The sequence below is a fragment of the Lepisma saccharinum genome, chromosome 6 (assembly GCF_977018435.1).
Source record: "Lepisma saccharinum chromosome 6, izLepSacc3.1, whole genome shotgun sequence".
Classification (NCBI taxonomy): domain Eukaryota; kingdom Metazoa; phylum Arthropoda; class Insecta; order Zygentoma; family Lepismatidae; genus Lepisma; species Lepisma saccharinum.
In genome coordinates this window covers 55,139,942-55,212,030 of record NC_139234.1, presented here as the reverse complement: position 1 = coordinate 55,212,030, position 72,089 = coordinate 55,139,942, and the positions used below count along the sequence as shown (strand labels likewise).

Below are 72,089 nucleotides of genomic sequence, written 5' to 3'. Positions count from 1 at the left end.
CCAATTTATTTACTACAGGCTCAGCTTTCGAAGTTACGTAATCCATGTCATCGTTGCATTTCTGGTAATTTCACGCCTAGATAGCTACCTTTACTCTTCTAAGATTTTTCTCTGAGTAGTGAGTTTTATCTGTGGGTATTTATTAGCATTCAGCTTATCTTTTAGGATTATAAAGTGGGTCTTCTGGGTGGCATTCGTCAATTTCGCAGAATCACACAAATCCTCGAGAGAGTTTATCGCAATACTGGTCTATCTTTCCAACCCTGTTTTTGAATTACCTTCCATAACAATCATCTGCAAAGTCCATTGTGCTTTTGATCTCCGAAATATTTCCTAATTTTTTGAGAGATGGCTCCAAGTTTAGATTCGACAATTCGGGGCCTAGAATGGATCCTTGCGTTGTTGATTTTGAGAAGACGTCTGATGTGCTATCCATCTGGTATGGTTCGTGGGCAATCTATGTCTCTCAAGGCCCTGAGAAGGTGGGACCAACAAGCGTTGGTACAGGTAGATGTCACTTCAAAGCCTCACAACGCCGTCAACGTCTCTACCATCTGTGAGGGCCTCTTTTTTTCAGTTGGAAGAGGGACGCAAGGCCATTTGTACCTTACAGCCTTGCGCCGGAGAACCAACTGCAATCGACTTGATATATCGCTTGCAAATACACTCGATATAATTGTCGATTGCATCTGTGTATAACAAGATCTCGCTTTCATGTCCACAACGATCTCTAGTAATACACAATTCTTCCTTTTGAGTCTGCAAATACTGACATGTTTAAATCTAAGGTAATGAAAATTACACAAAACAATTGAAATACCTATCACTCAACCTAACCTACAAGCTTAAGGAATTACTTCGCAGACCCAAAAGGAAGAACCGTTAGTGGTCTTACTTTACATACCTACTATCTTTATACCTACATACTGGCTACAAAGACTTACTTCACTACATACCTACATTCCTGAAGTGACATGGGAAAACTCAGGGATTACTGTTAAACTGTAATTTTACTGTGGCAAGCTGGCCAAGTTCACCCAAGCATAACAACAGTGGATGCTGAGCAAAAGTAGGATCTTCCCGACCCAGCAAATATTCCAGAGCAGACGAACTCGTACTAGCTCGGAAAACCTGATGTCCTATTACACCATAGTATAGGGTCACCAACGTAGAGGCAGACCCATTGTCCTAGGTGGAACTTCCACGAGGTCTCCTACCAAACGGTTGGGAAAAACCTTATCGGGAGGTGTCCTACAGTTTTTCTTGCCATTCGAATAACAAGAATCCTTGAGATATAGGGTGGAAATGTAACTTATAAAGTGCTTTTAATTTATTTATTTTTTAAAAAAACTGCCTTGATAGCAACTAGTGTGTTTAATATGGAGAGACAAGGGATAATCATGTTACAGCAAGAATCCATGTTACTTCAGGAAAATCCTGTGTGTTATATTTTGTTAGTATAAAATATAACACACAGGATATAACTAGTGGATAAAATAGCAGATAAAAAGAATAACTAGCACCATAGGCGTAGCTACGGGGTGTGCCGGGTGTGCCTAGGCACACCCTAATGGGCTGAGAATTAAAGACATTTCAATAAAGATATCAATAAGAGAGAAAATAAGCGGCAGTTTGTAAGAAGTTGAAAATGTCATTACTTGGTACAAACGTGTGCATTATCGCTGATGAAACGAGTGTCTGTAGTTTTTCGATTTTTGATGTCATTGGAGAATGAAACCTACACATTTTTATCAACATAAAACTAGATTCCAATATTAATATTTCTTGTATTCATAACTTAGATATGGTACATAACTTTTTACAAACTGTTTACTATATTCGATAGTCATATGTTTCATTTTGAACACGTACGTTCATAAATTCACATTACAAACTCATCATAACTCAACATAACACAACACGTACGTTCATAAATTCACATTACAAACTCATCACAACATTGTAACTATTGTGCTCGTCACAATATAATCCCCTCTCTTAGGAAACATTTTCTGCGTGAGACAATTAATCAATATACATTAAATTGTCGAACATGAAGAAAATTTACAATAAAAGGGGCACGATTACACAGTGCTTTCTACAAACACTAACGCAATACAAATATTTGCGTTCAAGCATGCCATTCATACATAATTTAGGCCATTTTCTTTGTCATATTCTCTTTATACAAAGAAGCAAAATTTATGACTCATAAATATACACAAATATTTCATTGAGATCACAGAAAATAAACACAACATTAAACACAAAAATCATTTGGGTTACACATTGTTTGCTTTCAATAGCTCTCTTCTCTTTTCTTCTGTACAATTGAAAAGTTTTGAGGCTTTACCTTAGTTTGCCTAGGTCTGGCAGAAAACAATATTCTGAAACTTAACAATAACTTCACAAATATATCATACATTTCATCAGTAGCAATCAACAAACTATTATCAGCTAAAGAAGCTTTAAGATCGGTTTCTGATGCTAAGTAGTTTTCATCCTCTTCTTCCTCAGAATTCTTAGCAAATGTTACAAAGTTACTTTGAAGAGAACATGAAGGGAATGTGTCAGTCGTTTCTAAGACATAATTAGATTGAACTCCCTTATCACTTGATAATGTGATGTTTTGCTTCTTGAAATCAATTATTGCTCCGAAGCGCCAAAGAAATGGCAATCCTAATATTACTTCAGCATGTAACTGCTTAATAACATATAACTCTATATGAAAGTGCTCTGCAGCTATTATTAAACTAATATTCTTAGAACCAATAACTCTAAATCTTTTGTCACCAGCAAAATAAAATAATTTAACATTATCCACTGAATCTAATCTAGCAGTAGGAATAATAGTTTTCAATTTTAACCAAGTTGCATAATCCATTAAATTTGCTTGACTCCCACAATCAATAATACAGTTAATGGTTAAATCACAAATTTGACCTGGCAACACAATAACTCTTCTGTTTGAAACAAGAACACCGTCATCGTCCATTACCCATTCTGGTTCAGCTTCATACCAATCGAGTACAAAGTTTATAGTAAGAACTTCCTTTTCCGAATGGTTGGGAAAAATAGATGTGTTGCTCTGAAAATTGAGATTATCTTCAATTGATGTTGGAGTATAGTAATGAATATGCTCCTTGTAATTAACTGGACAGAGGAACCGGAGCTCATTACTCTGCCTTACATGTTTAAGGATGAGTGTTCACTTGTATTAGTAGTCGTTCCTGTTAAATTGCACTACTCGAAGGTACTTGACTTTGGGTCACGTTACTGCTAGTCCCGGGTTGTGGTAACAAATTGGAATTATTACCATACCATAAAGAGTTATTCGCTGGATATATACTTGGCTGAGTTACTGTAGTACTGCAAGAAGTAAATGGTGTAGTCCAGGGAGAGAATATCCACGGTTGAGTAGGATATTGCACCATGGAATTTAAATTATTTGCATTCCACTGGGGTAAAGGTACAGATGGATTCACCTGCATACTCTGCGAAGGCCTTAACCACGGTTCAGCTAAAGAAGGTTGAGATTGTTGTTTAGATTGTTCAGTGTTGCTTCGTACTGTGTTCCAATTACATCTACCCCGTTGGTTCCTTACTGGACGTTTATTATAACCACTTTGTGTATTTTGTTGAACACTATTCGGAGATGAAAAGCCTTCATCCGTTCGTAAAGTATTTTGGATCTGTTGATTTGAGCATGGATTTGATTGCTGAACGTTGCTCGAAAATCTACTTGCACCACCAATTGTTGTAGGTTCGGTATTTTGGGAAGATGTAAAATTTCTGGTCTTACGAAAATCTTGCGTTTTGACAGAAACTTGTCCAACATTGAATGATTGTTTGGATTTGTTGTTCAGAAATTTGGTTGTCTTATTTCTTCTCATAAATTCTTCCTGGTCCTCTGGAACTCTAAAAGATTTGTTTTTCCCGAATGAACCAAATCAATTCTGTCTAAAATAGATATCAGTCTGTCCATACTTGGTATGTCATGACATGACACATATTCTGACACATTTCTCGGTATTTGTCGCAACACTAACTGAATCATATCAGATTCAGATGGGTCTTCTTCCAAATTTGAATAGGCAGAATAGAGTTTCAATGCAAAAGTAGCTAAGTTTTCATCAACATTGGGATCATATTTTCTTGTTCGTAGAGCTGCCAATTGTGCTTGTACTACTTGTTCAGAAGCATAGTGATGCAAAAACTTTCCTACGAAATCCTGAAAACATGAAAATCTCTTCTTATGAGAATTATACCATAACAAAGCCTTGCCGTAAAAACACTTATATATACTATTCAGCCTGTATTCCTCCGGAACTCCCATTAGATTGAATGTTGAAACTAACTGATCAATATAGTCTCTAGGACTTTGTTTCTCTAAATTTCCCCCAAACTTTGGGAGTAGGTTCAAGTCACTCACTTTTAATATGCGTTGCATAGTCTCATTACAGCCAGTTACTATTGCTTGTGGAGGACGGTTATTCAACGAAGTCATCGAATTCTGAAGACGAGGTGTCATTGGGTCAAACGGTACTGTAGTTACTACTGTGCTATCCTGATTATTCGGACTTATGAAGTGTACATTACTTCTGGCAGTACCAAAACCTCTGCCGCGATTATATGTAGCATTAATTCGTTCAGAATTATTGTCTAACACACAACTATTTCTGCAAACTGTTAATGGGCAGGAATTGGTATGAATGCTACAGTTAATAGAATCCGTAGTCGTAGCATTTGTTGAACAGTCCGGGAAACAAGCATGGACATTGCTAGTGCAATTGTCAGGCGAGTTGTGAACAGAACCGGTGTTTAATTGCTCTTGTAACTAATTATCACAACCACATAAATCTCGTGTAACGTATGAATTAGTGAAAGAAGTACTTGAACACTTTTTAGAATTAACATTATTGATGGGCTGATAACGCTCCCTAACTAATCTGCTTCTCTTCGTTCTCTTGCCCTTGTACATTTGCTTTACATGCGTAGTATTCGAATCTTCACTCCCAAAATCTGTTACATCTGTATCGGATGAAGTTGCGTTTGTATTTTTGCCTTTAAAAGAAACAAATTTCTTCTTTCTCTTAACATGGTTTCTAGTTAAAGCTGTTATTGGAGTAATTTGTGCAGTTTGAGAATTGACATCGACTTGATTGGCTTCAGACACATCAGATATTTTATCAACGGTTGGTGCATTATCATTCTCAGGAGCTAACACTTTTGTACTACTAATGTGCCCTATTTTAGTTTTAATTACACCAATCTCATCTTCTAAGCGAGAAATAGATACTTGTTGTTCATTTAGTGTAATTTTAACAGCACTTATATTGCAGGCTTGTTCTTCCGCTTGTGACGTTAGTTCGACGAGATGTTCCTGATGAGAAGAAGTCTTTGCAATAAGTGATTCTATATTAGACTGCACACCACTTAATTTCTCTTTAACCTCATTTTTAAGGGCGTTAGTATTTATTTTGCAAGCATCAGCCACCTGTTTTATTTCTTCTCGGAGTTCAGCGCGAAACGTAACAAGAGACTGATTGAAACTTTCTGAAAGAGTCGCTGTTATTAACTCCTGACTTTCAGAAAACTTTTTCATTTGATCAGTGAGTTGCTGTTTCATATGCTCTTGGCTGTCTGTAAGCTGTTGTTTCATCTGCTCTTGGGTGTCTGTAAGCTGCTGTTTCATCTGCGCTTGGCTGTCTGTAAGCTCCTGTTTCATCTGCACTTGGCTGTCTGTGAGCTGCTGTTTCATCTGCGCTTGGCTGTCTGTAAGCTGCTGTTTCATCTGCGCTTGGCTGTCTGTGAGCTGCTTCATCTGCGCTTGGCTGTCTGTAAACTGCTGTTTTATCTGCGCTTGGCTGTCTGTAAGCTGCTGTTTCTTCTGCGCTTGGCTGTCTGTGAGCTGCTGTTTCATCTGCGCTTGGCTGTCTGTAAGCTGCTGTTTCATCTGCTCTTGACTTTCTGTAAACTGCAACCGAACGTCATCCATTTTATGAATTATTGTCTCCAATAATGCATTAAAATTAGTATCTTTATTGTGTTCAGCCCCATGCTGGCCAAACATCGGATCGCATACTTCGCACAAGTACTGTTCAAATGTATCAGAATTACTGGAATGTAACGCTGCTAACTGTAGACATTTATAGTGATATAACTTTCCACATTTGCTACAAGTTATACACTTAGCCTTCTTATCTGGATCCTTACAACAACCCAAATTTTCAATATTGATTTCCTCATTGCTAGAAATCAAGCTTTCATCAATCGTGTGTCCTTTTCGTGTTGATCTTTTCCCTTTATCTGTCATTATTTAACAATATTATTAAGAAAACGTATAGCTAAACACTTACTAATTCGAATCCTGGAAACTGGGTCGCCAAATTATTGAAACCTACACATTTTTATCAACATAAAACTAGATTCCAATATTAATATTTCTTGTATTCATAACTTAGATATGGTACATAACTTTTTACAAACTGTTTACTATATTCGATAGTCATATGTTTCATTTTGAACACGTACGTTCATAAATTCACATTACAAACTCATCATAACTCAACATAACACAACACGTACGTTCATAAATTCACATTACAAACTCATCACAACATTGTAACTATTGTGATCGTCACAAGAAGGAAGATATTTACAGCATTATACTCTGTACTGCAGCGCCATTCTTCTATACCTGTCACAAGCTGCACGTGGGAAAGAGTTTTCTCCAAGCTTACCCAAGTTAAAACTAAATTAAGAGCAACTCAGAAGCAGGATAGATTGGAAGCCCTGCTCTTGCTATTTGTGGAACAGGAAAAAGCAAGAACATTGGACCTTTTGAGAGACGTCTCTTGTTATAGATGACGTGTATTTTGATGTATTTGTTTGTAACATTTTTGAACATTTTGTGTGTGTGTAATTTCTATGCAATTTGATTTTTTTCTACTACATATATTCAGAAATTTTCAACACTGTCATTTAGTGAATTTATATTCCTTTACAAACATCAGTGCAGTTAAAGAGCCAAGTGATTGTGTTGCAAAATATGCTATTAAAAAGGTACAAGACCTCATTTTTTTTTCTTTGTGCACACCCAAATATAAAGTTCTAGCTACGCCTATGACTAGCACTCATTCTGCAATCTAATCTATCAAGCTGTGTACAGCAGCAGTGATGGGATTCTATGAGTTCACTAGGCGCCTTCTAACTGAAATCTGGTTGGCAGGCTTTGGCACTCTAAGAACTATTGGCCACAGGGTTAATCTATAATATTTTACAGACAAACACCTTTGAACATATAGCATTAATAGAGGGTCCCTGGTTCGAATACCGGCCTGGGAATGGGTGTTCTTTGTGACTGTTCCATCATGTTCATCTTCACGAGTAGCCAAAAGTGGCAGAAAAGCGAAGTAAAATGAACCAAATCAATGTAGCATTAATAACATAACCAAGCCGGTTCGGTGGCCGACTTTCGATCTTGCCACAGGAGTTCCCGGCTTCTAATTTCGAGCTGGGCATGGGTGTCCTTGTAAGTACCCTTTGCTTAATTTAATCACATCATCACTCATTCGCATCCAGAGGCCTGCACAAGACCCGGAGAAAACCCGTCTGCGAGGAGGCGCGCCTACAATAATATGCAACACGCACATCAAGCCCAGGTGTTCGACATCGCGCAAGCGAGCTTCACGTCACAATGTTGCACAGGCTTCGATGCCTGCCAGGTTTTTCTATTACCCGGGTCTTAAGAAGACCCGTGAAACTCGATGTAGTTCTTGCAGGTAGACGGCGAGCACTACTGTCAGTGTTGCCAACGGCCATTATATTTCACTACGCATGGAAATATTTGAATTTCTGCTAGGCGCAGGTGCCTTGAGGTTGTAGAATCATGGGCGTAGCAAGGGGTGAGCGAAGTGGGCGACCAACCTGGGCCTCGCGCATATAGGGGCCTCGCGTCCTATGAGGTTGATACGAAAAACGTAATAAATGGAAGTGAGAAAGATAGAAAAGGCTAATTTTTGTGGGCAATAAAATTAAGACATTTTTAACTGGCTTTATATTCTAGTTTAACGTTATAATTTGAATGAATACGTCAAATCAGAGGCGGGCGGGAGCTCTAAGCCTAAGGGGCCCCGAAAAAGTCAAAATAATTCTAATTTCTCATGTGAAACATCAACGCAAAAATTGCTTGGACAATTTTATCCATTTTTCTTCTGTGTCGTGACCTTGCATAGCCTACCCGATTTTAATATGTTAATGGTAAAGCACCTCAAACTGCCACGGAGCAAAGTATGGGGCATTTAAATGCTTCTGGTATTTTAAACTCAAGAAAGGTATGGATAATATTAGCAGTTCTTCCTTCGTTCCTACAACTTCAGACGCAGCTATTGCCTGCCCTCTGTAACGGGCACGAAGATGATTTATCTTCCGAATTTCCTGATCAAGTTCTATGTTTCAGGAATGTGCTTAAATCTGAAATCAAGTGCTTTAGGAAAGTTTCTTCTCCTTGATAGCTCTACACTAACTTCCAGTGTTCTCTGTATCCTGTACCGCCTTCTGTTTAGGGGAAGAGATAAGTAAGTATTTGTATTTTCTTCTTTTGAATACATAAATGTCAAAGAAAGATATGTTGTAATATGTGAAAATTCAGAGTTAGAGCATCGATTTGTATAGTTATTAATGTAAGTGCAGCCACAACCAGCCATTCTAAGTAATTACGTAAATTTCCTGGAAGAAGCTGACTGTACTTGAGGGACCCAAGTTTATTTCTTGCGGACGCGTACTTTACGATTTTATTACGCCACTGCGTCAAATATTTAATATTACAAGAACATTAAGACGTAACAACAAAATGAGATTCACAGTTATTATTATCATCTAAGTCCTAAAATTCAAAGTTAACTGGTACAATTTATGTGCAACAAAGTCAAAATTGCTAATTAAAAAAAGTCAAAATTGCTATTTTTAAAAAAAGTCAAATTAGCTGTATCAGTTGATTACACCAAACATTTCACATTTATTGTGCAAATGACTATCGTTTTAAGATTTGCTGATGTTGAAACCGATTGTGTAGAAGAGCTTGTAGGTAGATACATTGGGCCCCTAGACAGGATTGTGATTTAGCGCACTCCCTTCCCCCCGCTCTATCAAGCACTGACATTTTATGTGCGTCCTTCCATATTTTCTACTTAAGCCATGGTTTGTGACATTTACATCCTACAAACTTCGAAATGAGGAAACAAAGAACGACTCATTAAATAATATATAGGTTATATTTCAAGATTCTTACTTTGTATTTCTGATTTTTTTTAAAAAAAAAGTTTAGCACACTTAAGGATATTTCAGTTATCTTACTGCCTAAAGAACATCTTAAAAAACGTACTATTACTACTACTTTGGTTAATGAAAATTCCAGCAGCGTGTTACTGTAGCTCTGCCAAGTGTAAATTTCTCTGTCGCGTACTATTAAATATAATTTTGGTCAGAAATTAATTATTATTGTAGGATATTATATAAATATGATAATTTGCTGACGTTTCCTTGATGACTGTGTATCGATTTACATTGATATTTCAAACTTAAAGAACGATGGGGCCTTGCATTCAAATCTCGCCCAGGACCTCGCGATATGTTGCTAAGCCACTGCACCTAAGATTTTGTAACTTCTCAAATTAGTGTCATTATTATGTCAAACCAACTACCACATATTTTCTAAATTTGTTTCGATGGTCTTGAAATAGGTTTGTGTGTCTTGTTCATTTTATGTCACCTTTCTGGTCTTGAAATCGTAAATCTTCTGTCGGTTTCATTTTTACGTTGTTTGTTTGTTGAAATGTTTTCACCCGTGTGAAAATACAAGCTAACAATTATATTTTGTATCGTTTTACTATCAATGCGATCTGAGAACAAGATAACTAGCAACAACACTAGCGAACGACGATTTGTTGAAAGAGATGACAATATTCAAAAACCTTTTATAATGCAAATTCTGATTTCATGTTCCATTTTATGGACCATCGTGCCTTAGTGTTCAGGGGGGGGGGGATCTTGAGCAACTAATTCGGATATTGAATTGGCAAAATTACACCAGAGAGAAAATCTGTTTGCTTGATTGATTCATTTATTTGGTCAATTTATGCACAATAAGGCTAATCGGGACTGGACCTATAGTTTAAAGTGGGATCTGAACCATCATGTGCTTCCACCGGGTATCGAACCTGGTACCCTTTGATTACAAGGCGACGACACTACCACTGCGCCATAGGGGAGCACCCCGAAAAAAGTATAATGTACCAGTCACACAAAGTTCCAAAGTATTTACGATGGCACTTTTTGCGAAACTTGGTTCGTACTCCTGTACAGGTGTCAGCAGTGGCAGCAATTAGGGGCGGGGCCGAGAGAGTGCAGTTGCCCCCCCCACTTTTTGCTACTTTTGCACCACGCTAACCTCATGTACCAAGGGAAATTAATTATCCTTGCCCCCCCCCGTACATTTGCACTTTGGCCCTCTAGTTTTGGAACCCAATCGCCGCCACTGGGTGTGAACGATACAAATGTTTTCTAGCAAGGAATAAATGTCTGCAATTTCAAATTGATAAAAGTGATGAACATTTTAAGTGCTCCTAGAACAGTTTAGAATCTAAAAGTTGGCAACGGTGACTGCGTGACTCATGTATCTGGAGACGGTGCAAAACCGGAATCAGCGTTCGCTGAAGATAAGCGAGCTTCGTCTTGCAAGGCCTTCCAGTTACCCGTGGGCTTTCGATGCTTGACGGGTCAAAACCCAGGTATATAGTTTTACTCGCCCGCCCGACCAACCAGGCGGGCCTAGTAAGCGATTCTGGCCGTTGTGCAGCCCTCTGTTCGCATCGTCGCTGTTACCCATAAATTACAGAAAAGCGACTGAAAATACGTAATAAAATTCCAATACTTACCTTTACGTATTATCCTGCAGCTGCCAGCATCTCTCCACTTTTGAATGGAAATCCGGTATGAAGAACTTTTACCTTAAGTAAAAGTACAATAGAATTCTTATAAGTGTTAGACCTTCAAGTTTTGGATGTAGTTTCATAGTTACTGTAACGAGATTCAACAATGAACAATAACTGCTGCATGTTAAACATTGTTGTGCTGTTTTGTGTTAGGTCACGTTCACTTACAAAATAATTTTGAATGTAAAATAAGAATTTTCGAACTTAAAGAAAGTAAATATTGAAACTGAACGTGAAGTTAGTAAATCTCTGGACTTAGCTAATTTTACTTTTTTTAAAATAGCCATTTTGACATTGTTGCTCTTTACCTGTATCAGTAAATTTTGAATTTCAGAATTATTCTGAACTCATTTTATTGTGTACGTCTGAAATATTCTTATGGAAATTGGTCATATTTCGAAAGACATTTCACCAAATACGCGAAGTTTCCTTAATTTTCTGTTGTTTCTGCTGTGTATAATGTTTCTCGAACCGCTAAATTAAGAGAAGTCAAAAATTGTGTTTATGCTTATCAACCTTTGTAAGAGAACGTTTCATTGTTGTTGTTTGGCTGCCTGAATATTCTAAAATCAGACGGCTACCACCCGGTTTACTTAAAATACTAAATAGTTGACGTATTCATTCAAATTGTATATGTTTCACTAGAATTTATAACCGGTTAAAAACATAATGTAGTTTTATCGCCCACAAAAATTAGCCCTTTCAATCTATTTTTCTCACCTCTACTTATTATATTAAGAAGAAAATAATAAGCCCATGGGACGCGAGGCTCTTTCGCCCACCCTTTGCTACGCCTCTGTTGTTATCATAATTCCTCCCATTGCACGGTAAACAGAAAGTCAGATATGAGGAGTAAAAAGAATAAAGAAATAAATAAAAACGCGTTCTCTGCAGTGGCCTCGGGTCCGATTGCCTTTTAAGGCACCTTTGAAGACTCGTTCTGATCCAAATTTAAACTGTAGGTCTAGTTCCGATTAGCCTATCATGAGCATAAAGTGGACTTCTCGAACCTGTAAAACGTGGTGATAAAAATACAGAACGAATCGCCCCCTTTCGTCTTCCCCGTGGATCCGCGTCTGGTTGGATCGCTTTGTTGTGTCTTAAGAAGAAAGTAAGTCGAGATGGTCTCCGATCGACTCGTGGGAGGTTCAGGTTTGAAAGATTGGTTAAACATTTGACAAAATAGTTACGCCTATTTATGATGGAATTTACTTGAGACTATCTACAACTACTGAAAGTACTACTATAATTGTATATGCAAAACTAAAATCCTTCAGTTCTTAGAACAAAGCAAGAAATTGACGTGGCTACTCTTGAAACATTGAAAACGATTGAGTCACCATGTAGGAGGACGGTAGTTCAGGAGTTAGAGGAAAACCATACGTTCGAAAGCAATTTTTTTCTCAATCTTTGGTGGACAATGTGAATAGCCGACTTCGTTTTCTTTTCGCATGTAGTCCTGAAAAATGCACACACAATCATTTAGATGATTAAGACCGTGTGTTTTATGGTGACGTGTCAGGTGAATTTTAATGTAAGCGAAAGCATGTGTGTGTGCATCACTAGTTCAGTGGTTCCCAAAGTGTGCGCCGTGGCTGGCTTACAGGGACACCGCGAATTGTTACAATATTTTCACAGATATTCATTCAATGTTATAATTGTTTTAAATATGTGCTTAGTGCTTTTTACACAAAATGTTTCTGAATTTAAAATATATGTTTACTTGTTAACTTAAGGCAAGCAACCTAACCACATTAACTGAGCATTGTAAGCGTTAGATAGGCTTACATTCTTACTTGGGCGCCGCGGAAAAATCTTGAAACACAGGGCACCGTGAAACGAAAAAGTTTGGGAACCTCTGCACTAGTTAAAGGTTCTCATATCTACAAAGAAAATCCAAAACTTATTTCCACGTCACTCAAAGATTATGTGAATTCAATTGAAATTGTACCAAAACTACAGATCCATTTGAACGCGGGTTCAGTGCGACGCTAACCTTTACTGCAGACAAAAACAATCCTGATTTGTGGGCATCTGGGCAGTGGTTCTTATTGCACGACAATGCAAGGCCACATACTGCTTTATCAGTCCAGGAATATCTGGCCAAGCATCGTATCTCTGCTCTACCACATCCCCCATATTTACCCGACCAGTTACCGTGTGATTATATTTTGTCTCCCCATGTGCAAACACCGCTGAAAGGGAAGCGTCATGAAGATATTGGTAGCAATCCAAACGGTTTTGTGACAGATGTGCTGAGAAGCATCCTAGATGAAGCTTTCCCTGCTTGCTTCCATGACCTCCAGAAACGGTGGCAGCTGTGTATAGATAGCCGAGGGAACTATTTTGACAAAACCTAGGACCATTAGTGCCTAAGTTGAATAAATTATTTTGTACGAGCTCAGTCCTGGAACCTTTCTGACAAAGGTTGTATATTCGCTTGGATCACCGTAAATCAATTTCAGTGATACCAAAATATATTAGCTTGGATCACTGTAAATCAATTTTGGTGACACCCTGTTGTTGGTGTTTTATTTTCATGACATATGAGCTTCATTGTATGTTTTTCCGACTTCATTACTGCCTTCATTTGATTTTTTTATTTTCTGAAAATTTTGGGAAGGGGGGCTTATCTCTTTCAGCCCCTCTGCGTACGTAAGTGTGCTGCACGGAATCAAATTTGGCCACTATGTGCACACTCACTTTCAACTCTGGATAAAGTATAAATTCTTCATGTAACACTATTTCTATGTGAAGAGCGTGAATACTTTTTTGCTGAAATGAGGAAATGAATCACAGCAAGAAACTACAATAAGACATGCCTATTTTTATGATCGACTGTAAAATACGAGTAATATACGAGCATAAAGGCTGGTCAGAATTGGATGAGTAGTTTTAGATATGTTTCAAAGATTGATTCTCCTCCACGGAATCGTAATTGGCCACTGTGATGGTACAGCAGAAATTATTTTCTAACATCACAAATGTTAATTAATTAACGTGCAGGACTAGAATTCCGAGCAATTTTATTTTCTCACCGTATTGCAATGATTAGTTGATTTGTATAAGGTCCACACAGCACAGAGGCTAATCAGGATGAGAGCTACAGTGGAATCCGAAGCATTCTTAATTAAATGTTACCTCCACTGAAGATCCAACCCGGGACCCCATTGATATCTAGACAGCAGTTTTATCGCTAGACTATCGGTGCTGGGAGCGCAATTTTAATCTTTCCAATTCATAGCATTTAAGAATTACATAGTTTGTGTACTCTTTGTTTCTTTAACATCGTATTTCTCTCTCTCGAACATTTGCAGCGATAAGGTTAGATATAACAATGAAACCAATGAGAGAACATCGATAACACATGCAATTGTCGGTACTCGAATGACGAACTAACAAACAGAAAAGAAACATAACGCTTCTTTAGATATTGAATGTCGCCCTACTTAAAAAAAAAAAAATGTTCAACCTTTTAGACCTATTTCGAAATACAGAGATACGATTTATAAAGGTTATAATTGTACACATTTAGCTGTATATGACAACAATCAAAGAACAATCTCACAGTCAGGGCCGGATTAAGGTGGGTGCTATTGATGCTGCAGCATTAGGCCCATTCCTGAAATAGGCCCAGATGAAAACGGACGAGAATTTTCCGAAAGCTGAACAGTTTTCTTTTGCTATATTAACCTGAAAATAAATCTTAGAATGAAATTTGGAGCCCCAATTTCGGACGCCTAGACACAGCGTTACTTATTATACAGTTACTATTATTCTTTGCGCTGAGACGTAACTATAACGTTGTTGTGTTTATTGTTCACCGAAGATTTCAAGCATCAGGTCCAATTTCGTCTTAATCCGGCCCTGCTCACAGCCACTGAATATCCACCTCAAGGCAGGCAGCAGATTTCGTAGCAAGTTTGGGGACTCATGATTAGCCAATGACTTAGTATCAAATTATCAGTGGCCAATGTTATCCAGGCATATGCCCCCCCCCCCCCGATTTTAGAACACATCGTAATAAAGTAATCTTGCGATCTAACCGAACTAGAAAATGTACTTGAACGTTGTACTTGCCCCAATGGAAGTTTTATAATGGAAAATGTCAACTCCTACTTTTTTTAAAAGTTCGGTAGAAATGCGTCTACCATACTACAAAAATCTAGGGGAGCTACAGGGGGGGGGGGGCTGAGACCTATTTCGGGGGGCTTCAGCCACTCTGTAGCACCATCCCTACATTTAACCATGGGCGTACCTTGGGGCCTAATTTTGAGGAGGCAGAACCAAACTTGAACCTAATTTTGAGGGGGAAGAATCAGACTTGCGGCCTAATTTTGAGGGGGCAGAATCAAACCAGGGGCTTAACTTTTGGGGGAAGAGACTCTCAAAAGTTTCCATCTCATAAAAATAGCATTCAGGATTATTTGCTAAATAACTGTGACGTTTGCGAAATCACAAATATTACTCTTTATTACTTTGCTCCTCAGGTTCCCCAACTTGTAAATTTTAATAAACTTGAATTTGGGGGGGGGGGGGGTGCCCTCCTTGCTCCTATGGATGGTAGTGTGATGTTTTTTTTTGTTGTTTTTTTACATACCAATACTGCCGACCAGTGGTTTATCCAGAATTTTTCTTTGGGGATTCGTATTCAAGGGGTCCTAAGAGTAAATACCCAAAATGACCACAAATTGGGTCGTTGTGAAAAATCTAAGGGGATGTTCAGGAAATTTGGGGGCAGGGTGTGTGGATAAATCACTGCTGCCGACCTCGTGATTAGTACGTGCTGTGGAGATAGATGTCCTGAATTGGAATCTCGGCAGGGCATTTATTTAATCGATTCGGCATAAGAATTATTATTATACTTAGAGCTTTAGAGCAGTCTATATACGTAGTAACCTCGTAGAACAGGTCCTTCAATTTTTGTAGTATGATATATTAAATTATACCTTCTGCATCAGGGAATATTATTTTTTCTTGAAATATAGGGGGGGTAATAAAATCAAATTTTAAGGTAAAAATGTCATATTTTTCTGCTAAATAATTATTTCTAATGAAATGTCATTAAATTTCAATAAAATAGGTTGTGATTAAAAATGGCAGACTTTAAACCTCCAAAACTTTGGAAAATACTTGTTATGTATATTCTATTTATATTTCTCTGTATCCATTGAACATTTAAATTGTTAACAAAGTGGATATTGAAGGTGGGGGTATACTCGTCGCTCATGAAGTACACTAGCACCATAATATTAGTGCTCTCAGAAAATATGCGAACTACAAGCTTTCCCATGACTTAAAACACAACACTTTTAGCATCACTGTTTTCAGGCTAGTACTTGGGAAGGGAGGGGAGTTGAAACTGCCTTGGGCCATCAAAGACTCCTGCTTACAATAACAAACTGATTATTCACTAAAATGAGGCAATACATTTTTATTATCAGTAAGTGACATTATACAAAAATTTGCGAAAGTATACTTGTAGCAAGTGAAGAGAGTACATACAAATACAATAAAGCAATGTTACATCTTGTCTGAACTATTAACAAATCCTAAGTAATTGATTTGTTCACAGGAATCAAACAGGAAACTCTAATTTTCAGCTAAAATATGTAAAGTATGAACATACAAGAGGGTTTGAGCATTTATTGTTAAGTAATGTTTTCTATATATACACATTTCAATTAAAATTGTTTACATGCACAGTATCATATTTCGACTCTACATGGGACACTGTGTAAAACCTACTTTACAAGGGCAAAAAATTCTCTCTTCTTGAATTAGAACAAATAACTCTTTAATAAATCAAAACAGCAAGTAAACAGATCTTTATGGCATGTCTCCATACACTTTTAAATGTATGAAACATGAAATTATTCTTGATTTTTCAAACATTTGATTTGTATGATAATTCTGTCATTTGTAACAGTAATTCACAGTAAAAGCTCTTTACGTCTTGCAAATATAATACTACACGTGAAAAACTCTCAATGATCACATTAGGTTAGAAGATTATAAAGGTTTACATGTATTATTATCTATGATAAAATCAATAAAATATTTAACAGTAATCCATAAAATGGTGCATCAAGTTCTCATACAATGTTCAATACATAAATTTGACAAATAGAACAGTTGCCACTCCCACTTTACAAAGAAAGAACCATGCTACATCATTTTATAATACTACAGGCACTTTCAAATTCCTTTGTATCCGCTAAGTCCTCCATCTATTTTGAAAAAATTATAGTCTATTCCAATTCCCTAAACACAGGTTTACTTTTGTACAAATATACATTTTTTTCTTTCCTTTTCACGGTGTTTTATACAAACGTTTAAAAATTTGATTCGTAGTTATATCACGAGCTTATTGCCTACAAATTTACATCCATAAAAGATATTCTCAGATTTTTTAAATATAAATTACGATACAGTATTACGAAATAACATCCAGTATAAGAACAGACTGAATCTCGCTTTCAATCACTTCAAATATGAAAAGAACACAGAGTTCCAATTAATTCATTACTTTCTATTCTTTTCATTAGTATCACAAAAGCATTTCAAAATTGTAAGCAGAACAAAGATGCACATTTAAAACTAGGCTGTATTAAAATCGTTGACCTTATTTGTGCAAGCAAATGTTATAATCTTTGCAAAGCAATAAGATCTATCATCTGACAACACTCTATTTAAAAATATTAATACTTTTCTTTAATATTTTGCATAATTTGACAATGCGATATTGACAATGTAAAGATAAATTCAATACAAGTGCAACTTTTTGGAATTTTACTTGGTGACAATTTATTTCTGCAAAAATTTTGCATATTAATAAAAGATAGAAAGTATGACACTAACATTCTGTTAACATCATACCAGAAATATGCTCCATGTTGGATAATACTATGCTCTAACTGGAACTACAATAATAATCATGATTAAAAATTCAAATTATCAGATAATAGACACTACATTCAATGCTAAAGTACAAAATTTATGTGTTTTTGGAAATCCCAAATGTTGTCAAATATAAATATTCCATAATTCTTTTTATAAAGTATCCTATGTTTATTATTCAAATGCAGTTTAATTATCTCACTGTTATTTATTTAGCAAGAACTCTTAGAAATGTTTATACATATTTGTCATAATTCCACAAGACAAGGAATATAATATACAGACATTTCAGTAACTTATTAACCTTCATCCAGCTAAAAATCTGCACAAATGAATTCTACTTATATTTTTGATTGTTCAAACAACGGCTGAATATTTCTACAAACTTTGCTACGTTCACCTGATTAAACAAATTTACTCAAACATGTGTTCTTATATATTACAGAATTCTTCAACTATTTTATACCTTTCTTTCACTACATAATAATTTCAGAGCCATTTCTTGAGATATGATGTAATGATTTTTTTTCACAATTCTCTTTCTAGTAAATATAAATATTGTGCAATGGTTGTCAATTTACACTTACTCGATCTTGACTGCATTATATATCCCATATCTAGAATTACTGAAGATACAATTTACTACATTATACTCAGGTAATGATTGTAGCATCAAGTTGAAGGTGATTTTCTCAGAGAATTGGAGGAAGGGTGGAAATAAAACTAGACACCATGTAATATATATATATATATATATATATATATATATATATATATATATATATATATAAATCAAATAAGGTAAAAGGAAACACTCACCGGACAGTAGGAAAATTCAAAATTTTCGCTAATTTATAGCATCATCGGTATGAGAAGAAACAGAAGACGGAACCGGAAGTTGGGGTCCTGCAGAGTTGCCAGGTCCCCATTGAAGAAGAAGCGGCGCGTAGAACGAAAAAAACACTGTTTCGTCACCAGGCTCGTCGTAAACTGTGAGTGTGTAGGATGAGTTGGGAGGGAGGGCGGGAGGGTGGGTGAGGGTTGGGCATTACTGGGTGGCCTTGTTCAGGCCAGGTGGAGTGGTTGCACTCATGGCCGATATATAGGCCCTCTCCCATCTTTTGCGAACAGAGGTGTTGGCTGGTTGGGGTAGGAGGTGGATGATCGCTACCCGGAAGCAGTCGTTGAAACTGATGTTGTGGTGGTTGGTGTGGACGGCGACAGTGAAGTCCAGGTTGTGGGTGGAGGAGCGGTGGTTATTGATGCGGAGGTTGAGGGCCGTTGATGTTTCCCCCAGGTAAAAATCACCACAGATGTTGCAGGTGAGGATGTAGATAAGGTTTGAGGCATGGCAGGTCCCTTTGGGATGGAGGGTAAATTTGCCAGTGGCCATGTGCACCTGGAGGGTGTGAGAAGTGATGAGGATGGGGCAGGTCTTGCACCTGGGTCGGTTGCATTATATATATATATCACTCACGGGACAGTAGAAAAATTCAAAATTTTCGCTAATTTCATAGCATCATCGGTGTGAGGAGTGTATGGAGAAGTTCCGGTTCCGTCTATTTCTCCTCACACCGATGATGCTATGAAATTAGCGAAAATTTTGAATTTTTCTACTGTCCCGTGAGTGTTTCCTTTTACCTTCTTTGATTTTTACTTAGCCCTTTTGGCATTCCTTGCTTTTATCCTATATATATATATATATATAGACTATAATATATATATATATTATTTTAAATGCTCCTTCCCCCTCTTTCAAAGATAGAGAGTACGATTGTTGTGCCATGTACTTGATAGAATTCTATAACCTGATACATACATGTACAATTTGAATCAGTTTCTCATAATGCAATTCATTTAACAACTACGTATAGTAAACTAAAACACGGACATAGGGATTGCTAATTATAATTTTAAAACATTCAATGTTCTATCTCAGGAATAATTATTTACAGGGTATTAAATAAACAATTCACTTGATGGCTTTCCGAAGTTATACATTTACCTCTTCACTAGAATTGATTTTCAGTTATCAAAATATTAACTAATTAACTGTGATAAACTTACTTTTCATTTTTCCATGCAAATTTTTCTCGCGGTAGATTTCGCCACCTGTCTGGTGGCTTCATCAGGCGTGTACTGTCTTGCTGCAAGCGGCGTGGTTCCTTTATTCTTCCGCTTGTGCTCGTGGCGGTGCTAATTGATGCGGTACTTTCACTTTCTGTCGTTCTCGTGTGGGTGTAGCGCTTCCTTCTTTTACCACACATCGGGGTTTTGGCACTGTACACGACGGTTCCCGTTCTCGTCTGCTTTCGTGGAAAGGTGTTTGTTCGGATGCGCAGGTGGTTTTTTTTGCGAATGCTTGAGGTCCGTGCTTGGTTTCTTGTCGTGGGGGAGGAGCAGCGTACAGCACCAAAACCCCGATGTGCAGTAAAAGAAGGAAGCGCTACAACCACATGAGAACAACAGAAAGTGAAAGTACAGCATCAACTAGCGCAGCCACGAGCACAAGCGGAAGAAGGAGGAACCACATCGCCGCAGCAAGACAGTACACGCCTGACGAAGCCACTAGATGGGTGGCAAAATCAATCGCGAGAAAAATTTGCGCGGAAAAATGAAAAGTAAGCTTATCAGAGTTAATTACCTATCTCCACGTAACCGACAAACAGATATCTTTAGATACAATGAAAATATTAACATTATTAGTTATAATCTCATTAGACTTAAGTAACAACTCGATACTTTTCACATGTTCTCAAATAACATTGTCAACTTGTGACATAATAATAAAGGACTGCCGCACACTGTAATTTCATCTTTTGTATATTTCATTCCATTATATTTCTACTTATTACCATTATTACATTTTTTTTAAAGTCAACTGACAATGCCTTTGAATTTCATTTGTATATATTGTGCGTAACAACAGCACTGTCATTTTCAATTCCTTTATAAAATATTAAATTTGAACACTAATATGCACCGATTTTTATACAATATTATATAATTTATTTTCTTGTACACATATCTGATCTAATAATTGCTTTCATTAAATTTAACTGGATTCAGAGTAAGCTTTAACAATAACAACTAGCGCATCTTTCTCCATTAATATCATTATTTCAGTTTTAGCAATTTTAGTGACTTTTGGACCATGATAAATTTATACAGAGTATATAAGTAAAAAAAATTCAGCTCCATAAGAAATTTGTTTAACTCCATTTCAACACACTTCATGCCGAAATTTGGAATAATTTTATTTTCTCTTGAGCAGAAAGGGGTAACACTCTAACTCAACTTCACATAAACTTGTTCTTCCCCCCCCCCCCCACCTTCAAATGGCTAATGCCGTTTAGGCTCATACCTAAACTTTTGAACATCAACTCCTCTCCTCTCTATTTTAAGATTTCTAATACTGTCGTAAACACAGAGAAGCAACACATAAATTATTTATCAACTTACATCAGTGCGACTTCTTAATACACATAACATCCTTCATATATACCAGCCTTCTCTAATGCCCTGGCAATATGTGTGCAAAACAGACTGTACTTTTGAAGGACTTGGCCCTACTGTTTACCGGAGAAAGACACAAATCTGTATATTTTGTTGCTTAGTTGTCAATTGTTGTTTTTCATCTTTATATTTCATTATACTTCATTTTAGAAAATGTTTAAACTGATAATATATGAATGAATATACAAAACAGCAATAACTTTTAATGTTACATACACTGTGCAGCATTTAAAGTGATTTTCATTACTTCTGGGATCAAGTAAATATTTATTTCTTTGTGTAACAACTCTGTTTAATATATTTATATGTATATTCATTAGAGCATGAAAATGAGAGGTATACATGAACATACACATATAATCTCTATAGAAAGTTAAAATATATTGATGTAGTTAAACTAACTTACATAAATGTTGTTTCACATGCAATAAGTTAAGACAACATGCATATATCTTAGTTGCTTATGTTCTGACCATGTCAGAAATAGCTTATGTTCTGTGGGTAACATATACAGGACTCATTATTTTCTACTGAAATTGGTGATTTGGCATGAGAAAGAAACATGAATGTATCACAAATATTGTTTAAAAAGCTGTGATATTGCTGTCTCCTATAATTCTACACAATTTTAACTATATGTAAAGTATATTGGCATCTAAAATATGTAGAATACTTATATTATGACTAATATACAACTATGATACTTTGATGGGTGAAAATAGACAGTTCATATAAGAATAATACACTGTCTACATTATATACATACGATATACACATGACAAAAAAGAAATAGTGCTATGTATGGAATGTAATTTGAGATATCATACATTGTGGTTATATGTTATACAAAATTCGTAGTACTCCAGTGGGAAATACCCTCATAATGCAACTAACATCTGCTCAACTACAACTTTAAAAGCTTCGATTATAATCCTCTAGAAGCTTCAATACTGTGATCCTGGTCCATTTAATTGAGTCACAATGACTCATATTCATTATAAATACTCTGCCTGTACTATATTTATAGTCTTAATATTCCACAATGCAATAGTAACTTCATTACTCATGTAGTCTGATATATAACAATACACAAGAAACAGTTTTTGTTCCACATGTCCTAATCAAATTTGCAGGCCCACATTCCTATATACACATATTGATTTAAGTCCACTTTATGCTCAGATAGAATAATTGGAATTTGTCCTACAGTTTAAAGTGAGATCCAAACCACTGTGCGATGTGCCTCCACCGGGTATTAAAACTCAGGACTCCTTGATTACAGGGAGACACCATACAAATACCGAAAAAAAGTCTGAAAACATTTTTTTTGTGTTCTACCCTGTGTCAAACATTATGCGGTATGGCACAGAAGCAGAAATATATGATATTGGAGTACTCAGTGGTGTGCACAAGGGGGAGTAGTGGTAAAAGTGTTCCCCTGTGCATAGCACTACGCCATGAAGGCGTATAGGGGGTGTGGGGGTAACGCCCCACACTTTCTTGATCCGGTCGTGAGTGGGGGTGATGTGATCAGCATCACGCCCCTGACCGCCTTTACCCCCCCAGGGTTTCCCCCAGGTACCCATGTTATTCGACGCTGGGTGGGTGCCGGGGTGGGGGGATCTGAAAAAATAATGTCTAAAATGTCGGCTCACTACTAAAAAAAGTATATGTAATCCCCTCTCCCCCATTTCGAGAATCCCAGACAAGCACTGGGAGCACTATAAACTATATGCTCTCACTTGAATCCTGGGATTGTGGACTTGGGTAAGCACCAGAATGTACAATCCATTAAAAACTGACAGGCATTAAAAAAAGTAAATCTCCTTTCAAATGGAAGGACAGTGTAATTATGGAATTATTACATAAAAATAAATTGGCAGTATGAAAGTACAAATTAATCAAATAACATGGCATTCTTCAAATATCAATTTCTTTTATGTTGCAAAAAAAATCATACAAAATTAGATAACCAAAAGCAAGCATCAAGTACATACATATATTTGATTAGGAAAAAGTATTTTAAACACTATGTTCAGAATCTATGATTTGTATTATTTTTTTTAAAAAAAAAAACTCTGGTTTTATGTGCAAACTGGAAGTTTTTGTGAAAATGTGCATGCCCGATTTGAGGCACTGAATACAATGAATATTCATAACATGAATAATTGTGGAATATATCAAAATTCTCATGTACTGTATCTCCATGTGCGTTAATTGCTATTTACTGGCAGTAGAATTTCAAGTCACTATTGTACATTAACCTGAGTTGATGTGAATAAATGATTTTTTAAGTAAAAAAAATCAACAATACACATATCCTTAAACAAGTTAAAAATGAAATAATTATTACTATTGCATTGGAACATTGATTTGACATTATATACACACATCATATCATTGTATGCTATTTTTTCAGGAACAAGATTATAATGTAGTATGGTTTTGGTAATACAGTAGTGCAAATTACAATGCTATAGACTTCACCAAGTTTCTGTGTCTTACAGTAAGGCCGGAAAAGAAGTATACCGAAAGTTGGCAACATTGTACACAGTCTGTAACTTTCGGTATACATCTTTTCCAGCCATACTGTACATGTACTGTACAGATTTTTAAACTTTAAATGTCTGCTAACATAACACAGTTTCCATATCTGAAACAGACTATTCTACAACTTCTACCAATATTCAGATATTCACAGAAAGCAACGACAGGTGTAAATCTTGAGCAATTCAATTTAATGTGATTTTATTTCCACAGCCTATTATTACAGTCTTGGCGTATCATTGTTATTCTTTTTAACAACTGCAGCATTAATACATTGTGCTTTCATACAAATATTTTACCCAGTTTATTACAGGTTAATTTTAGTAAGACAGCTGCAATACTGCTTGAGATATTCAGGTCTGTAACATGTTTCTCAAATGCATTGTATAGTTTTGAGCATAACAGATTAAAAAATTCTGTTTTCGACTACCCTGGTTGGAAGTTAGAAGTGTTGAACTGGTTTGTCACTTAAATCAAAGGTTAGGTATTTTCAAAATTAGTATTATTGCTAATTTCTTCTGTTGTCTATATTTTCAACATTACAATACATATATATTGTCAGAGGATACTTAAGCAAAATGCACAAATATTAACTACTTAGTTATGTTGCACAACTTCCCCAAGCGACAATTGGAATGGATGGTACATGAGAGAACACAAAAAGGAATATCTATGCCTTAAACAGGAGCATTGTTTCAGAGCATGGTATACTAAATACTTCACCAAGCTTGCCAGGAAGTAAATATTAGTGAAAGAATTCGAACAAGTGTTCTCGGGTTATCAGCCAGGTTAATTAGACGTTAGTGTTCAACATTTCAAGTGCATACATTGTTCATGAGGAAATGTCTGATGATGAGAGCAGTGTAAGCACTCAAAATGTTGAATGCTTGATCTGTAACCTGACAACACTTATTTGAATCATATCACCAGAAAAGCTACAATTCGAACATTAGTGAAAGAAACTATTTTAATGTTCAACATTCAACAATAGAATAGATGAATAAATAAATGTACATTGGCATGAAAAGTTGTCAGTAAGGAGTAAGTTGAAAAACCAGCCAGTCTTTTTCTTTTGAGCGAGTGAAAGAGTGAGATGGATAGCTAGATTGCATTTAAAATATGCAACTGAGTAGACACATACATGTAAAAAAGAGGACACCGCAAAAAATAGCAACTCATTTGCCATTACTCATAATTTAATCAAGATTTTGCTCACATATAATTCTGATGATTTTTGAAATAATTTCCTCTTACCTTTAAGCAACGAAAGCAATCTCCTAACCTATTATTTAACACATGACAATCATAACTAAAAATATCTATAGTTTGAAGCACAGAATTTTATTCTTTTTACAATTCTTGGATATTAGAATGCAAATGTAACAAGTAAGCTTTGCTTTAACTTATTTCCAAAAACCGAATTTGAATTTTAGGTAGTTTAGATTGGGTCAAAAAACATAATTTTAATGCCATGAACATTTCTAGCACTCTTTCAACAGCAGGGGAAAGTGACAGCCACCTTACACTTTACCTCATATTCGTTTCTTACATCCATTAAAAGCTGGAAATTTTCTTGCAAGATCATGGATGAATTTTGTTATTTCATAAAAGTAAATATGACTTAATATTCTCACTATGCGTTTCTGTATCGCGTATGTATGACTCAAAAATGAACTGGCCGACTTTTGTGGTGGAGTGGTTATCACACCATGCCACAATGCCAGAGGTCCCGGGTTCAAATCCCAACCTGGGCATGGGTGTTCTTTGTGAATGTCTGTTTATCAAAATCATCATATCATGGCAGAAAAGCAAATTAAAATAAACCATATCAGTAAATCAAAAAGGAACTGCTAAAATTTCATGTGTTTCTCAAGTCTCAGATTACGAAGCAACGAGTTAGAATAATACGAACTAATGACTAGGGGTATGCGGGACAACATTTTTTGGTCAGCACGGGATATTGTTTTCTTTAAATCCCGACATTCTGGATGGGTAAAATCTGCAATTTCCTGGCAGGAATGGGAAATCATAAATATTTCCCGATGCTGTGGAAAATGTGAATTTTACGTCATTCCCCCCTCTTTTTTTTTCTGAAATAAATGCTAATGATTTCCAAGAAGTGCCAAGACACTTACAATGCAGAAAACATCAAGAATTAACCACTTTTTAAAATGACCATTTGGAAGTTCTGAACTGCTCGGGATCCCAAAATGTCTGGAAATCATTTCCCGAAGTTGGGATCGGGATGGGAAACTTCTATTACCGATCCTGGTACAGACTTTTCTGGATCCCACACACCTCTACTAATGACTCAGTCGGGAAAGTGATCATGTTCAGCTCCCAGATGCTAGGTGAGCATTGCTCTAATATTTAACGCACCCCAAGTGATATAAATATCATTATCTGTGGAAGCATTCTCTATGCAGAACATTTGCTAAGGTCGATGCTATACTTTCTAAAAAAGCAGCACCTTTACAGATTTCTAAAAATCCATCCGGATGCAGTACAGACACCTAAAAAGGAGGGCATGTCTGGATAAAAGAGGACATCTGGTCACCCTACAGTTGAAGCATTGTCACATTCCAGATGCAAAAATGAGAGGCATTGTGTGTTAAATGCGATAATCATAAAATTCTTTGCAAAATTTGAAAAATATCTAGGATATTTAGAGATTGTGTATGAGAAATTATGTGTTGCTAATTTGATAGCTTTTTCCGATTAATTACACTATACCCTCTCACTTGAATCCTGGGATTGTGGACATATGAGAGCCCCAGAATGTACAATCCATTAAAAACTGACTGGTATGTACAACTACGAGCAGAAAGCACAGCAGATGACACAAGCCAGAAAACACACAACAGTAACATCAGATAGGAGAAAATGGAACTGCTGCTGCAGATCAAATAAAGTTGATCCAAGGGAATAAGAAAAAAATCTTACTGAATGATCATTATGACTTTTAAGGATGGTTTTGCTGGACATTGAACCAATCTTGCACATGGCTCTTTAAAAAATCTCTTACATTTTTAAAAACAAAGGTTGTGTCAAATTCGGAAAATTTGATTAATTTTGATTTCTTACCAGAGCATATAGAAATGTTTTTATGTGGACTGGTCTAGTAATTTAGGATAGAACACTAGATTGTGCTTATCAATAAAAACTATTACAAATATCTAGTCAAAAAATGTAATTCACACAAAAATGCTTCTAAATCCTCTAGGAGGAATTCTGAGCAGATGAATACTTCAGCATTTCTAATATCACCCTGATTCTCCAAAATGAGTGACAATTTGAAAAAAAAAATGACCTTGCCAAGTTATGTCCAGTGTCCACCTGAAACGTAAGTGGTTCCTCCAAAGTGTTACAGTTAATCAAATTGCATGATTCTTAAGGAAGTGATAAGATGATGAATGTTTTGGGTTAAGGCTCCATATACTCTTGATCTTGGGAAAGGAAATGTTGCTTAACTGCTACAGATGTTTAAGTGTGTTCCAATATTGTGGGAACATTTCCAGATACCAAACCTCGATTATTTGGGAGATGATAGATGCCTTATCAAATTGGTTGTATTTCTATATTTATTTCAATGCGACAATGAGTGTGAATGATGAAACTGACAATGAGAAGAGTATAATGACACATGCCCACCTTTCCCAGAATAGGAACCTAACCCCCTTATCATTTATCATCAAAGCTCATTAAACTTACCACCTCATTAACATGAGGTGCTTGGCTTTACAAATGCATTTCACTTCTTTCCGCAGAAAAGAAATTAAGAATAAAAATAAAAGATCTCTTCTTCAAAACAAATGCATTTGCATAAGGTACAGATTCTACCATGTTTTATATGGTGTACTGCCTGCTATGATTACACTGGAATATATTATCCCATTTATGAAGCTACATTTTGAGATATCATTTTGGAAGACAGGTCATTAAAACATGTTGTGTAATGTACTCTAGAATCAATATAAAGTACATTTGTGATACACAATGTACCATAATATGCTGCCATTATATTTTCTAACCGCATATGTACAAAACTTGTGAAAATGGGATGGGATTTCACATTTACATTACAATTTTCTGTTATTTCATTTTCCACTTTTCACATTTGTAAAAGTGAATCAGGTAAAATGAGATTCTAAATATTTTTTTAAAAAACAACATATAAATGCATACAAAAATTATGTTACAAAAGAAATATGATTGGTCATGGACTTTCTGGTACATTTAACAAAATATTTTATGAAAAACATTCTTGCAGTGATACAATAATACAAACTCATTAAAAAACTTATGAACGCATTCATACGTCAAGTTTTACAATATTAATGAAAGTAGAAAAAAAACAGTACAACCTGTAACAATTTACAAAAAAACCTATGAACCTTTATGAATTTATGAATATTTTTATAAATATCAGTGATAATAATCACAAAACATTGTCATATCAAGTATTCTTGCTGTAGGCCATGAACAGGGAACTTTTTTTGTGGTTTACTTTATAACAAAACACAACTTATAAGCAATGAATGCAAGAGTATTTTATACACTACAAAAAATGCTTCTTTTCAGTAATTTTAAATGTTTTATGTCAAGCGTGTTGGTTCCTAACTGCCAATGTTTTATTTCACAATTAAAAAGCTAAAACAGTCATAATTTCATTGAATATCACAATTATATATCATCAATAATACTGATAAATCAGAACATTAGAATATGCCTGTAACATTCATTGTAATTTAATTATCTGGTCCCCTAGGCCTAGAAATCTGTTATGAATATGTACAGTATTCCATTCCAGAATGTGTTGACACATTTAAGATACAGGTTAAATTTCCCGCTACAAATAATAATAATAAAAAAATACATTATCAAATAAATTGTATCCAGGCTAACATATCAGAAATCAAAAGCACTTGCAGAAAATACAATCAAACAATCTTCTTCGTTATTTATGTAATTTCCATTAACGTAAAATATATTGAACACTGATGGTACTCATATAAATTTGGTTCGTAATTTACTTGGATATTCTCTTTACATATAAAATAAAAAGTTATGCAATCATTTTCTCAATTTTTGTACCATTATCTGCTTTGTCGCCAAGCGCACCAAACATAATCAATTCAGTCTAGTCCAATCCATATTCTTTCTGAAGCTACTTCAAATGTCCATGTACATCAGGTTTCGCCACCAAGTGCAGTTCATTTATATGCACCAGCTGTATCATATGTACAGGATTTAAGGAAATTGAATTTCCAGGGTCGAAACAACAAAGAATCCTGCTTTTGTATGTGCAGTGTTGGTAACTTGATATGTATTGTGAGAAAAATGAAACAGTAAATCTCTCTTGCTGAAAACACACAGCTCTATGCATGTTTCCCTGGAGTGAAAAAAAAAAACAGAACTATTTTCAGTATGATTCAGTATAGACAAACAGACAGACACACACACACACACACACCACACAAAAGAGGGTATTCAGAAAGTAAGTTCCACTAAGCTGTTAACAAAAGGGTGCACACATATTTGTCACAAAAGCATTTTATAGGTTTGTCGCGTGTTACTCACAAATCCAGAATATAGAAAAGGAAAGTTAAAAATGTACTTACGTATGTGAGTATAGTGCTCTTATTGTAGAACGACGTTTCAGAGATTGACTATCTCTTTCCTCAGGGGGTTTATCGAATAGAATGCCAATGCGGGAAGGAGTACATAGGACAGACGGGCCGAAATATGGGTAAAAGATGGAGCGAGCATGAAAAGGACATAAGGGAAAAAGTTCCCAAAACGGGTCTCTCAGAACATATTTTGGAAAGTGGGCATAGAATCGCAAAAAAAGAGGTAATCAGAAAAGAGGGGAGGAAATTAGGAAGAAATGTGTATGAGACAGCGAGTATTTGTAGGGGGGGGAAGAGTAATCTTAATAGGGACGAAGGAAATTTGGAAGAAGGGTGGATCAATTTCCTCAAAAAATGGGATAAAGCCTGGAAGATTGAACCCAATATCGGTTTCCACGTCACTCCGGAAGTTATGCAAGCTGCAAGAGAGGAACGTGAATTCACGTTGGATTTGTGACGTAATAAGGGGAAACGAGAAAATTAAGGGGAGGGGAAATATTCGTTGAGAATTGACCTTCATGTGGATAGATAAGCACAGTTGGGTAGGAAAGGCCAAACCTGCAGGTTGCATTGTGATTTATGCAGGTTTTTTAGAATTTTAACTTTTTAAACTTTTTTACCTGTGAATAGGTCTACTGTACAAGTTTTATTAGGGAACGACTTGGTTTTTACGTACTTCTAATAGCAAAAACTTAATATTTTAAATGTACCCTAACCAACCCTTAACCACAATCCTCATATTACATTTTTGACGCAGTACTATGCCAAGTACTTAGTTTTTATACGAACCTGAGGAAAGAGATAGTCAATCTCTGAAACGTCGTTCTACAATAAGAGCACTATACTCACATACGTAAGTACATTTTTAACTTTCCTTTTCTATATTCTGGATTTGTGAGTAACACGCGACAAACCTATAAAATGCTATTGATCTCCGATACGGGGAGAAAAGTGCGTGCACTAGAAAATAAGAGGATTAAGTTGAATAAGGGTTTAATCAGGATTAGATTTTTAAAACAATGCAGGAAAATGGGGGTTTTACCAAACTTTTTAAAATGGGGGTATAAACCGTTGAGTGTAGGCATGATTGAACAAAAACAAGAAATACAGTTTAAAATACTAGGGAAATGTATTAGGGAGGCACATGGACAAGTCGAACGTCTTAATAAAGAATGCTATAGATTACATTTGGAAGTTAGTGGGGAACTAGACGAAGTGACGTGGAACCGCATTGAAGAGAGACACTTTAGAGCTGTGGATAAAGCCAAATTTAGGGATAGTAATACTATAGAGAGGAAATTGATGAAATTAAAATTGAATAGGAAGGATAATCTAGAGAATAAGAAACAAAAAACAGAGGAGTGGGGAAATAATGAGAACATTTTAAATTTAACCACCCACGAACCACCTAAAGAGTTGATTAGGATTATGAACAAGGGGCAGAAATTTGCAATAGGGGTAGAGAAACTTGAAAAAGAGGAATTCATAATAGCAGCAGAAACGATCGTAACAACTATTGACGAAAGGGAGGATAAAACTGAGGTTAGACAAAGGATACGTAATATTGTAGAACAACACTTGCAAAAAGAAATTAAAAAGGAAACGAACATGAAAGGGGGAGATAGAACATGGAAAGAGAAAGTAAACGAAAACCTAAGACGCGATTTAAAAAATGTAAGAAAATGGGTGAAGGCGAATAACGTATTTCTAATTAGGTCTGATAAAGAAAACAAGATGGTTATCATGGACAGAGAGGAATATCACCAAAAATTAGAAGATAGCTTTAAAGGTAACGATTTTGAGAAAATAGAGAAAGACCCTATTAATAAGATTAGAAGAGAGATCAAAAAAGGGGTAGAGACAAGCATTACATTGGGCACAAGCGAAAAGAAAATCCTTATTAAGGAAATTAAAGTTGGCAACATACCAATTGCTTTTGGAATACCTAAGACACACAAACAAGGCATACCACTTAGACCTATTATACCAACATACGAACATCCTGGATATGGGCTAGCAAAATTGCTGGTAAAAAGAATAAGGAAGGTAAATGAGAACACCCAATATAGCGTTAGGAATGCCGTAGAAGTTAAAGAATGTATAGAAAATCTGGAAATTGATGACGAGGATACAATAAGTAGTTTTGATGTTGTTAACTTATACCCAAGTGTACCGAGGGGGCGGGCGGGAGATTGTTTACTAAGGTGGCTGTTAGAAAAAGGAATAGACATCCTAACTGCTTGGGAATATGTACGATGGTATAACCTTGTAACGGAATATAACTTTTTCTATGTCAATGACAGTATTTATAGACAAAAAGAAGGCTTGGCGATGGGAAACCCCATTTCGGGTATAGTAGCGAGCATTTTTATGCACTTCATTGAGAAGGCAGCTTTGGAAAAAACAGGAATGGGTATTAAATATTATGGGAGATACGTTGATGATATCTTGATTATAGGAAAGGGGGTAGCACTGAACAAGGTTTTTGAAGAATTAGAAAAACAAGACGAAAGAATAAACTTCACTAGGGAAAACTTAAGCGATGGAAAAATCAATTTCCTGGATCTTAGTATCTTGAAAGAAGGGAATAGGATTAGAACAGGGGTACATCATAAACCCCTATCGGGGAACTTATATATTAACAAGGAATCGGCGCACCCCGAAATAACAAAGAAAAACGTATTCCTCAACTTTTTTATTAGGGCCGGTAGACTATGCAATAATGAAAAAGAAAAAGACAACGAAATTCGGTGGATAAGAAAAACAGGATTAAAAAATGGATACACAAATAGAGAAATGGATAAGATAGCGGAGAGAGCACGGAAAATTATTAGGAAAGAAGGGGATCAAAAAGAAGGGGAAAAAATCGAAAATAGGAGGGTAAAGTACGTTGGCATCCCTTACCATCAATCCGTATCGGAAAAAATCGGAAAAATAACGAGAGATTTTGGAATCGTTTGCGGGATGAAAGCACCAAAGAATGTAGAAAAATACTTCACCGATTATAAGAAAGGAAAGACAACTAGGGAAATACCGGAAAAACAGAAGGGGGTTTATCGAATAGAATGCCAATGCGGGAAGGAGTACATAGGACAGACGGGCCGAAATATGGGTAAAAGATGGAGCGAGCATGAAAAGGACATAAGGGAAAAAGTTCCCAAAACGGGTCTCTCAGAACATATTTTGGAAAGTGGGCATAGAATCGCAAAAAAAGAGGTAATCAGAAAAGAGGGGAGGAAATTAGGAAGAAATGTGTATGAGACAGCGAGTATTTGTAGGGGGGGGAAGAGTAATCTTAATAGGGACGAAGGAAATTTGGAAGAAGGGTGGATCAATTTCCTCAAAAAATGGGATAAAGCCTGGAAGATTGAACCCAATATCGGTTTCCACGTCACTCCGGAAGTTATGCAAGCTGCAAGAGAGGAACGTGAATTCACGTTGGATTTGTGACGTAATAAGGGGAAACGAGAAAATTAAGGGGAGGGGAAATATTCGTTGAGAATTGACCTTCATGTGGATAGATAAGCACAGTTGGGTAGGAAAGGCCAAACCTGCAGGTTGCATTGTGATTTATGCAGGTTTTTTAGAATTTTAACTTTTTAAACTTTTTTACCTGTGAATAGGTCTACTGTACAAGTTTTATTAGGGAACGACTTGGTTTTTACGTACTTCTAATAGCAAAAACTTAATATTTTAAATGTACCCTAACCAACCCTTAACCACAATCCTCATATTACATTTTTGACGCAGTACTATGCCAAGTACTTAGTTTTTATACGAACCTGAGGAAAGAGATAGTCAATCTCTGAAACGTCGTTCTACAATAAGAGCACTATACTCACATACGTAAGTACATTTTTAACTTTCCTTTTCTATATTATTTGTCACAAATTTATTATGGTCAGAATCCTAAAACCATATAAGACTACTAGCTGAAATAGTTGCAACGGCACTTGTCAGACCAGGACACTGGCATTTGTAAACCCTTGTCTTAGAAATCTGACACCTGATTCCTTGTCATTTGTGCATGTCACTGTTGCTTTATTGAGCACAAGCAGAGACATTATGAGGTGGCCTAAAACATTATCAAAACAATCAAAATCAGGTGAAATTAGGTCCATAATCTAGGTCTTGAATGCTAGAATTGAGACACCGAGAGCAATGTAATGGATTTGATTTTTGTTATTTAGCATCGCTTTTCTGCCAGTTTTAGCTAACTGCAACACTATGAATGTCCCTTCTTCATATCATCACTTATTCTCAAAGAACACCCGTGTCAAGGCCTGGATTTAAATCCAGAACTCCTGGCATCATAGCATGCTGTGCTAACCACTCTGCCACAGAGGTTGTGAAATGTATGGGAAACAGGTGATGAGTTATAGCACGGTTAGGGAGATGTGCACACAAAAATTTTAAATCAATCAATCAATAGAACATACAACAATACACTTACCTCAAACCTTCTCTGCAGCACTGTTACTAACTTTCTTTTCTTGAGATGCTTTATACAACTTTAACAATTCCATTGCTTCTTGAGCCTGTCTCTTCTCGTCCAAAAATCTTGCACTGGCTTCTTTTAATTGCTCCAAAAATGCTTTATCAGGTACAATGTCCGTTAGGCTCTCGGGTTCCATGTCACTTAAGATTTCAAGCTCCTTCCCACCGAGCATCGAGAGGTGACACAGATCTTGGTGAAGTCTATGAACAAGATTTTCTAATTCCCTTCTAATCCCTTCATTTGGACCATCAGGATCATCTACAACAATCCTGTAACTGATAACAAAAATAATTTATCTCCATTTGGTTACTTGAATGGAATCTATCAAATTAATTTTAAAAATGTTTGCTGCATAGACACAAAACATCATGCTAGTTGAACACATGCATCATAACATGTGAAATCCATGACATGGATGGTATGTGTCATAAGAATAAGAAAAATACATTTGACCCTAACATTATATCATCCATTCCTTACCTCAATCCAGAAACACCTCAATATGGCAGAGGGCTTGCATATCAGCCATGAGTGCAACCACACCCTACCCTGAATAAGGTCTCTCGATAACTTAAAAACCCAGCTGTAGTGTCAGGTGGTACAGTAAGGTACAGTCACCGGCAATAAAAATGGGACACCTAGATCCAGAAATATTTGCTTCCCTGCAAAGCATTATGTGTGTTGCCTAACTCTGCAACAGTGGCAGAAGTTACCATTGAAAGTTTGCTATTAAAATCCACTTATTGTCGTAGAGTTAGGCAACATACATAATACCTTGCTGGGAAGCAAATATTTCCGGATGTAGGCGTCCCATTTCTATTGTCGATGCCTGTACATGTGGGGGAAAAATTGAATTGTTAGAGCCCTCCGTTTTACATACAAACTTTTCGTTAACCAGAAATTGTACATGCTGGTCATGTGTTAAAACACTGATCATGAAGTTCGACATATGCCATCCACGTTTTTGATGCACTCGTGTAACCCTGTGAATTCAAACTTCATCTAAGACTGGCTGAAGAAAATCAAACACGTACATAGTATTATTTATCAAATGTACAAATATAAACAAACTAGGCTTTGAATCACAATGCACAGACGCAATGTCATCATCACTTCGGTAAATTCCAGTAAAATGAACAGATTCACAAACTGAAGTTCTGTTATGCATCTCACTAAAATCTACCAACAGTGTCTCTACTGAAAGTTGTTGCATAATAATAATAATATCAAAATGATAACTAAACATGAGCCAGTAAATAAACATACTTTCCAAAGTATGATATGTAATCATAACTATCAGGTTTGAGTTATGTGGTGACCACTAATTTAAAATTATGAAATTATTCATCATTTCCAGACAAGAAGCCGATTATATCTCCTAAGTAATTTATCTACCGTAGATTCTCTGGAAATGAGAAATGGTGCTAAGAGAAAAAGAAAAGCATTGTCACCACTGACAATTTGAGCTGCCCTCAAAAGAGTTCTTGTAATGAGACATGAGGCTAGAGTCCTGTGTTAGAATCCTTACCAAGGAACAATGATGCTCTTTTCCTTTCTCACAATTCCCACAATAAAAACATTTTGATTCTAAACTTTGAGCATGTGGCACTTTACACACTGCATTTGAATGAATCAATAGATAGCTTTCAGGTGTCTTCACCCCATTCACAAAATGAACATTTACCATCTAAACTTGACAAACATTTCTCTTGATCTGATTTGCTTTGTTTTACTTAGCTTTTGTGACACTATTGCCTAATTGCGAAGCTGGGGATGAGTGATGATATGATGAAATTTATGAATGGACACTCACAAACATCCATGCCCAGGCTGGGATTCGAACCCTGGACCCCCGGCATCGTAGCATGATGTGCTAACCTCTCCACCACAGGTGCCGGCACAATTATTCCTTTTTAACATCATTTACATGATTACTACTTCACACACGACAAGCTTTGCCAAGCAGTATGTATGAGGAAGATACAATTGGCTAATCATAACGTGTGCAAAAATAACTTTACATGGAGAGTAAAAAATGCCTCACTAGAAACTCAATGAAAACTAATTACATCACCCTGCAACTACTTTTTATAAGGAATAAAATTGGCTCTTGACTCCAAATTTAAATCATAAATGAGCACAGTCCATGCTGTTATGTTAAATTATGACAACAATCCTATTTGAATGGATGCAGTTGAAATTTAAAATTCCATACTTTCTGGGTTTTGGGTGGCCACCCTATGTGAGACAGAAATGATAATTTTACAAGCAAAAAATAGCAAATAATATGCATAATTTGCCCCTATGCAGACTGGCATATATCTCAGTTATTGTCAACATTCACGGAAACAATATCTTCATTGCTGTTGAGATCTGAAGTATGCCACTTCACCGGTTTATAGATGCCACCAATAGAAATGCCCCGCTCGACATACCTCAATTCTTTTAGATCCTCCCTTTGTGTCAGTAGGGATGAATTATGTGCTTTTAGTGCCAAAAACTGTCTTGAGGACATGAACGTACTGTACTCAAGTAACTTGGTTATTTCATGGGAAAAAACTCAACAAAATAATTTTGCGATGCTTCAATGATCAGCAGACACACTGTTTCAAATACAAAATTCGTTCACACAAAGAGCACGTTGGGAACAAAATGAAATGATAATGTATTATACAACCACTTAAAAACAATTAACTGTTCTGGAAGTGCATGCCAACATTTCTAGAATTAACTGGTTATGCTCTAGACTGATGTCTGATGGCTAACCACATGTTGAGATTATTCTCAATATTAGTCCAAATCCAATTGCTTCTTCAAAAGTTGGAACCGAAAATTTATGTAAAATAACTATTTTTCATTTTCTTTATGTTGATATACGTATATCGTTATAGGTTCCCACCAAAACTAATACTTCTATGCTGTACCAATTTTAAGTTGTTCAAGATGTTTATAAATGATAAGTATTTTATTGAAACTATGTCATATGACTGTCACAGTTTGACATTAAATACATACATATGTTTACATATGAGATAATCAGAATATTTATTTTATCTCAAAATTCATTTTTTAAAACAATGCTGGGGTAAAGTAAATGTAACTTACAAATTTTGCAGACACATATAATACTTTTGTGTATATACTGTAAAACACAAATATTGGATGTAGTCATTATAAAATTCTTTCCAATCACACAAACATAAGTAGCGTTGGATGAGTTCTTCCACACACGGTGCCAATGGTGGACCATGAAAAGGTAAGTGACAGAATGAGTGTACATCTTTTAAAATAATTTCAACCTAAAAAATTAACAATATATACTTCATGTTTTGTGGAATAATGGGAAACAACAAAATTTCCGACCATTTATAATGTGTTGCAAAAGCTTAACTCGTAGATGTGAATTCTAAACTCAAAGTTCACTTCTGAATTGCTTTGACATATATATTACAAATGAGTTGGTTTAAATATGACAATCACATGTAAGTTTTATAAATGTTTCATGTTTGCCTTAAAATGTTGTTACTATAGAACACGTGTCAATTGTGATTTGTAAGTTTGGAGTTTGTTTTCCAAAGCAGTAAGTCATAATCCACAAAGATGTAATAACTGGATATAAAAATGACGTTTTGCATGCTTCACTCTACTTTCAGTTGTTATTCGTCATGGAATAATAAAGCCTTAATCAATAGTGCAGCAATTCTCTCAGGATCTCAACCAGGTCAGTTATGGATATGCTTCCAGGAGCTAACATCACTGTCAACTTCACCAATTGACGTGAAACAAGTTTTCAACCTAGAACTGACTTCACAACTAAGCAGGCGTGTCGCGTGATAATGTTCGCATGAGCACGAGAACACTCATGTATATGTTTTAAATTACGTACATATTAAATGCATGCATGCATGCGTGCGCACGCACGTGCTCCCCCCCCCACACTCACACACACACAATTATTAAAAAAAATGCATTTTTGATGTTCGAATATATACACACAATTTACTCAGAGTTGACGTCTTTCATGTCTGATAACTTTTTTAGACAGTTGATAACACTGACTCCCACGGTGTTCCACGGATTGCTTTGAACACAATTGCTGTACGTGTCGCATCAAACTGAGAGCTAACGGGCTGTTGGCCACTATACCGCGAAAATGTTCACTGTGCAAACATATGGTGCTACGAGCCCTGATTCAGGCGGTAATACTTCTTTCATTCGGCACCAGAGTGCAGCATATACAAGGCATGTCTAAGGGAACTCGAGACGGTCTGCGTTACATAGTTGAAAACTTTAATGAGAAATCACTAAACCTGGCGGATATTAAATTCCAGTGAGCGCTTAAGTTCACGGAATAGTGATGAGTGACTTTTCTTTAGAAACTAGTCTGCAGGAGTTACATATCTTTCAAGGTTTATATGATTTGCGCATGTGCGTCTAAGGGCCATTCAGACTATGCAACTTTTTTAGTAATAGACGTTTTTAATGCAAAAATAAAAGAACTCTCACCAACTTAAATTGCAAAGGAAAATGTGGACTATATTTACATCAATTGAATTTTTCTGGTAACAATACTCAGAATAGTATGGAGTCCTAGGCCTAAATAGCTGTTACCGAAAACAGTTATAAATTGATGTTAGTAAATTATTTTTACTATTCTCTACATTATGAGAATATGCTTATTGTAAAGAACAAAATATAACTTTCAGAATACTAGAGATGCATTTTTCCTACACATAATATTTTCTTCTTTGAAGTTAGAAAGTTAAAATAAAATATACATAAAATTATCTCATTTGAAATTAAGTATTTTTTTAATCTACATATAAACGCACAAACATTGAAATTTAATTTATTGGTTGGAATAAACCTGATGTAAGTTGTTCTTTACAGCACTTTTTAAAAATGTATTTTGCATTTTTCACCTGTAAATTTGATTCGGCAACTTTTAGTGCATGTTGAAGATTTAGCAACTTCTGCGTTTCAATTGTTGGCAACACTGTTGCTGTAGGAGAACTGCAAGGGAACACGTTATTTTTGGAAAGATCAAGTTCCGTTCGTTTTGCGTTGCAATAAAAAAGCCTATGCTCTTTGGCGGCAACCGGCAAAACGCGGTTAGAGTGGTGTCGACTGTTGAGAGCACGATATCTATTGGCAGGCGGTTGGGTGAATTTATGTGCATTGGTTTTAAGACGTGCATGTTTGTGTGCGTGTTGTGCCGCGCGTGTGTGTGTAGTGTTGTGTTTTGTATACTATGAATACTGTTAGGAGTTTGAAAGAAACTTTATTTTCACGAATGAGCGAAGCAGAACGAACGGAAGTAAAAAGGATGGGTCCTCACCAGCCGGACCTCTGCATTGTACAAGAGGTAAGTACTCCCAAACTTCAATCATAAGCATCCCAACCGAGTTATTGTGGGCGGGGCGAGGGCATTCTGTATAATACCCAAATATCTTACATACACAAAATATTTTTTTCTGGACTGGACGCGTCCTCCTCTCTGTCCCGCTAATGATGCATGTGCTTTCAATATGAATGAATGTCGTTGGTTAACATATGGTCGGTGTACTAGAAAGTAGATTGCGAAGTATGGTAGTCTTGCATTGTACATACCTGAGATTGCATGTTATACTAATTAGTTTGCACTAGCCATTACTAATTGTAAATTGCGTAATTAAAAGGGTGTTAATTGAATAAAAAATCTTGTATTACTTCAAATATAGCGTGATTTTTGTGGGAAATAGTTGAAAATAAGTTGAACTCTTATTCTTACTTTTTCAATTGAATATGAAGTTACAAGGGAGAGGAGTAAATTTCCATTCAGTATAAAAATGTTATTGTGAACACCCGTATGTGAACCGCATGCGACGCCACTGCAACTGAGATCATCAACAAGTCATTAATTACTGAGAGCACATCACCAAAGGAGTAATATTCATCCACAGGGTGAAACAAAATCTCAACAGAGACAAGAGACTCAAACTGAACCTGTCCTGGATGGCAATAGTTGACCAAAGACTGCAGATGTGCAAGAGATGGAACCCAATTGACCAAACTTCTCCCATATCTCTGCACTTCTGTCCCTGAAGATGAGAATGATGTTAGCTCTTGGAAGCAAATCCAGAACTAACCTGGTTGATATCCAGAGAGAATATCTTCATCGTTCACCACCATGAAAGCTTCAAGAATTATTTCACTAAATAGTGTAGTCCACGTAAACACTGCTAATCTCTGGCAATCATAATAAAACACCATACCATCAATAGATGATAGAAAGGGTGAAAGGTATGACTACACTTAATGTGAGCATATTATTACACTTCTTCTCTCATACTACATGAATGGAAATATGCTTCGAAATCTTGACTTGACACAATAATATGTGTACATCCATGTGTTGTGTGACCAACATCCATCTGGATAATTTTGGCAGAATGAGTCAGTATCCTACTGATCTAAATTTCACACATGCTTATTTGTATTTAACAATATAAATTATTGGTCTGGAAATGATCTGCGTTATCTTCCCTTGAACTGAGGTTGTCACTTTCAAATATGTAAAAAATGACAATTATGTGAAATTAAATACTTCAGTTTAAGAATATTTTATAGCAATGTTTAACTGTTAAAATTCATCTCTTTCAATTCTCTCACTAGTTTACACACACACACACATACACTTTGCCCAAGAAAAAGAAGAAAAGACTTAATTATAGAAACAATTGAAAAGTTTAGTCCTTATTATGTAATCTCTAAACTAAATCAATCCAAATATGTAATTATATTATATTTCTATTATATTTCTGCACCGATATTCTGTGAAGCACTATAAATTACTATAAATATAAATAATAATGAAGACAGTTACTTTAAGACACATACGCGCAAGGCATAAAAATTTAGATCTGCATGCACACATTATAGTTTAATTATTAAAAACATATGATTTTAATTTTCACAATTCAATTTTTCTAAAGGATTATTCATCTAAGAAGAAATAGTAATAATGTACTGTTTAGGCTGATAAAACCTTGTTTCATGCTTCAACCTAAACACGTGACCTTTTCCACAGCAAAGGATGTCTCTATTCTTATTCTGTTAAAAAGTAAGCAGCATCTTTAATTAAATGCCTAAAAATTTGGGCCTATTTAGTACTCTAAACTTATTTTTGGGACAGCATAACCAGTTAAGAACACAGTTGCCTATCATTCTAGGCTAACATGCATAGAGGCCGGCCATTCTGACCTGTAAGCTCAATAACATATTGAAAAAAATATATACATTTTCAACATGAAACATGAACTGCTTACCAGTTTAAGGGAAAGGACGATTACAAATTTGTTCCAACTGTACAATGGCTTAAAATATCATGTCAATTACATTATCATTGGACTGTCTTTCAGGTACACATAAATACGGATCCCTGCAAAACATGTGACTAAGACATAAAGCTAGTCCATTACATGTTCATCCTACTTCATAACTAGTGAATTTTAATGTGAATATTTGAACTATACACAGAGTGACTGAACTTTATGTAAGTACTAATGGCTTCTAACAGGTCTTGTTCATTTGGAGGATATCTGTTCACTTTTCACATACATTTGCATGATCTCATACATATATATGTATGTTTTCAATTGCATGTTGACTTAAAAATAGTAAGATACACAAGTATAATAAAAACAAACAGTATATTTATCAAAGGTGGTAAAATTCAAATTAAAGAAAGTAAATATAAGTAGTAAATTTACTAACTAACCTGATGAATAATGTACTAAGTGCTGACACATGTTTACACATATAATGTCTACTTTTGGCATGTACTTTTTATTTCTTTAAGTGTCCACTTAGGAGTCTGAACAAGATTTAATCTAAAACTTAGTAAAAAAGTAGCAGCTGCCCCGTTTACGTTGTTTCTTCTATGTTTTCAGTTGCCAGCCCGACATTTTACCTTTTTATCATGTTTTATCCCAAATCTTGTGCAGACTCCGGAGCGATGAGATGGACACTTTAAGAAAGAAAAAGTACATACCAAATGCAAACGTTATGTGTGGTGTGGTTATGCTTCATCTATGCTGAAATACTGCCTACTTTGAAAGTAAAATACATTTCTAGCTTGCCTTTTAAGTAACACATACCATAATATGTGAAAGTTCATATTTTGAGTTTTTGTTTCAAGTCCACTTTATGCACAGAAGGGCTAATCGGGACTGGACCTACAGTTTAAAGTGGGATCTGAACCAGTATGTGCCTCTATTTGGTATCAAACATGCGAGCCTTTAATTACAAGGCAATGACGTTACCACTAGGCCATCAGAAAGGACCCTAAAATTTGTGAAAGCAAAACAATCAATCTCATGATTATAAGTTCTACAATATATTCCAGTGAAAAATGTGGAGTCTACCAGAACTTGAACCCAGGTCTCTAGCACTCAATGGTGATGCTCCTTCATCTTAACTAATCTAGAAGTTGGACAGTGTTCTTGACTCCTTTGTTCTAGCTGTTTGAGCTGTTTCATTGTGCTTTCTATCTCACTTCACATACTGTTTCTGCCAATTTGGGCTAATCATGAAAATAAGCACGATTAATGATTAGATGAAATTAATGATGGGTCCAGCATTTGAACATGCATCCTTAAATGATGAGGTAATAAGTCAATGTGCTGAGCCATATCCTAGTGCTCTTTTACTTGACCATCTGTGCAGGGTTACTGGACGTCCGGTTTTTCCCGGACATGTCCTACATTTTAGCCTTATGTCCGGCATCTGGGAGGAATTAGAAAAATTCCATAAATTTCCAAAATTTTGAGCGTCACAAAATATTAATTAGGAAAATATGTAACAGGAAAAAATCATGCAAGTTACAAGTCTATGGACTGCGCTTCCAAACTCAATAGTGAAATTTATTTTCATTTAGTCATTGCCCAAAAAAAAAAAAAAGTTTTTCCTGCTATTAAACAAACGGGAAAATGGAAGCAATTGATGAACAAAGTTTTTGGGACCACTATCTGATAACATCACTGAGCAGAATTTCTTGCCTTAAGGTTTATACTGATGGAACAAGGTGTTGACCATTCTTATTCAATGTTCAATATAATTTGATTGTAAAGCAGGGGTATAGAGAACAAAGTTATTCAGGGTGTCTGCCAGTCAAGAAAGTCATGGAAGTCAAGAAAAAGTAAAGAAATCAACAAGTAGGTCAAGAAGTCAATAAAAAGGCAATTAATTATTCTTGTGGTCAAGAATTTTTGCTATCATAATGACTGATTGGTTGATTTAGTTTATTTTACTTCACTTTTTTCTGTCCCTTTGGCTAATAGCGAAGTTTAGGATGAATGGTGGTAAGAGATGGATGAACGGACAGTCACAACGATATAGGGAGAACCGACACAAGCCCCACATAAGATTATACTGGCCTTGAATCCAGACGCCAAAGCCTCGCTTGCCTGTCAAACACAGTTCAGGATGCATTAATACAAGAAAGCAGATCTAATTCTCTTCTTAAATTCAGCTTCAGATTTTATCTTAACTGGCCCTTTGGTAGGGGTTTTCATTAAATAAATATTTATTTTCTTAATTATTACCTAAGTAGGGGTCGAATAAATACACATAAGAAACGGTAAAGGTCTAGAAAAGTCCAGAATTCTGGATGTGTCATTTTGGTAGACACCCTGTTATTGAACTAAAAACTACCCAAGATGAAACTTGTGGAACCATTTTAAATTACGGTAATTGCTGAATATTTGTTTGTCATTACGGGTCATAATTCAAATGTTGAGAGAGTACTTTCATTACCATCAGCACAACAGACTCACAAGATAAATTATTTGTCATAAAGTCTGTAAAATGTTTGGTACTGATCCCTATAATTTCAAAGAATTTGACTGTCCACACTAACATAAATATAGTTTGACTAAACTTGAAATTTTGATAAAAATTGTCTTGAGAAGTACCACTTAAATCATGTAGTAAGAGGTGCATTGAATAGTATGATTGGAAGTTTTGAAATTTTGCATTTAAAAATTCATTATGAATTCATTTTTTTAAAACTTGAAAAGTGTCATCATTTTTCAACTACTTTCTAACGTATTCTATAGAAATATGTATTACCAATTTATTGAGAATATTTTGTGTCCTACATTTTGGGACAGCATGTCCTACATTTTCCTTACAGCGATCTGGTAACCCTACATCTGTGGGCACAATTTCTAGAGACAAAATAATACAAACAAGTAAAACAGAGAAAGGAAAAGTGTGGTAGACCAAAATACCAAGGATATTGGTTCAAATTTCTTCAACTGAACATATCCCATATATGCTACACTTAGGTATACCTAATTCCACTTCTTCAGTTCAAAATAATGCATTAGATATACAGGATGAACATAAAGTATTTTCCTGATTTCAAACATTTATTACACAAAATGTACGCTAGGTGTTTTTTTTGGAAATGGCATTAAAATTCAAAAAGTTTTGTTATGTTAGACACAGACATGTCGTGTTTTCGATATGTCCCCCAAAATCACAAGTTTGTTGTTTCATTCATGAACTTCAACATGTGTGTCATTTGTTCCATGGAGAAGGTCTAAACGATAACCAATTTCTCTCCATGTGTTAGACAACATCTCCTCAATCACCACTGCTAACACTTCTGTTATTTTCACCTTCAATGCTGCAACATCTGGAACTGGTGAACTGTACCCTTTGTCCTTAGTGCATCCCCCCCCCCCAAAAAAAAAATTCTAGACATATTATTGAGGCATGATGTTGGACCATCTCTCACAATCCAATGGTTTGGAAACATATTACACAAGTACAGACGAACACATAAACCCCAATGCGGAGATGTGTAACACTTGGAGCAAAATTGAGTATTGTGTAGACATTCTCTGTGCGAAAAGTGGCATACTTTAGTGCTAGCCAGCACTAAAAGCCCTTAAAATGAACAATAAAAGAGGAAAAAATTTAAAAGAGAAGAATGATGCATAGAGAAGAGAAGACATGCATTTCCTCTATCACTCTTTTAATTTTATCAATTTTCAATGTTTGCTACTACATCAGATATATTCATGTTTGGGGAATAAAATATATGGTTGTTATAAATATATGTAAACAAGTTACCAACTTTTTCCATGAGACTTACTTTTAAATGTTCTATTAATTATTATTTTATTAATATTAACAGAGACAGAGCCCAGCAGTGATGTTCCAAGTTCCCAAGTGGACGGTGACAGGGGACACCAAAATTAATAAACCTTTAAAAGTAAGTCTCGCAGAATATAGTAACTTGTTTATGTGTATTTTCATCAATTATATTAAAAATAGATAACCCTGAGCAATAGAGCACCAATGAGGAAACTTACTTTGGCAACTTTCCTGGTGGCAACCACCTCTGGTCCTTCAAAAGAAGCATCAAACTTGTATTTCCTTCAAGGGTTCTAAAATACTCCTCATCGTCTACTTCCGTTCCATCCTGTTCCAAGACAATTTTAACTTGGTCGTCTCCAGACAGGTCCATCTTCTCTTTGGCTGTATTAAAAAGAGAATACATGGTACATTAATTCTTTCAGAGGTAACCTGTACTTTTAACTAAGTGATATCAACTGTTGGGCATTACTGAAACAATGTAAGAAACGTAACACAAAGGCCACAGAAGCAAGGTAGTTTGATTTTAATTGCATGATTATAAAAAAAATCAATGATATAAATCACTTTCAGATTAAAAAAGTAATTTATAGATTCATATATAATAATTTGTATATCTTCCAATGACTTGTGCTGAAAGTACATTACCTTGTAAATATTCAATAATGATTATTTGTCATTTAGATACTCTTAACATTTTCAAAGGAAAATCATAGGAACAATTTTGTATGTACTAAAAGGTGAAGCTTATACCTCAAACAAAGAAAATATGTAAACAGGATTGTAGACATTAAATTTCTGTGCCTCATAACATAGAAATATATACAAAATACCAATTATGTTAAACTGTAAATAGTGTCATTATCAGCAAACTATAACTAAACATGGCAGCTGATAAAATTTTGCAAACTATCATTTGAAAAAATCAACAAATTCAGCTACAAAGGCTGCAAAAAAAGTGTGTTGTTTGCATCATAAGCATTCTTTTTTTTATTATACTGTAAGTCACATTTATGAAGGCAGTCTACTGCCACAAGCAGCTTTCAAAATACTACAAGAAGAAATCTATCATCATTTCATGTTGTTCTCCAAATTAGGTACAAACAACACATATATAAAATATAAATATATATATATATAAATATATATTATATTTTATATATATATATATATATATATATATATATATATATATATGTGTGTGTGTATTTTTTTTAAAATCACAGTGTTTTGATGTGAAAATTTTATGTGGAAAGTTCTTCTTATGCAGCGTAAGACATTATAAAATGGAAAGGTATGATCGGAAAACACCTTAAACATTGGAAAACTATAATGTATATACTAGAGCTGAGCTGATACCACCATTTGCAGATACTGATACGAATACCCTGACAGATTCTACCGATACCGACATTTATATAATTCCAGTACAAATTAACAAAGACTAATTTCCAAGTCACACTAACTCGTCACATCATCAGCCCTAGTATATACTCATACATGTGCTGAAAAAAAAGCAACTTCATGCATGTTTTCTTTTTAAAAACCACATATAGTGATCAAAATACAATAATCAAACATGAATTTTTAAATAAAAATCACAATGTTAATCCACCCTGCCCAGAAATGGCCTTGTGATATAAGTAATTGTGTATTTCATATTGTTAGTATTGTATTTTTCTTCTTTGATATTGCTTTCATGCCTGGTTGGGTTAAGAATGAATGATGATTACATAAAATAGATGACGTGACACTCCCAAAGGAACTCACATCCATAGCAGGACTCAAACTTGGAACCCCTGGCAGTGAAATTGTGAGTTGACTGCTCAAAGTGAGGTGATTACAATTGTTGATACAGTAGAAAGAATGGGATTATGTAGTGAGTTATAAAATATAAGAATAAGGAGAGTGAACAATCTTTTAACACGTTCACTGCCGGTCCATTTTGCATTGAGTACGCCACAGGCCATTGCCTGGATGTGTTGCGCACGTCGAAATCCGTTACCTTGGTTTTTTTAATATCACGAGTATTTGTTATATTTTGCCAAAGTACAATTCGTGTGTCACACGGTGTGTGTCACCGGACTTTCACATATTTTTTTTTTTTTTGTGAGAGGCCAGTGTCACACTGTGTGTACCATGGTATTATATCACTTCTAACTGTAAAATGTCTGAAAATAAAAGGGCATCGTTAAAGATAAACAAGAAACTTTATTATTGTTACAACATACATTCAAAACTGAAAAATAATGTACCTTCTAAGAAATCATACCTTCGCAATCACAAATTCAGACAAAACTATCAATTCTTGCACACATAAGAGGGCATAGAGAGTGAAGAATACTTCCAGAACAATGAACGTGAAAAACCACATCAATAAAAATTGTAAAGGTATGCACAACACTGCACAGACAATAACAATTGTTGTGGAATTCTGCAAAACAGATTTCCGAACACAGCCCAGGTTGATCTTCAGAGTCAGTGTAGTAACATTGTGTTGTCTTCCGAATGTTGTTTTGGTTTCAAATTCTGCATCTTGTTCTGTGTGTTCTGTCAAGCTTAGATGGAAGGTGTTCCATAAGCCTCGGCATTGCTGTACGAGGTAAGGTTTTTCTGATAATACCACCATCACTAGAATAGTCTCCAGTATCACCGACACCATCATCATCTTCACCATTTGAGTCATTCGTCATATCAGTGCATCATACGTTCTATGCCAAGAGTCTTCCGAATCATAGCCAGGTGGAGGTTTCGGGGGGCTGAAGCCCCCCCCCCCAAATCCTAAAATATCAAATTTGAATAGTGTATTGTGATAGTTAATTTTACTTCATTAGCAGAATCTTGAAGAATAAGTTGTAATATACTCAGAAATTCTCATGTTCAATGCTTCTATACCTCCACTGCTTCGGCTGTAGATGGCAGCTAATGATAAGGGATGAGCCCCCCTCCCCTGCCCCAAAACAAAATCCTGGCTACGGGCCTGGAATAAACACATTTTTCACTGGAGATGTCGAATGATGCCTGGGCAATTTTATATAACTTTGCTTCTTTCAATGTCCTCTTGTCCCCAGTTAGTACATTGTCCTTTTGCCTTCAACTGCCCTGAAACATATGGTTTCATAGAAACAACACAAAACACGTAACTACGAAAGCAGTGGTGTAAATCAATGCAGTAGTAATGTCCCTCAGAGGCCGGAATGAATACAACCTCCCAAGCAAATAACCGACTCACAACTGGCGAATTGCTAAGAATGTCAGTGTCACACACCGTGTAATGTTGGCTTCTCTCGGTAAAAGCCGATGACACTCTTCTACCCACTGGAAATCTTTGGTATGAGTACAAAAATCAACAGATACTTTCCAGACTGCAGAACGGCAAGGCACAGCATGGATGCCGGCAGTTTCGACCTGTGATGACCCGCTTACCTAGGTATTTTCACACATATATCTTTAGCATGCAGAAAATTGTATTTATATTGTGTAGCGAGTACTAACCTGTGTTATAAGAGTTGTTCAAAGTGATGGCCAACTGCATTCACACATTCCCGGCATATGTTGATCAAATTTTGATTGGTACGCAAAGCTCCTCTTCCATAATTTTTGTAAGTCCTGTTCTTATATTGTCTATCAATTCATTTATAGTGTGGATATTGTTTCTAGACTATTTTATGGGTCCCCACAAATAATAAATTGCCTACAAACGTCTTGACATGATTCAGTTTTCACATAAGTGTCACATAAAAATTCTGATGTTTTAATGTGAATTTTTCGGCCACTCATATTAATGGTCACACAATCTTATTAAACACACACTAGGAATACACAGAAAAAACTCACACTGATGTGACCTATGAGACTGGAAAAACGTGTACACACACACTTAAATTAAACAGAAAAATTACACTTCCATGCTAGAATCAACAGAACTGTACTGATAAGCGAGCAACACTTTCGCCTGCAACATGAACTTCAGACAGCTTGTATGTTTTCCTGGTGCCTAAACATACAACTTTCGTGATGGAATTTTCTTTCACAGAATGGTCAAAAATAACAACACTGTAACTGTACTAACAACTTGTGCATGGGCAAAACTTTCTTTCTAATTTTCTCTTAACTTTATCTTTGCATAATGAAATAAAAATGTTCAAACGTAATAAAATTATGTTAATATTGAAGATATTATTATTTACATGCTTTGAAAAAATTAAATTAAAATTCATGCCAATCAAAATTTGATCAAAATATGCCGTGAGTGTAGTTGGCTATCAGTTTGAACAACTCTTATAACACAGGTTTGTACTTCATATGCAATATAAATACATTTTCTGCATGCTAAAGGTATGCGTGTAAAAATAAGAGGGACGTCATGGGTCGAAACTGCCGGTATCCATGCTGAGCCTCTCCGTTCTGCAGTCATGTGTTGTCTCGACCAGGAGTCAAAACGAACGCACTGTACTTTGTTGTGACTTAGGCCAGGGTTGTTGATTTTTTTACCAAAACTACTTTTTCATTATATTTATCACATTTTCAATGTAGATGTTTATATAAAATTTAAAACTTGATATGTACTATGTAATTTATACGATAATTAAATAAATTCAAACACTTTTCAAGAAATCTCTCCTAAACCCCCATTTTCTAAAACAAAGTTCAATGAACGGACATCAGTAGAAGGTAACAACTTTAGAAAAAGAAGTTTAATATATGAAATCTGATTCTACGACATTGACATGTTTTCAAATATACATATTGCCCATTAAGAATGCCAATGTTCTATCTCCAAATTGTAAACAAATTGAGATATTTTGGCTGTGGTCTATTTAAGACACAATTGTTTCATCTCTGCTACCATCTGATGCCTACATGCAACCATTATTGATATATTGACAGTCTTTTTGGTCCATGTACAGAATTTGGAAGCAGCCACGAGATTACAAACTCCAACAACCAATTAAAACTTTCGACAATTTCCTCAACCAACTACAAGCGCCATCCAAATATGAGGTAAACCACTTGCATTCTAACCTAAGTCACTTGTGGGAGCTGTTTAGCAAGAGTAGTGGTCTTCGGTTCTTTTATTGTTAACAGACAAAAATTTTGGATAATAGTGGAATCAAAGTTGTTGATTGATTTCCCAAAATACGAATTATTTATTTTACTTAGCTACCAAATGACAAATTTATCATGAAATTGTTTCATCTCCAGCTCGTTTCCAGAATCCAGAGCAATCTCAAATGAAAACTAGTGTTGCGTGCAGTTGTTCTGTCTAAAATTTCAATTATTAATTACAGCATAAGTACCTAACAAAACAACTTCTTCTTTTTAGAGATGCTTCAATATATCAGCCTTTGTAATGATACAAACTTTCAGTGCAATTGTGATAATTAATCAATAAATATATCATGTAAATCTTTAAAGGGCTCTGCTGAAAAAAAAATGGGAAAAACATATTCTGAGTGAACGATATTTAGAAATTTCACAGTTTGAAGCAAATGATGTTTTACAAGTTCCAAACTGCAAATTAATTAGTGGCGTACAAGTACCTGTATTTCATTTTGGGTTCTACAATCCCTTATTCTTAAAATAGGGAATTTTTAAAAAAGTTCTGAATATATGTGGGCTGGAAATTTAATAGTAGCAACACTGCTTGCTTCTCACTTATACCACATGTTAGTTTGTACCTAAGCTACATTCCAGTAAATGGACTCTTCCTTCCAACACTACTATCCGTGACAAAAATATTGAGCCCTCGGTTTGTGTACTTGTAAAATTGTACTAAGTGGGAGGAAAAAAAGTCAATTATAGCTTATTGGAAAGTTACAAGAGTATGATTTTTTTTATTGAAGCTTGTTTATGGAAATATCTCAGCCAAATATAATGGTACTATCATCTGTGGAACAGCCACAATTAATGATTAATTATGCTGTTGCAATCTTGGTAATGGTCAGCCATGAGTCTTCATGCGTTGCATATCAAAATGATGGCCGTGGAATGAAAATCAAATTTCCATATCTCATTCTTGCACACTGTGCGAATTGAAAACAATGGAGAGAATTGTTTTTCTTGGCAACCGGTTCCCATTCAATTCACGTTGTTGCTAAGAACGCATGTGGAGAAAGTGAGCTTGGTTGCCAAGCATCGCCAATTTCTCTTTAAAATCTACGTCCAAGCAGTTTTGACACGGGAAATGAGCCGAAACAATGTGTTCGCAAAGCAAAGCATTGTAGAGATGCCAAAATTTTCCTTTGTCAGTACCTGCCGTGAATTATTGCCTGAGCTCCCACAAATATACAATAATTCTTACGTGCACTCTATCCAGGCAGTCGGTCTCTCACAAGTTCATGTGTTTGTTCGTACGGAGAGTTTTGAGTGATGGCGGTGCTTTGAAGTGTTTTTTTTTTGTTGCATGAAAATGGCAAGACGGTAATATTATAGTGGTGCAAAAGAAATGATAATCAGTGACAAAAAATATTTCGACCAGGAGAAATGAATGGGTGCATCTCAAGACATAAACCAAAGTGTCAAGTGCACGGCGAAGTGTTTGGGTTTTCGTTCAGCACAGAATGTAAAGAAAAAAGGAACAACAAAAAAAGTTGCATCAACTACAAAGGAAGGAAAAGGACAACCCAATATTTTATTGGGTGAGTTTTTGCAAGGTGTGGTGAGCAGATAGATACATGGCTTTTATTTTAATTATGCAGTTTAACAGAATCCATTATGAACAGTATTTTTATACTTTTACCTTTCACTCATTATATTCATTGAAAATTTATTAATGTTTTTAGTACTTCTGTCTTTCTTACTGAACTCACAACTCCTTGCTTATTACAAGAGTTGCAGCTGTTGAACAGATCAAAATATAAAAGCAATATTTCAAGTGCGTTAAATGCTGAAACCACCACCACTACTCGATACGATGATTAAGTGAATTGTTGCGAGATAAACACAATTTGCATGCGTTTTGCTCGAAATATATTTTAAAATGTTAGTTGGTCTGAAGGCTTCAAATGCACAATTCTTTAAATATAATTCTTATGAGTTGCTTTCACTGGTACGCACCTCTCAAGAACAGAAAGCTCTACACCAACTGAATATGTTGTTGTTGTTGTGAACAGTTGGATTGCCAAATCAAACACTGTCTATTCTAAAAGCCCACTTTTGTTATTTTCATCACACAAGCAGTGAAACTTTGCAAGCACTCTCAGAAAACATATATTGAAAAAAGGGTTAAGTTTGTACTCCATACTTTAGAAGAGTTTGTATAGAAGATGGGTATTTGCCATTTGAAGTACACAGGAGATTCATTCATAATGTTTGTCAGGAAGTGAGTTGGAGTTGTATCGAGAGCCATACGTTTACTGAATTTTGCCATTGCCTTCCTCCACCAGTTTCTGATTTTTTTTATTTTTTTTTTCAAATTTCAGTAGCATATCGAATATTGCAAGAGTCACTATCCATTTTTTTCAAAGCTACAGCTATATTCTTCAGGTTCAATAAAACTTCTTCAGTACAACGCTTCATGTGTGTATCCATAACTTTTCATTTTATGGTTTGGTCAATAAAAAATGTAGGCCTATCCCTTGGCATTAAAAAAGAAATTATTTCTTATGAAGTGGGTGGAATGAAGAATAAGAAAATTAAGAGATATTTTCGTTTGTTGGGTGACTTGAGTCACAGTATTAAATTCTATTTGCTATTAAATTGGGTTCGAGGCAGGAGACCCAGGTTCGATTCCTGGCATGGGTGACTTCAGGTTGGAATTTTTAAAGTGATCTCCATGCATGGGTACCTGGGGAGATAAAGGTAGCCAGAGTACAGTGCTGATCACATCACCTCCACTACGGCCGATATCAGGAAAGTAGATCCCTACATCTTCACCGCCTATGTGCTTTCATGGTACAATGCAATGCACAGGAGATTATTTTTGATTATACTGGAATTGGATTGGTGCAAAATTTAAAATGTATTAAAACTTATCATCTGGAACGATTTTAAAATATACACCGTAGTCCTTAGCTACAACATGCAAAGTAAATAAAAAGTATTGATCGATTGATTTGATGTTTTAAGTCCACTTTATGTGCAGTAAGGTGGGACTGGACCTACAGTTTAAAGTGGGATCCGAACCACTATGTGACTCCTCTGAGTATCGAACCCGGGACCCCTTGATTACAAGGCGGCGACGCTACCACTGCGCCATCGGGAAGGCCCAAATAAATAATAATAAATATAAAGTGTTTTACAAATGTCTAAAATTCAATATCTGTGTTGTAAAACCTACTTTTCTAAACAATAATTTCGAATGGTGCAAATATAATAAGTTTTACCAGTTTTCCGTCAACATATAATTAGTTACATAAATGTTAGACCTCCATATTTCAACAAAATAATGAAACTAAGACTACCTGCTGCATTGGCATATTCTTAATACTTAAGATGTTGGGTTATGTACACTAAAAACATTAAAAATTTGGATTTAAAAAAACTTTTAAAAAATCAATATAAAAAAGCATAATTTAATCAATGATTAAGTTATTTTCAACCCTGATTTAGGCTACAGATGTTAATGATTTTTGTTGGTGAAATATGTAAATTATGTATGCATTCACAAATATTTAAACCGTAATGCAATTAAACAATAATAATTTCTAGATTGATTCATTTTGTAATTTGGCTAACCGTACTTTGCAAAAAATGTTAAAATGTCCGTACTTTTCCTAAGGATGTATAAAATATAAGATTTGTTCTGCGAAATATATTCATTCCGAGTTGGTTTTTCGGTGTACTGGCAATCCTGAATTGTGATTACTGATTTTGAAGTGGTTTAATCCATCACCGTTTCCATTGTTGTTCACGCCACATGATCTGACAGTTACTCGCTTTGCCTTTGGCTTGCTTCAGTCAGTACAGTGGTTATTTGTTGTGCCATAATCGGTAGTTCTGCTGTTCTGCAAGATTTAAAACTGTACTTTTATATTGTGTGCGAAAACATTGTATATGAAATATATTTATATTTAATTCTATTTGGTCTAGGAATTAATTTGTGCGGTTGTTACGCACACAATGAAGCTGTAGTTCAAACACAAAATACATAAATACTTTAAGAAAAATATTGTCCATCGCGAGCCACCACTTTCGCCCATCTGTCAGGCAAGTTACGGATTCCGTGGCGAAAGAAGTCCTCATCCTTTGAAGCGATCCAGTCAGAGACCCATTTTTCGATATCTTCTGAAGAAGTGAACCGCTGTCCAATCAAATCGTTATTCATGCAATCGAACAAGTAGTAGTCCGAAGGAGCAATGTCTGGTGAATACGGCAGGTGGGGTAAAACTTCCCATCCGACATTTTCTAAATAGGTTTTGACCGGTTTTGCGACATGTGGGCGAGCGTTATCATGCTGAAAAATAAGTTTATCATGTCTGTTCTCCCATTCTGGTCGTTTCCTGGCCAGAACTTGCTTCAAACGCATTAATTGTCGTCGGTAACGTTCTCCATTAATAGTTTCACCCCGTTGCAGCAGCTCATAGTACACCACACCTTTCATATCCCACCATATGCACAGCATAACCTTTGCACAGTGAATATCTCGTTTCGGTTGTGATGGACCTGGTTCACCTGGTTTCACCCAGGCCTTTTTTCGTTTCGGGTTCTCATAATGGATCCACTTCTCATCGCCAGTAACAATGCGATGCAAAAACCCCTTTCTTTTCTGTCTTTGAAGCAGCAATTCGCAAATGGTTTTTCGTCTTTCAACGTCTCTGTCTTTCAATTCATGTGGAACCCAATGTGACATCTTTTGAATCATTTCCATGGCTTTGAGGCGTTTGGAAACTGTTGTTTGATCAACGCCTAATGCTTCTGCAAGTTCTTCCTGCGTTTGACACGAATCCTGATCGAGCAATGCTCTCAATTCTTAGTCTTCAAATTATTTTGGCTGTCCAGGTCGCTCTTGGTCTTCCAGGCCGAAATCACCACTTCTAAACCGTGCAAACCACTTCTGACACGTTCGCTCAGCTAGCGCATGGTCACCATACACTTCCACCAAAATACGATGACTTTCGGTAGCACTTTTCTGCATGTTAAAGTAATGAAGCAGAACACCCCGCAAAAACAGTTTATCTGTCACGAACTGCGCCATGTTCAGTTGACTACCAAATGCTGTTGTTAACGCGTCAATCAACTGCCCTATACTACGAACAATGCGCGTTAACAGGAGTTTTCAACGCATGTGTGGATACATGGAACTGTGGGACAATACGCTCGTTCCGCCATCTCTTGTCCAGGCACACAAATTAATTCCTAGACCAAATATATACACTATATAGGTTTTAAAAATTTTGGTTGTCCGTATTTTCACTTCCTAATTTATGGTAACCCTAGGTATAGCTGACATTTTTTTAACATATTACTGAGACTTTTCTTAATATTTGGAACACTACATTATAAGTGCATATAAAAAGTAAAGCTTTCACCTGCACACTGCAATATGCCATCGAGGCATGTGAGCAGTATGAGATGGGGCTAGATACAAACACGATCTACGCCATTTATGGACCTAATATGATCAGCACCATGCTCCACGCATGGACATTACCTGAAATCAACCATACCAGGCAGATTCCTTTTCCCCTTCCCATACATATTTGGAGAAGTGTACAGGATTATATATTATTTGAAAAAATAGTTAAAAATAACTTGGAGAAACCAAAACCCAAAAAGTACCTACCTCGTTTAATGAAATCTTCCAAAGACTTAGCCGTAACTCCCTTCTTCATTTCCCGACTGTAGTTAACAACCTTATATGGTAGACCACCACCACCACTGTCTTCACTGTCCATTCTCCTCTCTCGTGGATGCTCTATAAATAAAAATAATGAAAATTGTTAGTTTTCTCACCATTTCAATAGTCCACAAACATGCAACCATGGCATGGTGCAAAGTACAGGGGAGCTGCTGCTTTTTTTTTTTTTTTTTTTTTTTTTTTTTTTTTTTTTTTTTACGAATGAGAAAACTTGTTTTATATCTGGAATGGCATAATTTTCCATTGGGAGAGGGAGCATTCTCATAATTCCTCTAAAAGCACCAGGATATATAAAGCTTTCCCTTCTTTCCCGATGGCTAAAAGTTTACAATCCTGTTACTCTCCCTACAAACATCAGCCTGACTTTACCCAAAATGATGCACATAATGCCAAGTAGCTATTAAGGAAATAAGAATTGTAACAAAAAGTAGGTAATTTACAAGTTTTAGTACAGCTTTATTTCCATAGTGTGTTCTGCAGTAGAGCAAGCAAAAAGGACATTTTATTTTAGACTTCCGAATCGCATGAACTACTGTATCACATTAATGAAGTAATATACATGCCATTAATAGAGGTATATGCTGCATATCTCTCTTCCTGTATATGTACACATTATTTACCATACACCAAGTTCATAACAGGTATCAACAACACATCAAATTTCATTTTGGGACTAAATATCTTCACAAAATGATTTCTGTAACTTTCCCACACCAAAATTATTTTCTCATATCTTATGTGATGATTTTGAATTCCATTCCAGCCTTTAAAAAAAAGGTATCTCTCACTCATTATGCAATGTGTAAAAGTCACATAAAATACATTATACAGTATGTAGATCACAAAAGTTCAGAATACAATAGGTGAAGGTAATGACATATTGCACACTGTATTGCATTTGTTCTTGATTTTTTATGTTTGATATGTACACAATCGTGTGCAATGCATTTTTGAAATGGAAGTTATGGAGTATATTGCACAATGATCTAATATTCCAAGATCGGATGTTTGCATTATATCAGTATGTGCAACATTAACAAAAATATTCTTTAACCAATGCTTTGAATTTGGTCTTCCATTAGCTATTATAAAAATATAGGTAAATGTCTGTTATATCGGAGACATCTCTTCATTTTTACAGAAGAACCTAGTTTCTGTAGCATTTTGAAAGTTCGTGGAGGTATTTTCTAACTGTAGAATGCTGCACAACAAAAAATAAGCACTTTGGATATAATATTGTGTTTATTATATATATATCATTTTGTGCAAAGTGACAACATTATGCCGTTGTGTCCATTATGTACCTGCAGATGGCGCGAGCATCACAAGTCGCACCGTCTCGCCAGTGTTTCCAAATGTGCCTTTTTGTTATGAGATTTTTTTTAACTATGCTTACCTAACCTAACCTTGCCGGACATGGTTTGTGGGGCTATCGTGAATGTTTTTTAGGGCAATCCGTCAATGGTTTGTGATGACATAATGAACACGAAAGTAGGTATTTTTCGGTTAAGAAGGTTGAAACACTGCATACCCACTCCTAATCGACAAAACACAAGCAGGACGCACGATGATCCACAGCTGTGCGTTCCGCAACGGAAGAAAGGAACCAAAAGAATTACTCGTAATGTGAAAAATCAAAGTTATTTTCGTGTAAAAAGCATAATGGCACCTTCAACTATGTTCCGCAATACACAATTGGTAAGTACGAACTATCCGAAACACAAAATATCCGGGTATTGGTACTACTTTACTATACCTGAGACACCTGGGAATAATTTCTTTCGCACTTTTTTACATTGCTAACGTACTATTCTGCATTCCGTAACACTTATTTAGATGAAATAATTGAATTTGTTAGGAAAGTAATGTATATTTCTTACATTTAGGAGTACTTACTGTTCTTGTTTATTTCCACACACAACATGGCGATAGCTTACCGTTGATCGTTCCTTGAGCCAGTAAAACCATTGACGTTAGCCCAAAAATTCACGATAGCCCCACAAACCATCACGGGGACGAGGTATGCCTATTAGGTTAGGTTAGGCCTGTTAGGTTTGGTTCCATTAGCACTCCTTTCGTTCAATTTAGCATATACGGACAATACGAGAGCGTATTGTGCTCTCATGCAGGAAGCAAATGGCGGCAGCAGCAATAGCGCGTCGGAAATAGATTTTCGTACAAAACCACATGCATTCGCATTAAAATGAATCAAAATTACATTCCCGAACATCAACAACGCTACAGAAAATGATTTGCGTAAGTACTTTCTCCTGTAAATTTGAAGAAATCTCTCTCAGGTATAGTAAAGTTTTACCAATATCCGATTTTAATGTGTCTCCGTTATAACAGACATTTACCAAAATATATTTCTAACATCAAAAATGCATTTCCAATCTTTCATTTACACTGCATGTTATCGGTATTACCTCATACATAATTACGTCAAGACCTACAGATGTTATTTTACCTTTGAGATTCATAATTTTCGATGGAAGTAGACCTAAGGCGCCAAATTATCGGTTCTGTGTATGATAGGTTCGCTCTTCCAATTACTGGAACAAGCGAATTGTGTACTTGATCCTATTTGTCTTAGGATAGGTCATGTCTCTTGGTCCGTTGCGTATAATGTGTTTATGACACTTATATGAAATATTTGAATTAATAATGTGCGTATTAATTCATTCCAACCAACCTGGTGTTTACCTATAATTTTGATTTTACATAGTTTCGTAGTTATCCAAATTATTTTGATGTTCTCATTCCTTTGAAACGGGTCTAACCGCACTTGTGCTCTAGTTGTTTTAAAATCCTTATTATGCAGAAAATGTATTTCCTGTGATTATTACTGCACTTACGAGACATGTTTCAAAAAGAAACATCTCATTTAAGATTTTTGCATTGCTCCCCCAAAAGCACATATGAAACAAAACATGGGTGGGGCGAAAACGGATTTTAAACAAACACCGTTCGATATTCTTGTGAGGTCATTGGCCTGGGTATAACAAGCACGTTCAGCATGCACGCAAATAACCTATATAATAATTTTACTTGTTTTACATGCTTCAAATACCTTGCATATGTTCATATAAAACTGTAATTATTTGTCGTGATCCATTGAAATTTTTAAAATTTGTCTTCAAGCATTGCAAAATCAATAGCGACTGATATTGACATCTCGACCTACCCGAAGGTGTTTTTAATGTAACCATTTCACTTAATACATGACTGAAGTTGGAAGAGAACACGTAGTATTGTTGTTTTGCCACAATTTGTACACACGAATATACCATTTACATTTGTTATTTCTGCCACATTGTCAACACGGTAGCCGACACAATACAAAAACTTCGAAATAGTTCTCTCTTACCTTAAAATTCTGTTACAAGGTCTTCGAAAAGTTAGTTTTAATGGCTTCAGATAACATCAGAAATAATTCTTCTTTCACTATATAAAAGTAAAGAACATTTCGTACAGATATGTCAACCTCGACAAATACAAGAGACACTTTACCACATAATGTACACCGTCGTCTGCAACCGCAACGGCAACTCGAACGTGTTGGAAGGAACACGGCTTCGCGTATTTGTGACAAAAGCAACGCGCAAGGCACAGAATCCTATTAATCCGTGAGATGCGCGAAAACAGTACATGCAATAAAATGTAGACTGGCGCATTATTTTCTGCTTCTATATGATAAAAGAAATATCCTTCAATAAGTAGTTTGCATTGTTCTGAAAAGATATGTCATGTCTGATCTCCAATTCATATAATGAAATACAAACATTAGTTACAACACACACACACACAAAAAATACAATAACCATACCGAACAAAGTCAAAAGCTCACTTTATGCGCAGATAGGCTAATTGCGACTAGATATAAAACTTAAAATTGGATCTAAAGTTATAGTGAAAATGCTAATAATAATAAAAAAAATATATTGCTCATATGCGGAACCCTGACATTTGTGAGATGCGACCTATCAGCTAATCAGTCTGGAACCCCTTGGTTACAAATAACGAGTAACTTCTCTCCTTCTACAAGTAAGTGCTTCTCGATAACTTTCAATGACTTGCATAGTAAAAAGCAAATTGAGATTTCTACGTTCGTCAAAATTGTATCATTTCACTTTGGAAGCACGCACGTTCCAAGCAGTGTTAGATAAACTGGCAAAATATATTTAGTTGTCACCGTGCTCAATAAAGATTTATTCACCATCTAAACACCGAACTTTTTGTATTTGTATAGATAATACTATACTATGCAGTTACGTATAGTTTTTAAACCGGATTAGAATTTTATTCACCATTTCAACACCGAAATGTCACTTTTGTATACATATATTTTCATTCCGAAATGTTCTATTTTCTTTGTACCGAAATCTTGATATTTGCTTCACTGATGATAAGATGCGAAATCTACTATGAGATAATTTCAACATTTATTTCTTAAGTAGTCGTACCAAAATGTTATTTACATGTAAATCATACTTGAGAAGCAAAATATTCCAAAAATTAATTGTTCATATTATTACATATGGTCTACATAAGGATGTATTTAGGGGGGGTCCAGGGGGTCCTGACCCTCCGATAGACTTACTAAGTATTAATATTAAATAATAAAATAACTAAAATTAAATAATGAAAATATACTAGTTGTTTAATCGAGAGTTATTTATTTCCGCCGAACTAATTGGAAGGCAAAGATTATATTGGAATCATGCGACTTTGAATGACAGTACCAAAGAAATTTATACAAGATCTATTACTACTTATAATTTGCATAAAATATCACCACGAATTTTACTTTCCGTCAACTGGATCAAGCATCCTTTTTTAATATTCAATTCTTTATCTATTTGATATTAATTGCCTTGCCAGGGCAGTTGTTTTTTTTTTTGACAAATTTTGCCGGCCTTAGCTATACGTAAGCTATATAATGAATATACGTGCTGTTATACCACTATCCTTAAACTGTTTTTTTACCTATTCATGCAATAAATATACTTATAATAATAATTAATTTAATATAATTATAATTATTTTAATTTAAACATTATTATTGTTATTATTATTTTGAGACACTTGGTTTGGAGAAATATACAGAACCTGGCTCCGAAGGATGTATTTTAAATTTGCCGACAAAGATCATATAAACCGACGTAATCTAACAAAAAATACAAATACACAATTTTATTTCATTATGCTTTTTTATTTTTTTAAAAAATAGGTTCTTTATTATGATCTTAAAATTAGATTTTCCAGACTTTAAACAAAGTAGATTCATGTTAAAAATAGCATGTATTTATATATGGCAGCGATAATATCAACAGTGATGAAGATGATGATATTGGTTATTTGATGATAATACAGTATGATATTCAATAGGGTGTAACCGTGTAAGGGGTGACCCTTTCGAAAAGCACTCAACCTTCCTTTCACGTAGTACAGTGGGATCCGTAAGTAATACCAAGCAAATTGTCCATCACCATATTCACTCATTTTCTTTTACATAATGAGAGCTGAAATAATTGAAACAAAACACCAAACAAGCTGCTGACAACCTCTGTACCAGCATATATAAAAAATAATTTCTTAAAAACACCTAGGATACAAGAGAAAGAAATCAATGAAAATAGTCGTGGACAATTTGCCGAACAATACTTGTGAATCCCACTGTACACCCTGGACTGCATTTTGCAGACTAACGAGGCTCTGGAGACTGGACCTGCAACCAGGATAGTCCTCTGTAGGTCTCGAGTTGGTGTTTTAAGTCCACTTTAAATCCTCTGTAGGGTTTGTGTTGTGTCGTTACTTGTGTGTGTGTGATTGTGCATCCATCTCATCGTACCATCATTCATCCCCATCGTCGCGATTAGCTCAGGAAAGCGACGTAACATAACCGAATTCATTAATTCGTTCGTTCTAATGGTATTGAAATATAAAAATCCTGCTACCCGGTTGGTTATACAAGATTGTTACTTGACACGTTCTGATAATAATGTCGCATACGTTTGAACATTCATTTCATTGGGTTGTGAAGTGAGCCTTCCCGGTTATAACACTGTGAACCACCTTTCGAGAGGCCTACCTGGCGTATCTTTAGAAGACACCGTGAGAGGTCCGTACTAAAAGCTGGTCCCTGTTGTGCTTCCACGTAATGTAAATTTATGCCTCTCCGCGGTGACTCCAGCTCTTCTTTTTTATGTCCCACGGCGGTAATAGGTGTTGGCGAGAGAACGTTGAACGAAAATAACTGCTTGCGAAAGTTCGCCGTACGAGAATTTTAAGAGGGAGAGAGAGACCTGTGCCGTAGTAAACACCTCACAATCCTGTCGGTGAGCACATCGCTTGCTATAGTACCAAACTTAACCCTCCTAACCAACTTACATGCATTATTTTTGCAATTACAAATCATATAATAAGGCCTACCCGGTGGAGGCACATTCGGATTCCACTTAAAACTGTATGTCCAGTCCCGATTAGTCTATCTGTGCATATAGTGGACTTAAAACACCAATTCAATTCAATAATGCCTACGTTGTTAGGTTAGGAGGTAAGGTTTAGGGCTCTTAGCAACCGATTTTCGCGATGTGTTAGGAGCTGGATGTGCCTAACGACGACACCCTAACTAGGGACAGTAGTACAGACGAGTCGAATCTCGATTGTTTTTTTGCCGGTGGAGGCACATGGTTCTTCGGAACCAACTATAAACTGTAGGTCCAGTCCCAATTAGCTCTTCTGTGCATAAAGTGGTCTAAAAATACAGATAATAATAATTTCACAATAAAATGATAGTTTATTATAAGTTGTTTGTAATAATAATAAGGGCTGATCGCTTCTCAGGATACCCAATTGTCAACCTCACTTCCACGTAGTACATCCTCGACTGCATTTTGCAGGCTAACGAGGCTCTGGCGTCTGGACTTAGCCAGTAAAATCCTCTATGAGACTTTTGTTGTGTGCTGTCCATATCTGCTTGTGATTGATTGTTCCTTCGTCTATTCCATCTCATCCTCATTCATCCTCATCTTTGTAATTAACCAAAAAAGTGTCAGAAACGTGAAGTAAAATAAATCAATTAAATTATAATAATGATAATTGTTAAATGGATATTTTTATTATTATTTCAATTATTCAACTTTTTGACAAAAGACTGGTCTCTTCAGAAAAATTCTGCCGATTCACATGAAAAAGAGAGAGAGAGAGAGAGAGAGAGAGAGATAAAAGAGAAGAGACAAACAAATTTTCTGATCAGCTTCTTAACACCCACAGGCCAACTGAAAAAACATTTCAGTTTTGTTTTCATTTCTCTGCTTTGAACATTCACGCAGAGACAACTCCAATAATAATAGCTCTTGCGGAGGTGTAGACAGTTGAGTCTATACTTTAGGATAAATCCTGTTACTGGTGCCTAGGCAACAGCCGTCTGTTGTGTCCATTCTCGTCGGCAACTATGGCAACCGGAGTTTACCATGAAAACTGCGCCCAAACAATCCACAGAAAATGCAAGACAGGATATTTTTATTATCTGCTCTTCTGCATGCAGTACTAACTGAATGACAGGCATGAGTTTCAGACGAGGTAGAATACAAAACTGGAATTATACAATAACCTCAGTGGCGTGCCCAGGGATGGCTGATAAGGGCTGTAACCTCCCTTCTTTTCGTCCACCTTTCAAAGATCTTTTTCAAATTAGAAGCTCAAACCAGTTATTTTTTAAATTAGTAGCTCAAACTAGATACTTTAGAAACTAGTAAATGTCACTGGTTCATTTTAAAATTAATAGCTGCAACGTGTTATTTTTTAAATTTGTAAATGTAACTGGTTATTTTTTAAATTATTAATTGTAACTAGTTCTTTTTGAAATTAGTAACTGAAACTAGTTCGTTTTGAAATTAGTAACTGAAACTAGTTCGTTTTGAAATTAGTAACTGAAACTAGTTCTTTTTTTAAAAAATGGTAACAGTAATTAGTTCTTCTTGAAATTAGTAACTGAAACTAGTTCTTCTTCAAACTAGTTACTGTAACTAGTTCCTTTTTCAATGAGTAACTGTAACTTCGATTTGAAATTAACAACTGTAAATAGTTCTTTTTGAATTGAATAACTGCAACTTGCTATTTTTGAAAATAGTAAATTTCTTTTTGAAAGTATAAATTGTAACTAGTTCTTTTTTAAATTAGTAACTGAAACTAGTTCTTTTTAAAATTAGTAACAGTAACTAGTTCCTCTTTAAAATAGTTACTGTAAATAGTTCCTTCTTCAATGAGTAATTGTAGGGTCGTTTTGAAATTAGTAACTGCAAATAAGTTTACATTAGTAATTATAACTAGTTCTTTTTTAAAGTAGCTAAAAATGTAAGTCAGTTACTAATCGTTCCTTTTACACCTTTCTTTACATTTCGATATTATTGGGCAAAGTTATGGTTACCTAAAAAATACTCTTCATATGTAGATACACATGCATATATGACAACCAAATGTTTCATATGGCCTCATATCCCCAAGTGTAAGGTTTCTCTTCGAATAATGATAACAACCCACTTGCGGTTCATGCAGGGAACACGTTTTACAATATTTTTCTAGATTAACGTAACTGTAAAAGTAACTTGCATTTCGTTTTTAAGTAACTATAACTTACTTACACTTCAATACGAGCAAATGTAACTTTAATTCAATAACGACTTGAGGAAACTCTAACTGATACTATTAAAAAGTAACTTTAAAACACTGACATTTTTTAGAAGTAGTTAAATAATTAATTTAACAATATGTTTTAAATTATATGAAAGTCTAAAATATGGTACGCAGTAAATTATTTATTTCTCTCACTTTTTCAGTACAAAAGTTAAGAAAAATGTAAAAATACTAAGTACGTTTTACGTTGAAAAATTGCAAGACTCATAAAGATTACTCGTGCACATACAACAGTTCGTGTGAACACACAACACATGGTGTTCGCTGTATAAAGTTACATTTTCTATTGGGATATTAATGCAGTAGGCCTATCTATTTGTGGAAATGCAAACACATGCTTGGCCTACATTTCTACGCCAGAGCTGACCATGTACGGAAAATAAATATTGAATCTAATCAACTATACCGTACACACTAATGTTCGCAAAATGAATCAAAGTCCCACAACCCGAAGGTAGATCATGCATAAAAATAGGGTGACCAGATATTTGTTGACCAAAAAGAGTATAGTCTATAGGTTGAAGGTGCGCATGTACAGGGTGGTTATTTGTTATTGCTTCTATTATAGCCCCTATAAAATAGGCATACACTCTACAGATTCAAATTACTTATGAGTCTAATGTAATTAGCTAATTACAAATAGCCTACTTCCTCACCAATGGCACCATAATTCATACTTCTGGGATGATTTTGCTTTCTTGAGTATGTTTAATTCGTCCTTTATTGCCAGTCCAAACTCTTCACAGGTCATGTCCACATTGAATTTCACTTTCATTACTTGTTCAAGTGTTGACACCAAGAGTGTACTTTATCCTCTCGCCAATAAGTTTTAATAACACTGAAGAGTCTTTCACAATCAACATTTGTACCAGGCAGTGTAAACAAGAATTTTATAAGAGGCACAATCACTTTTAAATTTGACCCAGCCTGTATTGATCTCCACTTACCCATCATTGTTTCTTTTCTTTCTGTGGATTTTAACGCAATTTTACGCATTAAATAATGAATGAAATTAAATAGCAAGGAAAATAGTATATTTGGGGATTTTTGCAAATTGAAAAGAGTATAGAGTATATGAACCTCTAAAAGAGTATAATACTCTTAAAAAGAGTATGTCTGGTCACCCTAATAAAAAACAAGAAAAATCATCAAGTATAGAATATATTCGTCCCGCACCGGGGCAGCCAAATTGGCATAAATGCATACTAAACGATTGGTCGGTTAGTTTTGTAAATGATAAATTTCAACTATTTTCTTTCATATATTGAATTACATAGCCAGATGTCTGGCACTCCTGATACTACCCTCTGGCACGACCAATGTTGCCCGTACACCTCTTAATTTTTTAAATAAAGTACTTTTTATGAATATGTCGTAATTAACCCCAAAAATGGTTTAGAATGCATAAAATGTGCAAGAAATTATCGTTCTCTTATCAACTCGATAAATACCCACAGGGACCATACACATAGAGAATGATTTTCATGACCTTTAGAAAATATCCACATAGAGGAAGTTATTACCCAGTGTAAGTGACATATCTCTATTTGTACAAAAACTACGTACATTCAAAGTCTCGGTTGCATGATACTTCATACACCCTACTTTGCACAATGATATTAATACTGAACAACCTTTCCTCAATTACACTTGTCAAAAATTCCACAAATAGTGCAATCAGAACACACACACACACATTAATGTTCTTAGAAATATTTCCTATAATCTACAGGATTTTCATATATTGGCTTTTAACCAATAGTGAGCATTTTTAAGTATTTCTTGATTTATACTTGCTATCGATTCCACAATAATCTGAAGTGTTGTTATCGATTCCTTGATGGCATTTCAAAGCATGAAATGATCTTTTGACTAATCTAACACCCGCTTTAAACGAAAGCATTTTCCTTAACATTTATGCCATGACCAAAATGCTACCGTGGAAAGCGATAAATCTTATGGCATTTCAGATGCCATGACATATTTCATGGCATTTCTCAAGGATAGGATCCGTCCTATTTCCGTAGCATTTTTCGTAGCATAACCAATCAGAAGCGACTTATCACTTCATATTTTTAAAGCACGATAATAATTCAACCGAGATGAATTACGCTTCGTATTAAATGGTTTTAGGTAGAGAAGCATGTCACTGATTAAATATATACTTTACAACGTTTATGTGCACCTATGGAATATTTTAGTTTTTTCAATTGTAAGCACCGCGCACTCGCCATATAATTATGGTGTAAGTCGACGGCCTTTCATGCTGCATATGTTATGCATTGTAATCGCAAAAGCTAGCCAAAAAGTTACATGAAATGCTTGCGTTGCGTGTAAAGTACTACCTGCTATAAGATTTTTGAAAGCTTTTACATAGCATTTATGCTAACAAAAATGCTAAAGGAAATGCTTTCGTCTAAAGCCGCCGGCTTAAGATGAGAAGAAGTGATGATGATGTAATGAAATTGATGATGGGACACTTACAAAGAACACCCATGCCCAGGCATAGTGCATTGAAAGAAAGTTACATAGGTGGCAATGTATACACTTCATGATAAAAAATTGTAAATTCGTGCAGCAACGTTGTGAGAGAAGTAGAAGATCCTAATCCAGTATATACAGTTTTCTACCCACTTAACCATGCGACGACATAGCATCAAGAGTTTCCATATTTTTTCAATGTCTTTCCAACCTTTCCTGACGAAGGATATGCCCTTTTTGACATTTAGATAAACCTGAAAACAATAATGAATTATGTTTATGACTTAGTCTTATCCTAAGTTCGCATGAATACATAGCAAAATGTGTACATAGTACAAATATTCTGACGCTATAGTCAAGCTGATGTGTAAGATAGTGTTGCACTTCAGGAGACAGAATCAGGACCGTATCCAAAAATAATTTAGGTCGGGTTTTGACATATTTTTTTAATATGTATGTACGTACGTAGATGTGTCTACATATATGAGGCATTCTACGAAAAGTGGTCCTACTCCATGTAATTAAGAAAATGAATTAATCTGAAAAAAATATTGTTTTTAATTGCATTAAGGTTTAAATTTTTGTGAATGCTTACAATTTGCATATTTTATCAACAAAAATTATTAGCATATCTAGCCTATAATATGTTTCATAGACAAAGTAAATCAAATTTTGCTACATTTTCAAGAGTCACAGATGTAACACACACATCTCATTTATATTTTTCATGCATTTAGACTCTGTCATCATACTCCAGAATTCTTGTGGTCCAACGTGCCTCATCTCTATCAGTGCGAATTGTTACGCTTTGAAGGAGTAGTTATGCACCCGCGTAGAGTCCGATAAATCAATTGATTGGAAAAGATCGATCAAAGATCAATTGATGACCAAGCAGTGTGGGCAAGCAAGGGTGGGTGTTTTGAGCGTTTTGATTGGTTGTTGGGAAAAAGTGGGCGGGGCTTAATGATATGGACTTCCTGTTGTGAATGAGGAGATTGATAAGTGGGGGGCGTTTTCGGGACTTTGATAAAATTGCGGGTTTCCTGTTGTTAATGAGGGATTGATATGGGTTTAAGGAAAAGATAGCGGCGAGAGTCGGTTTTCTCGTCTGGGTGATGAGTCATTCCGGGGAGGAGGAAAAGTAGGCGGTGACGGTTGGTTTTCTCCGAATTGGAGTATGTGTTTTCGTGGGAGTCACGTGACTGTGACGTCACAAAATGGAAGTCACGTGACCAGATTATATTATTCAATTATTATTAATTTAAATATTATTAAATTATTATTAATTTAAATATTAGTATTATTATTATTATGAATTGTTTTAATTTCTGTGACGCCATTTTGTTTTTGTTATGTTATTTTGGTGTGTGACGTCATATATAAATTGGAGTACGTGTTTCCTGTGTTTGAAAACAGATGGGGTTGATGAGTCTGAAATTCTCGGATTATTATAATTATTATTATTATTATGAATTGTTTTAATTTCTGTGACGCCATTTTGTTTTTGTTATGTTATTTTGTTGCGTGACGACATATATAAATTGGAGTACGTGTTTCCAGTGTTTGAAAACAGATGGCGTTGATGAGTCTGAAATTCTCGGAATTGGGTACGTGTATCCGGTGTTTGAGGAGAGATGGCGTTGACGAGTCATTCTGGGAAATTCCCCAGTTTTCGTCCTGTAGTCAAAATGTAAGAATTAAAACTCTTTTCAGGCTCTGAAAAGCATAATAATTCAACATTTTCCTGAAGATCATCTCTGGTTTGCTTTGGGGAGAAAATGAGTTTCAAAAGAGTATTAGCATTGAACGCGAATTTTTCGAAAACCCCAGTTTTCGTTCTATAGTCAAAATGTAAGAATTAAAACGCTTTTCAGGGTCTGAAAAGCATAATAATTGAACATTTTCTTGAAGATCATCTCTGGTTTGCTTTGGGGAGAAAATGAATTTGAAAAGAGTATTAGCATTGAACGCGAATTTTTCACGATAGATCGGACACTTTATACCATGCCTTCGTATATTTCTGTACAGATCAGCCTCGGTGCATAAAACGGATTTCGAATACCAGTTGAACCCGTCATTCGTTAAGAGTCTGGATATGAGATCACGGCGTTTTTGTGTGAGGCACAACAGTTCCTTGATGGTGTTTGCAGGAGTTCCTTGATGATTGTTGCAGGAGTTCCTTGTTCCGTGTCGACTCAACTTCTTTAACGAGGAACGAGTGATGCCTCTTAAATGAATATAACGTAAAATGTGAAATGTCCTACGGATTGAACTAGTGTTTGAAATCCGTTTATGCACCGGGGGTAATCGGTACAGTAATATACGACGGCATGGTAGAAAATGTGGAATCCTCTTAAGAGCTGATCGATTGATTGAACTGACGTTTGTAATCCGTTTATGCACCGAGGGTGATCGAAACAGATATATACGGGGCTTGGTATAAGTTGTCCTATGTAGTGATTGAGTGACGGATTGAACTGATGTTTGAAACCTGTTTTATTCAGCGAGGATGAACCGTTTTATGCACCGAAGCTAATCGGTACAGAAATATACGAGGGTATGGTATATCAAATCGCTGTATCTCCGCTACTAATTATGTTCTTAAAATGAAAACAAATATTGGTAGTATGTATTGTAAATAGAGTAAAATGTGTAAGTCGTGACCAAGTAATGAATAGAACGGTGTTTACATACAAAAGTAATGTTATTATTATTGCGTTGCACTATACTATGAATATTGTAAGAAATAATGCTGATTTGGAAGCCACGTTTAATTTTGGAGTTCTTATTTGGTCGAATAAAATGCAGCATAATACTGATGTGATACATGGTGTTTTTAAAATGAAAATAACTATTGGTAGTAACAATTGTAAATAAAGTAGAATGTGTAAAATGTTCTGAATTTTCAGGCTTTTATTTCGCCGAATAAAATACAGCATAATGCTTATTGAGCCCGCTGTACATGGTGTTCTTAAAATGAAAACGAATATTGGTAGTATGTATTGTAAATTGAGTAAAATGTGTGTTTTTTTTAAATTTTGAATGTCTTATTTCGTCGAATAAAAGACAGCATCATACTTATGGAGCCCACTGTACATGGTGTTCTTAAAATGAAAACAAATATTGGTAGTATGTATTTTAAATAGAGTAAAACGTGTAAGTCGTGTCCAAGTAATAAATAGAACGGTGTTTACATACAAAAGTAATGTCATCATTATTGTGTTGCACTATACTATGAATATTGTAAAAAATAATGCTGATTTAGAAGCCGCTTTTGGAGTTCTTATTTCGTCGAATAAAATGTACACCCCTGTACATGGTGTTTATAAAATGAAAATAACTATTGGTAGTAACAATTGTAAATAAAGTAGAATGTGTAAAATGTTCTGAATTTTCAGGCTTTTATTTCGCCGAATAAAATACAGCATAATGCTTATTGAGCCCGCTGTACATGGTGTTCTTAAAATGAAAACGAATATTGATAGTATGTATTGTAAATTGAGTAAAATGTGTGTTTTTTTGAATTTTGAATGTCTTATTTCGTCGAATAAAAGACAGCATCATACTTACGGAGCCCACTGTACATGGTGTTCTTAAAATGAAAACAAATATTGGTAGTATGTATTTTAAATAGAGTAAAACGTGTAAGTCGTGTCCAAGTAATAAATAGAACGGTGTTTACATACAAAAGTAATGTCATCATTATTGTGTTGCACTATACTATGAATATTGTAAAAAATAATGCTGATTTAGAAGCCGCTTTTGGAGTTCTTATTTCGTCGAATAAAATGTACACCCCTGTACATGGTGTTTATAAAATGAAAATAACTATTGGTAGTATGAATTGTAAATAAAGTAAAATGTGTAATATGTTCTGAATTTTCAAGCTCTTATTTCGCCGAATAAAATACAGCATAATACTTCTTGAGCCCGCTGTACATGGTGTTTTTAAAATGAAAACGAATATTGGTAGTATGTATTGTAAATTGTGTGAAATGTGTAATTTTTTTTTTTTTTTTTGAAATTTTTATTTCGTCGAATAAAATACAGCATAATGCTTATGGAGCCCACTGTACATGGTGTTCTTAAAATGAGAACAAATATGGGTAGTATGTATTGTAAATTGATTAAAATGTGTAAGTTTTTCCGAATTTTGAAGCTCTTATTTCGTCGAAGAAATTACAGCAAAAATACTTATGGAGCGCACTGTACATGGTGTTTTTAAAATGAAAACAAATATTGGCGGTATGTATTGTAAATAGAGTCAAATGTGTAAGTCTTGTCCAAGTAATAAATAGAGTGGTGTTTACATACAAAAGTAATGTTATTATTATCCGCGAAACCTACTCTTTTTGCTGTATTTCCTCCATTATATGCTAGCAGACTTTTATTCTCCTTTTCTTTAACAGTATGATGATGTCATAACCTCTTCTCAATCACCAGACATATTACCATTCCACCCACCCCATCCCAACAAACACGCCACACATATCACTCACTAATTCCAAGAATTGTAGCTATACAAGTGACGGATTGAACCGATATTGCAAATTCGTTTTATACAGTACGGCTAATCGAAACATAAATATATGAGGGCGTGGTAGAAAATGTGGTATTTTCTTGAAGGTCCGATCGAATGACAGATTGAACCGATGTTTCAAATTTGTTTTATGCACAGAGACTAATCGGAACAGAAATATAGGAGGGCATTTTAAAAATGTGATATTTTTTGAGGGGCCGACCGAATAACGGATTGAACCGTTGTTTCAAATCCGTTTTACACACTGAGGCTAAATGTAACAGAAATATACGAGGAAATGGTAGAAAATGTGGTACCTTCTAGAGTTATTTTGACCGTAGACCCCTTCCATTTTCTGCGG

At 35.5% G+C, this 72,089-nt stretch overlaps 1 protein-coding gene across 4 annotated transcripts; it reads right to left on the bottom strand.

The window, feature by feature from the left end:
- Window positions 1-21,219: 21,219 nt before the first annotated feature.
- On the bottom strand, window positions 21,220-59,604 carry LOC145988773 (DNA fragmentation factor subunit alpha-like). Of its 4 annotated transcripts, none has more exons than XM_083123949.1 (5): window positions 59,399-59,604; window positions 55,957-56,088; window positions 45,449-45,614; window positions 34,041-34,360; window positions 21,220-29,349 (listed from the first exon to the last, which is right to left on the bottom strand). In XM_083123949.1, exons 2-4 carry the CDS (start codon window positions 56,066-56,068, stop codon window positions 34,042-34,044), a joined length of 597 nt encoding a protein of 198 aa, XP_082980075.1. In that variant the 5' UTR covers window positions 56,069-56,088; window positions 59,399-59,604; the 3' UTR covers window positions 21,220-29,349; window position 34,041. The 4 variants fall into 4 exon arrangements, with proteins under 4 accessions (XP_082980075.1, XP_082980077.1, XP_082980076.1 ...); XM_083123951.1 differs by having other exon boundaries at window positions 59,542-59,585; XM_083123950.1 differs by lacking the exon at window positions 59,399-59,604 and adding an exon at window positions 58,735-58,941.
- Between the last annotated feature and the right edge of the window lie 12,485 nt (window positions 59,605-72,089).

Coding starts and splice junctions, on each gene's coding strand:
- LOC145988773 (XM_083123948.1), bottom strand. Junction 45,615..55,956: donor GGAAGATTTCATTAAACGAG/GTAGGTACTTTT, acceptor TTTTTAATACAG/CCAAAGAGAAGATGGACCTG. Junction 34,361..45,448: donor CCACCAGGAAAGTTGCCAAA/GTAAGTTTCCTC, acceptor TTTTGTTATCAG/TTACAGGATTGTTGTAGATG.